At 45.6% G+C, this 71,076-nt stretch overlaps 2 protein-coding genes and 1 long non-coding RNA gene across 6 annotated transcripts; 1 reads left to right on the forward strand and 2 right to left on the reverse strand.

Moving 5' to 3' along the window:
* Positions 1-11,683: 11,683 nt before the first annotated feature.
* On the reverse strand, positions 11,684-15,971 carry RTP2 (receptor transporter protein 2). Its single transcript, XM_021669048.2, has 3 exons — positions 15,917-15,971; positions 15,433-15,600; positions 11,684-12,200 (listed from the first exon to the last, which is right to left on the reverse strand). The coding sequence occupies exons 2-3, from the start codon at positions 15,594-15,596 to the stop codon at positions 11,684-11,686; spliced, it is 681 nt and encodes a 226-aa protein (XP_021524723.2). The 5' UTR covers positions 15,597-15,600; positions 15,917-15,971.
* Positions 15,836-45,163, forward strand: LOC110567910 (uncharacterized). Its single transcript, XR_002478253.2, has 3 exons — positions 15,836-16,010; positions 27,563-27,681; positions 45,119-45,163. It is a non-coding gene; the product is annotated as an uncharacterized LOC110567910 (long non-coding RNA).
* On the reverse strand, positions 34,101-57,924 carry BCL6 (BCL6 transcription repressor). Of its 4 annotated transcripts, XM_064366914.1 has the most exons (11): positions 48,847-49,979; positions 48,526-48,660; positions 47,297-47,335; positions 46,276-46,446; positions 44,448-44,669; positions 41,659-42,630; positions 40,947-41,131; positions 39,372-39,539; positions 38,158-38,288; positions 37,908-38,045; positions 35,041-35,326 (listed from the first exon to the last, which is right to left on the reverse strand). In XM_064366914.1, exons 4-11 carry the CDS (start codon positions 46,434-46,436, stop codon positions 35,183-35,185), a joined length of 2,121 nt encoding a protein of 706 aa, XP_064222984.1. In that variant the 5' UTR covers positions 46,437-46,446; positions 47,297-47,335; positions 48,526-48,660; positions 48,847-49,979; the 3' UTR covers positions 35,041-35,182. The 4 variants fall into 4 exon arrangements, with proteins under 4 accessions (XP_012326293.1, XP_012326294.1, XP_064222984.1 ...); XM_012470870.3 differs by lacking the exons at positions 48,526-48,660; positions 48,847-49,979 and adding an exon at positions 57,855-57,924 and having other exon boundaries at positions 34,101-35,326; XM_012470871.3 differs by having other exon boundaries at positions 34,101-35,326; positions 48,526-49,979.
* Between the last annotated feature and the right edge of the window lie 13,152 nt (positions 57,925-71,076).

Here is a 71,076-nt window from a genome sequence, read left to right on the forward strand (position 1 = left end):
GTGAGACATACCACGCAATCTCTAAAAGAACTCCCTCAGTTCCATGCCTCCACAAAAATCAGCAGAGAAACTTCATTAAGCATATGAAAAATTGTAGTTCAAATACATAAAAACAATCTAAAGAATCAGAGAAAATGTCTCTTTCCCCTATGGACAAACTTACTGCAAGAAACAATAAAACAAGAAAAAAACCTTAGAAACTCTCCAGCTTATATTCTTTACCAGATATGTGAACCTATTGCATATATTTGTGTGTGTGCGTGTGTGTGTATGTGTGTGTGTATCATTACATCAGGCAATGTGGAAGAAAAGAAAAACATTAGGTTGATACCAGAATCTTACTCTAAATTCCAGAGACATTGAAATAGTGCCTTCTAAGTATTTTTTTTCTTTTCCTTTTGAGAGGAAAAGAAGTTAAAATTGTGATCAAATAATGTAATACTTGGCTGTGCCATTTTTTATGGGTAAGAGCTACAGAAAGCCATTCCTAGAGAAGTATACCATCCGTGTACGCTCCCTGAAAATGTTACTCACCAAAGTACTTCAAGTGAAATAAGACAATAACCAAAATAAAAAACTAAAAAGTAACGTGGACTGGTATAAAAATGATGAGGAGAAAGAAACATGTAAAGTTTAAAAGTTCATAACTAAATTTCTTATCAATATTATGGAGTATAAGGCATTTGTCTAATATAATTTGTGAAAGAGAATGTATGAGCTGTATTCTGTTAATTTAATTATAAAATAGTAGATTATTTTGACAGAATTGGAAATCTAGGTTGACAGGGAAGAAAGTATATTAAATTCCTTCCCACTTACCAGAAGAATTCATAGCTTATGTAAATATTTGAAATAAATATGATAATATAGGTTAAAATATACATTTGTTTTACAACTTTCTATAGGAAAATGATTTTTAAAAGTCTAACAATTCTGTAAAATAAATTTGTAAAAGATTGAGAAGCCTCAAAACCAATTATTTTTATATGGAGGATTTTCCTTCTTCTTAATTTCTAAATCAGTCACAAATATATTTTGTTTCATTTTAATCCAAAATTTAAAACCTGCTTTTTAAATTTCCATATACTCTAATTTCATTTTATTTTAGTTTGGTTGATTTTTTTGCTTTTAATTTCTCTGTTAAGTATATTACAATCAGAATTTTTTTCCACGTGATTTTATTTCATTTAGGTTCACTGAAACATCTGAGTGCCTCGCAGACACTAGAAAAAGAAATATAGCATACCTTTGTCAGTGCCTTAAGCTAAAGACTACCAGGAACATATCCATCACTGAACATAGCTGAGTTTTCTTGACTCTTTGCTACAAGTAAGGGTGCCCACCAGAACCATGAAGCATTCCAGTAAGAGCATCTAAGAATATATTGTGGCATTTGAGCATATGTTAGGTGGTTTGGGGGGAAGGTTCATCTAAGTGAGGCTTTGTTCTGAGCTGGTTGCTGTCAAAAAGTGAGGATCACTCTATGATTGGGTATCTTAATGATTCTTCCCTAGTTGGTAAGAAGAAGAAAATGAGACTAAAGCTGTGACTGGTAAAGAAATAGACACTCGGCCGAGTGCAGTGGCTCACTCCTGTAATCCCAGCACTTTGAGAGGTCGAGGCAGATGGATGACGAGGTCAAGAGATCAAGACTATCCTGGCCAACATGGTGAAACCCCGTCTCTACTAAAAATACAAAAATTAGCTGGGTGTGGTGGCGTGCACCTGTAATCCCAGCTACTCGGGAGGCTGAGGCAGGAGAATCGCTTGAATCTGGGAGGCAGAGGTTGCACTGAGCCAAGATTGTGCCACTGCACTCCAGCCTGGTGATAGAGCAAGACTCCATTGAAAGCAGAAGAAAGAAAGAAAGAGAAAGAAAGAAGAAGAAAGAAAGAAAAAGACAGAAATGAAAGAAAGAAAGAAAAGAGAGAGAGAAAGAGAAAGAAGGAAAGAAGGAGGAAGGAAGGAAGGAAGGAAAGAAAGAAAGAGAAAGAAAGAGTCACTTGTACTAGCCAAGATACAGGGTTGTTTAGTCGTTTTGTAGTTTGGACAATGTTCACGTTTCGATGTGAATTCAGAAGTGACTATAGGGTGGCCTTGGGCTTGCTTTGATCTATCGTCGTCACAGAGTGGCTTTGCATGAGGCTGGTGTTCTGTCGAATTGTTTATGTACAACAGGAGAGAGCTGCAGCCTGACTGTGGGGGCTGGGCCAGCTCCCAGGTGTTGGGCCTGCTATTCTCTGTCCCATCTTCATATACACACTTTGATAGGTGAATATACATACATATACGTATACAGTCAAAGGTTTATATATCTTATTTTCTCTTATTAGGAACATTTAATCTTGCTTAATGAATCTACTCTACATGATGGATATGCATATATGTATATCTCTAAAGAGGTAATTCATTTTTATTGTAGAAACAAACAAAATGAAACAAAAAAGGAAAATCATCTGTACTGTAACTTTTTTCTATTGAATTCAACATGTGTGAACAGCTGGGACCAGAAACAAGTTGTTAGGTTACACTGATTCTTAAATTAGACAGTTGACTTTATTTTCAGCATTAAATAAGCAAAGCTTTATGTTATTTGACTAAAGTTATTACTTTTATGATTTGCAGCCCAGTTTACCACTCCCCACAGAGCACTTAAAGAGATAATTTATTTCTGTACCTAAAGATGAGAACTGAAATGATTCTCAGCTATGTGAGTGAGAAACAAGGACAGATGGAAAAAGATCAGAATAGGAGATACTGTTGATTTCTTCCATTAATACACGCATAGCACCCAGTACAAAATATATGGTCTTTCAAATGTTTGTAGAAGGCACAAGGATAGAGTTGTTCAACACATTTTCTTTTTTGGTCCTTAAAGTTCTAAAACTGATGATGCAATGTCTATCAAAAATTGATGTCCACAGAATAACTTTGCTCCTTTTATGAGCCAAGAGACCTGTATTCACCCAACTCCAGCCTGCCTTGATGTTTTACCCTATTTCTAGTCAATGCTCCCGGACTCACAAGCCCCCACTCCGTGGCTCTCGCCTTCCATCCTCCCATCCTCTTCTGGTGCTCGCTCACTTATTGCTTCCTGGACATAAATAAGCTCTGCTTCTGGTCTTCCTTCTTCTCTTCCTTCTTCTCCACTTGGCCTGGGATGCATTTAGCTCCCTGTCAGACTAGAAATGGCCTCCCAACCTACTTCTACGCCTCCTTCAAACTGTACCCTTTCCTGAGAAACCATTTCTAACACCACATCCCCAAGTTATGATCAAGTTCAGCCCTTTCCTAGCACAGCACTGACTAGCGCACATTGGATCCCACCCCACCCACTGTAATCCCTTCAAGTCAGAGAGTATATCTAATTATCTCTGTGGTCCTGAAACTTAGGACAAGCCAAGAATAAAATAGGCCAGAGTACATATATGTTGAACTATGAACGAAAATTAAAGAAATACAGCTGTGTTCTTTTTTTTTTTAATTAATTAGTTTATTTATTTATTTTTTAGAGATGGAGTCTTGCTTTGTCTCCAGGCTAGAGTGCCGTGGCGCAATCTCGGCTCACTGCAACCTCTGCCTCCTGTGTTCAAGCGATTCTTCCACCTCAGCCTCCCGAGTAGCTGGGACCACAGGCACGTGTCACCACGCCCGGCTAATTTTTTTTTGTATTTTTAGAAGAGACAGGGTTTCACCGTGTTGGCCAGGATGGTCTTGATCTCTTGACCTCGTGATCCGTCAGCCTCAGCCTCCCAAAGTGCTGGGGTTACAGGCGTGAGCCACCAAGCCCGGCCCTAGCTGTGATCTTTAGAACATTCTCCTTGCCTTGTTTTTCCAAGGTTGGTCTCCTTATTCCACTGTATTGTTGTACTGGTTCTCTGATTTGTGCACTGTCAGCACAGCATTCTTTTGCATATGTTACTATCCTCTTCATCAGGTACTCTACAAACAACTGCCAACCAGTAATCAGTGAAAACCATATTTTCTTACTCGACAGTGCAAAATCAGCACAAAGATTGACAAGGGGGTTACTAAGCACTGTCTTCTTGCAATGCCTATTACATGGATATAGTTATAGGATGTAGACAGAAACAAAAATAAGTAAGAAGCCCCTCTCGACAGGTTACATAGGCCTCATAAGAGGTGGGGAACAAATATTTATTCCATCTTAAAGCAGCAAAGGTACATTATCACTGAGCTAATTTCTTTCTTTTTCTTCTTTTTTTGAGACAGAGTCTCACTCTATCACCAAGGCTGGAGTGCTGTGGCACGATCTCAGCTCACTTCAACCTCCGCCTCCAGGGTTCAAGCAATTCTGCCCCAGCCTCCTGAGTATCTGGGACTATAGGAATGTGCCACCATGCCTGGCTAATATACATATATAGAGAGAGAGATGGGGTTTCACCGTGTTAGCTAGGATGGTCTCAATCTCCTGACCTCATGATCCGCCTGCCTCAGCCTCCCAAAGTGTTGGGATTACAGGCATGAGCCACCATGCCCAGCCATCGCTGGGTTAATTTCATGCCAAATATCTACAAGAGTTCTCTTCTAAACTTTTTTTTTTTTGAGACACAGTCTGGCTCTGATACCTAGGCTGGAATATAGTGGTACAATCTCAGTTCACTGCAACCTCTGCCGCTTGGGTTTAACCCATCCTTCCTACCTCAGCCTTTCAAGTAGCTGGGAATACAGACACACACCACCATGCCTGGCTAATTTTTTTATTTGTTTGTAAAGACAGGGTTTCACCATGTTGCCCAGGCTGGTCTCGAACTCCTGTAATCAAGTGATCTGCCCACCTTGGCTTCCCCAAGTGCTGGGATTACAGGCATGAGCCACCATGCATGCCAGACCTCTCCTGGACTTCTTGTCAACTATTACAGCAAACAATTTTTGCACATTTCTCGGAAATTTCTGTATCTAGATTTCTAGAAGTCTAACTTCCTTTTTTTGTCTTCAGATATTGGGCTTAAGTCTGGTTGTCATCCAGATGTTAGTGGGTAACTCTGCCCTCCAGGGAAGATGCCATGGTCCTTGCCAACTATTTGAGCTAAGTCTTCATATGTGTCTATGTTGCTGAAAAAAAGTTTATTTAGGCCAAGGTGCAGTGGTTCACGTCTGTAATCCCAGCACTTTGGGAGGCCGAGGTGGGCAGATTGCTCGAGCTCAGGAGTTCAAGACCAGCCTGAGCAACGTGGTGAAACCTTGTCTCTACTAAAAATACAAAAAAAATAAATAAATAAATCTGAGTGTGGTGGTGGGTGCCTGTAGTCCCAGCTACTTGGGAGGCTGAGGAGGAAGGATCATTCGAGCTCAGGAAGCAGAAGTTGCAGTGAGCCAAGATTGCACCACTGCACTCCAGCCTGGGCGACAGAGTAAGAACCTGTATCAGAAAGAAAGAAAAATAGATTTATTTAATTTTTTATTTCTTAGCATTCTGGGCTCCTGCATCAGGTTTAAACTAATTAGTTCACTAGCCTTACAAAACTGGACATCTCACAAAGCCTCAGTTTCCCCTCTGTAAGTGTGAATAATTATAGTGTCTATGTCATGGGTTTTATTAAAAGGAAATTAAACATTATAGCTGGCACAGAGCCAAACTTTCCTTCCCGTCCACCTTGGGGGTATAAGGTATTGCAGTGTAGGGAATATATACAGCATGGTTCTTAGTGGGAAGAAGGATGTAAAAGGGAACATTGCATCCTACAAGACAAGAATTTGGTCAGTGAACCATGCTGATTAAACAGTTACTCTAGGCCAGATTCTGGAGATGGAAAGATTAAAACAACAACTAACAGTGATGGGCAGATACACCTGCAAACAAGCAGTGACAACACAGTATTCCAAGTGCAGTAGCAGAGGCAGCCTCAGGCGGTGAAATCCTAACACTGCCTGGGGCTGTGAAAGAGGGCTCATGGGGAAGCTAATGTTTAAACCAAGCAAGACTGAAGGAAACATGTTTGAAAACCAGTGGGGTAAGGTGTTTCCAGGGAGAGGGGATAGCAGAGTTTGAAGAGCGCTGGCGTAATTGCAGTAGCAGGATGGCACAGTGGTTGAGAACTCACGTTCTGGGGGCACGGCAACCCTGGATTTCAACGTTAGCACTGAGACTTACTAACTAGGTCACCGAGAGCCAGTTTCTTACCTTCTCTAAGCCTCAGCTGAAAAATAGGGATAAAATAATACCTGCCTCAAAGGGTTGTTTTCAGAATTCAGTGAGTCAATGCACATAAAGTGCTTAGCACAGCACCTCATGCACAGTAAATAATTTTAAAGCCAATGTTTATGGAGCTCCTTCTCAACAAACGTTATTTTTCATAATTACCTGGAAACGAAGTGTGCCTGGCTAATGAGACTAAGTTTGATCCAGTAGCGGCAGGGAGCTCTGCAAGAGTCTAAGCACGGGACTGTGCGGATGATACCTGATAATTAGAAAATCACCCTGGGACGGTGGCAGAGTGGAGAGGGGATTATAAGGGAAGGGGCTACAGGTATAAAGATTATTGAGGAGGCTGCTAAGGCAAGAGACACTCAATGATTGGGTTTGGCAGCAGCAGAGGGAAGGAAAGAAAGAAGACCGACCCCAGAGGTACATAGGAAGAGCAACCAGGATGCGGGACATGGTGACCAATTATCGTGGGGTCGGGTAGCGCCGTGAAGGAGGATCAGGGGACAGTATCCAGGTTTCTGAGAAGTAAGAGAAGTGGGTTTGGGTGGCAAAATGACAAATCTAGCCTTCGTCATGTTTCCTTTGCTGGGAGCGCTCTGTGAACAGGTCGATTGGTCTGTGGGTCTGGAGCTCAGTGGAAATGCTTAGAGAAGCCGTGAAGACCAGGAGTTCCTATAGGGTGAAAATGTTGGAAATTATGAGTGAGTGTGTTACTGAGGGAAATGAACAAAGTGAGATGAGGAGACCAGGATGGGTGAGGGAAAAGCTCCCACAAAGAATACTGCAGTGAAGAGAGAAATGAAACAGCAGATGGAGGAGCAAGTACTGCTCTGGAATCTTCAAGGAGGGAGTATAAGACGCAGCAGACACATTAGGTAAGGTGACCACACACAAGTGGCCAGCGGCGGGGCAATGCGGCGTTTAGTGGCAGTTTCAGAAACATGAAAATGAGATTTCTGTGGATTTGGGAGTAAATAAAGAGGTGGGGATAAATGTGTTCTACTCCTTTGAAAAATGTGAGTTTGAAAAAATTTTCTTTTTAATGAAAGGGCAATAGTCCAAGGGGAATGTGGAGTCATAGAAGTGTCATTCTAGCTAACTATGGAAAAGACACAAGTATATTTATATACTGAGAAAATGAGCTGATAGAGAAGAAGTAGGCTATGTTTCTCTCTCGTCTTCCCAGGCCCCATCTCTTTTCATCTGTTCTAGCCCCCTTGTCCTCACTTCCATTTTCAGTGGCTCGTCATCCCCTAACTCACAGTCCTCACCTCAGATGCCCCAGCCTTGCTACCCTCTGAGGCACGACCTCTCCCTTGACACAATCTTGGCTGTTTATCCCTAGCCCCATAAACCACAGTTTCAGCAAGAGATGCTACTGATGTCACTTCATCCCAATCCCATCCCTTCATGTTCCTTAAGATTCCCAGGGTTGGCCAAGTTCTCTGGAGATCACTTGACTCCTGGCCTCCTTGACATTCATTTTCCCAGAAACCACCATGCATCTGCAGTGGGGCAATGGCCCCGAGGGGCACACACCCTGCACTGGCACCGCTGAGTGTCATCTGGGCTGATGAAAGTGAATCCGGAACCTCACATGCCTGCTAATTCACAACCACTCTGGCCTGATGCTCTTCTTGTACTCTTGCTGCACCCAACCAAATAAAGGCAGAGGTTCTTCCAGATTGCCTCATTCTTTGCTCTTACAGGTCCACAGAGAAATCTCATGAGCCATCGGGATTCCTTTGCCAGCACTGGAGAAGAGTAAGCCAGCCTGAGGAGGCAGATGGTAGGTGGGGCACAGCACTCAAAGCAGCCCCTCTCCGAGAACACATCCCACCAAACACTCCATCCCTGAACCACACCTTCAGCTCTCAGGTCCCACTTGGGGCAGAGGCTCTGGAGGTGGGCTAAGAAAGACGAATGTCAGGGGACAATTAAGGGTGTGAATAGGAGAGTTTCTGTTTCTAATCAGACAATGATCAACACAGAGGCTTCTGACGCCAGGTCATGAGTCAAACTGTCTGCCTCACAGCTACATCTGAGGGAATGGGCCCAGTAAATGCATTTGCGCTGATGGGGTGGTCTCATGGACTGACCAAAGGGGAAGGTGCTGGGGGACATGAGCTGTCTGCCTCCACTTGCTCACACTTCCCCTTGGGCATGGCCTCTCCTGCATGGAGACACACAGCCCTGCTCTCACCTGGAAGATCCACATCTGCAGATTTGCCTCATCAGCCCCTTCTCTCACCATCTCCAGGAACTAATATCAAATTTGCCACAATGTGTTTTCCTACAGAATGGCAGAGGAGCATCTCCCTGCATCGTGGGTACCTAGTTCGGCTGTGTCCTACCACATCTCCGCTGAGCACAGGAATGTATAAACACACTTTAAAACATGTGTCTGGGCTGGAGGCGGTGGCTAACGTCTGTAATACCAGCACTTCGGGAGGCCAAGGCGGGAAGATTGCTTGAGGTCAGGAGTTCAAGACCAGCCTGGGCAACATGATGAAACCCTGTTTCTACTAAAAATACAAAAAATCAGCCCACTGTGGTGGCACACGCCTATAGTTCCAGCTACTCAGTACTCAGGAGACTAAGGTAGGAGAATTGCTTGAACCCGGGAGGCTGAGGTTGCAGTGAGCTGAGATCATGCCACTGCACTACAGTGGGGGCAACAGAGTAAGAACCCATCTCAAAAAAAAAAATGTGTATGACCCCCCCTATGATCTGCTTCCTATCCCAGACCCAGTTACCCAGATGCACTTTCCATCTCCTCTGCAAACACCCGCCAAACCAAGACAAACATACTGAGCCATCATCTTGCAATGAATTTTAACAGGTCCCTCAGCTGCCTTTTGGGGCACTGCTGCTTTCAATGAAAAATAAAAAAGCCAGAAGTTGTACCTCTGTTGAGATTCTTGCAGCCTCCTTGCAGCTAAGTTTTGCCTGACTGGAACTCATCTCTGATGTCAGGGCATCATGCAGCCAAGCCTGCCATGGCATGCACTTATATGTTCAGGTAGGGATGGTGGATGGCTAATACAGGGCCTTCTAGAAGTATCCTGCCGGCCTTAGTACACTTCACAGACTTGATCACATTCTACAGGATACCAAGGAAGTTTATGAGGAAGTGCTAGCAACATCACAAGTCTAGGACTGACTCCCTATGAGAGCACTACCAAGAAAAGCAGTCGGGGAATACCACCTGAGGAGCATCCTAAATTAAAACATCCTATGACCTTGCCCAGCTCAAGAAATGCAGGCCCAGCCTAATACTCCATAAGGAAGGTGACCTTGCTGAAGACGTAGTGCTTATGCACTCTGTACTCCTGATCCTGTTTTCACTTTTCTTGGTTCTCCGACTCCTACTTAGCAATCCACCTTGCTTTCCAATGCTTGTCTCAACCTTCCATTTCCTTGACAACCTATTTTTAAACAAAATTTTCTGTCTCAAACTTGTACTTCCTTCAGGACACAGTGATGGGCCAGAGTGGTGACTCATGCCCATAGTCCCAGCACTTTGGGAGGCCAAGGAGGACAGACGCTTAAGCCCAGGAGCTCAATACCAACCTGGACAATGTGGAGAAACCCCAACTCTACAAAAATTATGGTAATTCCAGGCACGTCGTGGTGCCCCTGTGGTCCCAGCTACTTGTGAGTCTGAGGTGAGGGATGACTTGACCCTGAGCATTCAAAGCTGCGGTGAGCTGTGATGGCGCTACTGCACTTCAGCCTGGGCAACAGAATGAGATCATGTCTTTAAAAAAAAAAAAAAAGACGTAGATGTAGCATTTATGGTACCTGAACCCAAGAAAAGGACTGTAAGCAATTGACAGTTGGCCATTGGCACCCCATTCCTATGGTCTACTTTCCCAGACCCAGTTGACCAGACCCACTTTCTTTTTGTTTTTGTTTCTTTCTTTCTTTCTTTCTTTTCTCTGAGACAGAGTCTTGCCCTGTCACCCAGACTGGAGTGCAGTGGCGCAATCTTGGCTCACTGCAACCTCTGCCTCCCGGGTTCAAGCAATTCTCCAGCCTCCCAAGTAGCTGGGACCACAGGTATGTGCCAACACGCCAAGCTAATTTTTGTATTTTTAGTAGAGACGGGTTTCACCATGTTGGTCAGGCTGGTCTCGAACACCTGACCTCATGATCCTCCTGCCTTAGCCTCCCAAAGTGCTGGGATTACAGGTGTGACCCACTGCACCCAGCTCAGACCCACTTTCCAAATCCTCCCAGGAAATAAGATAAGACAACACTAGGACCTGCAGATTCTACTCTACTGAGAGCCAGGAGCCCAGAGTCATCTGTTTACAGTATTTAACTACCTTTACCACACCACACCCCACTTTTACCTGCCCCTGGAAGGCTTCATGCTGCACCTTTAAACCTGTGCCCACCTCTTTTTTTTGAGACAGAGTTTTGCTCGTTACCCAGGCTGGAGTGCAATGGTGCGATCTCGGCTCACCGCAACCTCCGCGTCCTGGGTTCAGGCAATTCTCCTGCCTCAGCCTCCTGAGTAGCTGGGATTACAGGCACGTGCAACCATGCCCAGCTAATTTTTTGTATTAGTAGAGACGGGGTTTCACCATGTTGACCAGGATGGTCTCAATCTCTTGACCTCGTGATCCACCCGCCTCGGCCTCCCAAAGTGCTGGGATTACAGGCTTGAGCCACCACGCCCGGCCCCCACCTCTTAATAGTATAAGTCCACATACATTTAAGTGGGAATTTCAAGCTCTGGACCAAAGTTCAGCAACAGAAATTTCTGTAATGACGTTCTATATCTGTACATTGCAATATGTTAGCCACTAACCACATATGGGTACTGTGCATTTGATATGTGGCTGGTGCGACTGAGGAACTGAATTTTAACGTTATTTCATTTTAATTAAATTGAAATAGCCATATATGGCTAGTGGTCAACATATCGGACAGTGCAAATCTAGACAATTCCAGTCAAGTAGCCCCTAGCCCCAGAGTAAAAAAGCTGTTTCGGAACGGTGCGAGCAGGCTCTCAGGGAGAAGACCAGGTACCTCGTTCCTAAGTGGTGAATGGGTCCACTGCCCTCTCGAAAAGGAAGCAAGGCAGGATGGGCAGGGGCAGCTGAATGTGAGCTTAAGGATGACGCAGGGTTAAGACAGAATGTAATGGGGTCATAATGGGGGATGATAGATGGAAACGAAGCAAAAAGAGAGGTAGAGTTGGAGGCGGAGGAGGGAAAGGAAGCAGGTCGCTCCCTGTTGGCTTAGTACCAGCACCAATCCTGGCGAGCTCTAAAACCTTTATTACATACACCTTTTTCCCCTTCCCCCAGTATTGTCAAATCCAATGAAAGAATCATTACATATTTTCTAATGCAATCCCCTCATTCCGCAGATGAATAAACTGAGGCCCAGAGAGGTGACCGGCTTGTCCAGTCTTATGTTGAATCTGCAGCAGGATTGAGACCAGCCAGTGTCCTCCCCACTCCCAACCCCATGTGCCCTCTCCCACCCGAACCAGCTCCACTAAAGGAAGGCAGCGCTGCGGAGGGAGAACTGCAGGTAGCCAAGGAGCAGGCAGAGAGAGGCCCCGAAGAGGCACCAGCGAAGAGACAAGAAGTTGTAGCCGGATGCCGCCTGGGCCCTCGGCCTGGAGGCTTCCGAGAAGGTGTCGGTGGTCGCCTCCTCCTCCAGCAGCTTCTCGCTGGGCTTCCAGTGCACGACGCCCTCCTGGCAGGCCTCGCAGAGCTCTGCACGATGCGGCCCGCTGTCCGGGCGACTGGCCACGTGGATGCGGTACTGGCCGCCGTCCTCGCCGTAGCACTGCTCGCGCAGGCTGGTGATGAGGTTGTCCACCAGGCCCTCGATGTTCTCCTCCAGCATGCTGGACTCGTCCAGCCGCGCCGTGCCGCACGCATAGCACAGCTGCTTGAAGACGCGCATGCGCACCGAGCCCATCCGCCGGGCATGGTCCAGATGCATATGGAAGAGGATGACCACGTGGGCAGACTGCCAGGTGTGCCAGCACCAGGAGCAGTGGAACCTGCCGGGAGGAGGGGTGCAGAAGGTGGGTATCCCAGCCACAGCCTGCCCTGAGGAGCTCTGGGGGCGGGGCGGGGAAGGCCTGTGTGCCCTTGCTTAGAGATGGAGGCAGAGTGTTGACTGCCCTGTGGATTCATTAGCACTCCAAGGTCAGCCTGCTATCGCCTCCTCCTGGTGCTCACCCCTGGGACCTGAGTAGCATCCTCAGGAGCCAGTGCCGGAGCCATCTGGCATCCAGCAGTGCCCTAGAGAGTGCATCCTGCAGTCTTAGCTACCCCCAAGCCCAATGTACTCAGGGTTGGCACCTGGGCACTGTGTAGGGTCATTCTCCTGTCTCGGCTTCATTTCTCATCTGTGAAATGCAGTGTGTTGGTGTCCAATAAGAGTCCTTCCTCTGCCGGGCACGGTGGCTCACGCCCATAATCCCAGCACTCTGGGAGGCCAAGGTGGGTGGATCACGAGGTCAGGAGTTTGAGACCAGCCTGGCCAACATAGTGAAACCCAAAATTACAAAAATTAGCCAGATGTGGTGGCACATGCCTGTGCTCCAAGCTACTCAGGATGCTGAGGCAGGAGAATCACTTGAACCTGGGAGATGGAGGTTGTGGTGAGCCAAGATTGCACCACTGCACTCCAGCTTGGGCAACAGAGTGAGACTCCACCTAAAATAATAATAAAAAAAAACAGTCCTTTCTCTGTGACCTCCTGTGATTCCGATAAGAAGGATGACCTGCACCATCTAACTTGTGCATCTTGCTTACTCTGGGGAGAAGAGATGCCTCTAGAAGTGCCAAGCACAGACTCTGGCACACTGTACATCCTCAGTAAACCACTGAGAATGGTGGGATGGACAGACCGGTAGACTGGAAGGATGAACTGGCTTTGGGAGGAACCACCGTTTAGTTACTACATCTTCACAAAGAACACTCCCCAGGCTCTTGACAAGTCATCTCTAGATTTCAATCTAGCCGTGCAGTGGGGACTGGAAAAGCGGGTACTCATCCCCATTGCCACTCCACACACACACACACACACACACACACACACACACACTTTCTCTCGCTTACACAGGCCACTTGGCCTAACCTGGGCTTTCTAGAGTCCCAGCCTCAGGAAGTGTGGAGGATGGTAGCCTGGGGCTCATCTAGGCAAGCCCCACTCACTCCACCCCCAGCACTGCTTACACACCTTCAGTGACACAGCACTCCTTACCTCCAGGGCAGTTCTTTCCATCCCTGAGATGAGCCTCTTCCAGGCCTCTGTTATAGAGGCTTCAGAGGCAGTCAGGTGTCCACTGGGCTGACCCTGCCCTCATCCCTGGCCCTGTCTGGATCCATTGTTTGATGGCCTTGAAGGACTTCCGATGAGAAACCCAAGCAATCCGACAGACACCACTCAACACCTACCATATGCTAAGCACCACTCAACCCAGGATGTGGGATAGAGATGAGGCCAAGACAGTCCCTGACCCCTGAGAGTCTGATCACATGAGAACAGAACAGTACCCAGAATGGCCCGAGGTGGTAACGTCGGCAGGCCAGAGGAACCTAATTGGTACTGAGCCAGGAGAGGCTCCCCTGCCCCCAGTGCTGGGCGAGAACTGCAGGGTATCTGCTGGTTTAGAGACAGAGTGAGCCTGTGCACAGATAAGCTCATGGGCAGCAGTTCTTCAGCCCTTCGTGAGGCCAGCTGGAAGCCACAAGTCACCAGCCAGAAATAAGAGGAGCTGACCCCGAGGCAAGAGGAGACATGAGCTTGTTGAGCTCAGCCCCTAAACGCCAGATCCTGGGCACTCAAGTTTCCAGGCCTCTGCACCCCTCCTGCCAGGCAGTTCAAATGCTTTGTTTTCAGTCTCCTTCTACACCTCTTTACATCAAGTCAACCCAGAGTTGCTTCCCCTCCATGAAGCCAGGCCTCATATCTTAAATTCTAAAAATATCAAATGTGGGAGCAGGAGAGCTTAAGAAGCATCTAGTCAGCCCTTTATTTCACTGAGAAGAGACTGAGGCACAGACAGTAAGAGAGGCATCCACGCACACACAGCTAGTCAGAGGCAGAGCCAGCGCCCAGCACAAAACAATTACCCAAGAGATGCTTCTTGAGTTGACGGAATTGACCTGAATCAGCCAACCTCTGCCTTTCTGTCTTTTGTGCACAATACAGGTTTACCCCAAGAATTGCAGGTCTTGGGGCAAGAGTACAAATGTAAGCTCCCTGCCCACATCTTGCCTCCTCTGTTCCCACCTTCAGCATCATTTTGCACCATGAGAAGCTTCACACACATACACGTGTGGGCAACCCAGCCTTTGTGTCCATGTTCTGGCTCTATCTCCAGAGCACAGCCAACTTCTGGTCTCTCTTGAATCCAAAGACAAAGGGAAAAGGCCTGCACAGACCCTGCAGATGGACTTGAGGTAGTCTGGCCAGGGATTTCTGTAGTCCCATTCCCAAATCATGATCTAAAAGGAGGAAAGGCATGTGGACTTTAGGTGGCCTTTTCCCCTTGGCCTCAAGGACTCTTCGCACTGTGGTAGATGTGCAACTCTTAACAAAGAGCGGGACCTTGGGTTCTAAGTCCCTAAACGAAGTTTTTCTCAAAGTTAAATCTTTTTATCACAGGTACATAGATAATAGAGCTAGAATGGATTTGATCGATTATCTAAGACCAACCCCCACATTTTGTAAATATAGAAACTGAGAACCAGAAAGGGAAAGGGACTGGCCAAGTTTACAGGGCTAGTTAGCTACGTAAAGCCAGTTTGTAGCAAATAGCAGATGGTCAATAAATGTTTCTGTATTCAGATCAAATTGGATTAATTCACTAAACAGATCTAGGACCAGAGCATAGCTGTACCCCCCCACGCCCCCCAACTCCTAGAATAAGGCTTTCTCCAATGGACCTCATAGCCTCCTTCCTTCAGTTCCAACTCATTCTTTAAATGTCAGAGATTGCAGGGACATAGGAGATACTACAGTTCTTCATTTAATGTGGACAACTAAGACCCAAAGATGGAACATAACTTGCCCAGGGTCACCCAGGGAGTTAGTGGTATGGCTAGGATTAAAAGCAAGATCTCTGTGACCCAGCCGGCTGTTTTTCTGTCTGTTTCCTTATCTGAGCTGACACCAGAATGAGCCTGCCCCCAGGACTGGGCTCTGTCTCTCCTTGGAAAGTACCCCACAGCTGTGACCCAGGCGCTGCCTGCAAGGCCTCTCCCCACTGGGCGTCTCACCTGCCTGAGGCATGCTGCTCCAGGTACTGCTTCCAGCCAGGGGCCAGCTCATTGGGCTTGAGGTTGGGGTCTATGATGAGCTCCCAGCTGTCTGCTGGCTTTGCCACCTCCATCTTCTCATAGAAGACTTTCTTCCACTCACAAGTGGTCAGACTGGTACACATGGTCCTGCTGGTAGAGGTAGCAGTTAGAGCTCAGCCTCAGTGAAAACACAGAAAGAGCACAGGCAGGTGCAGCACAATTCAGTCTCTATAGTCTGAGAATCCTCATCGGCAGGACTGGGAGGAAACAGGACCCAGCCCCCTCCTTTGTTACCCTGGACCCTGTTTCCATGGTAGCCAGACAAGGTGCCAAGAGCAAGGGCTGGGGAGAAGGGAAGCCCCAAGGCGGAGTTTCAGGGCCCTGAGCGAGGCCTCAGAGGCAGTGCTGGGTAGGACTGAGTGGAGCAAGCAGGGTGGGAGACCCAGCCCCAGACCACACTCACCTGGGTTTCCAGAGGTCTCCGGGAGGCGAGGACTTATTTGGTGGCCCTGCTTCACCCATCTGCTCTTCTAGCATTTTCCACATCATGTGCTATGGTAACTACGACACCCTAGGAAGTCAAGGAGAAACGAGGGACAGGGAAAGGCAGAGCCTGCTGCTTCCACACCCCCTGATGCGCTGTGACCATCACTTTCCACATGCCTAGGACAAACTGCTGGCCTGTGTGCTGGCCAAGGCAGATGAGATCAGGAAGCCAAAGTTTATGCAATGCCTAAGTGGCTCATCCAAGGTTCAGATCTAGACCTTCTGAAACCAAGCTCATTTGTTCATTTTATTATAGTACTATTGTGCATCTAACAGGGGATTGAGTGAGAAGTAACCTCCCTTCGCCCAGGGAAATCTCAGACCAGTTGGTGAGCTGGTGAGCTAGAATGTAATTTCATATGCCATGGAAAACACAGTCATAACATTTCAGATCCATAGTGTCATAGAACTGTTAGCGCTCACATTCAGTTCCTGGTCCCAAGCCAGGCTGTGGCAGCTGCTGGAAGAATGAGCTTGTTCTGTGCCGCAGGCTCCTGCTGCCTCCGCTGCTGCTGAGCTGGAGCAAGAGAGCATCCACAGCTCTGTGACGCCCAGCTTAGATTCTTTAGAGACTAGAGGGGAACTTGACTTCAAATTTGGTAATCCAGGTGAAGATACAGTCAACTAAAGGGAGGCAGCCTTGAGCATAGAAAAGACCGAGCATGTGGCTGCTTACCTGCACTTCGGCCCAACTTCCAGCTGCAATCATCTTATGATTCTTTAACCTGGAAATCTGGATCCCTAGAAACACGGAAGTCCAACAGTGAAGAACATCAAGAATTGAAACAGGTTGCTAAGAACCAGAAGCTCTTGGTGTTGAGTTGCCAAGTGGTTTTCAGGAAGGGTGAGGTCAGGGACAATGTCACTGAATCCTCTCTTGAAATGCAAGAGTAACTCTAGTGGCTTTGTGCTAAAGACCTCAGAAAGGATGCAATTGCCTTAAAACGATTGACCGATAACTCTAAAAGAGCTCCTTTATTTTTTAAAAAAAAATCTGATTTATTTCTTGAGCTCTTCATTTCTTAACCAAAAAATTTCTTGACATTGAATTAAGACAACTGAGGCCTAGAAACGGAAAATTACTTGCCCAAGCTCTCAGGACTGGGTAGCTCAAACCTCCCTCAGAAGCTAGTTACAGGACCAGGTAAGACAGACGGACCCATGAATTCCCAGGAATTGAATGAAACTGACATGAGCTTATGGCCTGGCTTAGACCCTCATGCCAGGAATGAACCTCTGAGAAATATTATATATACCCTTGTTCCCGGAAGAGATGGCAATAAAGGAAAAAAAGAGGATAAGAATCGTCAGAGTTTACCTGTTTTTTTTTCTCAAATGATGCAATCCCCTTAGGCCTAGTATCAGGTTTAATTTAGCATAGGAGCTCTCCAAGCAGAGACTAATATAATTCGTCTTTCTGTATAACAGCCCTGTTCTTACTTTTCACACAATTAGTGAGGACAATTCCTACTTCAGTTTTCCGTAAACGGAACTATCTTGTTCCAGAACCCACGATTTAAGAGCTCACCAATGTATAAATGTGTACAGCTGTGGCCCCACCACACTCTGGCAGCTTCATTAGACATATTTTATCTAAGTAGTATTTTTTCAGATAAAGAAATTGTTATTTATTTATAAAATAAAATGCTGTGCACCTGCATTCTGCAAACAAATCAGCAAAAGGGAGGGGATGGATAAAAGAATCACTTCTCCCCTTCAATTTGGAATCCAGATTAATGAATAGTTTTGTGAAAAGTTTATTATTGAAATTTTACTTATTAATGTAAGAAGTGCCAGTGTGGAGCTTAAAATGACGAAAGTAATGAAGAGTTGAAAAGGTGCGTACATCCAAATCAGGCTGAGGGCCTTCATCAAAGTTCCTTAGCTATACCCAGAGAACCTGCTTGTTTCTGTTGAGCTGAGGCTCAACACACAAAAAAGTAGCCGTGACTCCTCTATGGGACACACTCAGCCATCAAGGCAAGGTGAAAAGGGAACATTGAATAGATTATGCCAGCCTTTAAAGCATCTATTCTAAAATGGAAAATGGCAATGCTGGGGTCAATATCCTGGGCAGACTTTTTTAAAAAATATATATATATATATATCTTTCCTTTAAAACCTACATTTACCCAGTAGAACGTTTCTAGTTTCAAGGCTTTCCAGGAGACAACAATTCATTCAAGCTGAGTCCCTTCCTGAGGCAAGTCTTTCACTATAAACAGAACAAATTTTACCTTGAGTATCTATCTTCAGGAACCAGGTCACCTTCCAAAGACTGATGGGGATCCCTTGATGAGCAGTCAGAAAGGTTGTTTGTCCCCAACCCTTAGCTCAGTTAATTTCCTTGGAGACTTCACATACCCAGAATTATGTACTGCAATTGATATGGGAGTGAGGGGGGAAAGGACTAATACACTCGTTAATATTGCATTTACCCTTAAGGCTGGATACTGTATTTACTTTTTTCTTATCCTAAATTTAAGATAAAAGTGTTCAGGTGCATAAAATTGGACAAACATTACATAGATATTACATAAATAGGCAGTTAAAAGTCCCCAGTAAAGATTTAAACAGACCACTTACCTCTAACATTGGAACCAAAGATACAGTCAACAGGAGTCACAGGCTCAAAATGATCAGGCTTTGTTTAGAGTTAAGTTAAATATGCTAGAAACACTTCAGTTTCTTTCCCCAGTTATCAAACAGTTAGAGAGAGCAGATCTACTTAATATAAAAATGTTTTCTCACCCCTAAGAATAAGGCAGGCAGGTTTTTATATTAAAACAAAGCAAATGACATACAGATCTTAGAACTTTTCTCTTTATATATCTGAGTAAATTTGAGCTTTCTTGATATATGCTTATATACACTATAGTTAAAAACATACATTCCTTGCAAAGTCCCAAGGTGAATGTAAGTAAAGCTTGGGAAGAGAGAATTCTACAGGAAAACCCACTGACAAGAATAAAAAGAATTTTAAAAGAGAAACATCCATTGTTAGTGAAACAAGAAAATGGCCACAACTTCAAGCCAAAACATCTAACAATTACACTTAAATTTGGATATATAGTGGGAGCACATGAAGAGGCAATGCATGCCTCACTTCATCCAGACAGAGTGAATATTTCTTTTCTTTTTTTTTCCCTTGGGATAGAGTCTCACTATGTCACCCAGGCTGGAGTGCAATGGTCGATCTCAGCTCACTGTGATCTCCGCCTCCAGAGTTCAAGCGATTCTCCTGCCTCAGGCTCCTGAGTAGCTGGGATCACAGCCATGCACCACCACACATAGATAATTTTGGTATTTTTAGTAAAGACAGGATTTCACCACGTTGGCCAGACTGGTCTTGAATTCCTGACCCTGTGACCCACCCAACTCAGCCTCCCCAAGTGCTGGGATGGTAGGAGTGAGCCACTGCTCCTGGCCAGAGTGAATATTTCTTTAAACATGATCCAGCCCAGTAACAATGAGCACATCTACCATACACGTCTGGGTTTCTAATATCATTCTCCAATTAAAACAACAACAACAAAAAACTAGGTCTGCTTGGAAAAATTATATGAAGGCTCATTCAGTCTCTTTCTCTCTCAATCTCTCTTTCTCTTTTTTTTTTTAGACAGAGTTTCACTTTTGTTGCCCAGACTGGAGTGCAATGGTGCGATCGCGGCTCACTGCAACCTCCGCCTCCCAAGTTCAAGAGATTCTCCTGCCTCAGCCTCCTGAGTAGCTGGGATTATAGGCATGGGCCACCACACCCAGCTAATTTTGTACTTTTTGTAGAGACGGGGTTTTTCCATGTTGGTCAGGCTGGTCCCGAACTCCCAACCTCAGGTAATCCGCCTGCCTCAGCTTCCCAAAGTGCTGGGATTACAGGCATGAGTCACCACTCCCGGCCCAGGCTCATTTATTTTTATGTCTGGAGGTTGATGTTATCTGGGAGCTGGGACCACAGCTAGGGCTATGGGCCAAAACATCTACACATGGGCTTTCTGTGGAGCCTGGGCTTCCTTACAGGGTGCTGGCTGAGTTCCAAAGGCTGGTGTCCCAAGAGAATCAAGCAGAAGCTGTGCCTCCTTTTATGGGCTACCTTTGAAAGTCACAAAGCAACACTTTCACCATTGCCCAGATTCAAGATAACGGAACATAGACCCCATAGAAGAAAGGTCAAAGCTATGTTGTGAGAAGAAGACGCAAGTTGGGAGATACTGTTGTGATCGTCTTTGGAAAACATGCATTCTCACAGAAGGTAGGGAAATCAATAAGGCTTCCAGAAGGAGTGGTATGTAAATAAACCCTTACAGGATGAGCAATTGACAGCTAAATAGAAAAAAATAAAAAAAGGAGATAAATTATTTCCCCTAAACAGGGGAAAGCACAGGCAAAGATTTAGAAAATGAAATGATGTAGAATCATGGTTGAAACTTATATCATTTTAGGCATCGGGATCACACGGAAAGTGATGAAGCTGAGGCCAGAGAGATATGTGGGACCTGGGTTATGCAGGAGTTTTTAATATCCTCGAAAAGTTAAGATCTTGCTTTAGGGGAGACGTGAAATTACTAAGTCATTTTAGGCCTGAACAACATGATCCTATTTGCATATCAGCAATGGGCTATTTAGGTGTATTGCTCTCTCTCCCTTTCCCCATTAATTGGCTGGTGTCTAAAAATGCTGTTTCCATGACACACTTGCCCTGGATTCTAATCCGCTTAGCTCCTTCCAAATCTAGATCCCTCCACAGGAGGCGTGGAAAGGACCTCTACCCCGTTACCTAAAAGTGTTCTCTAGGGAGAACACTCCATTGAGTATTCTTCTGTACACTTTCAATTGAAACCTACTGGATTAAGCAACATGAGAAGATGGAGAAAGAATTTACAATGTTTCATGTTGAAAAGTAATGAATAGAGTTGAGATATTAAATTTTTAATGAGTTTATATTGTCAATAAAGCGTCTATGCACTATTTTCCCCAATGAAGGTACATGTGAACGAGAAACGGATACACTGATGCTTGTAAGTCTGCAGTAGTACATCAGCATGTGACAAATGAACACAGATACCCACGGGCTATAGCCACCAAAATGCCTTAAATCTCCTACCTAGTTTATTTAATGATACAGGAAGACAGAAAAAAACTTAATGTAGATTTATGCTGGTGGACAGGGGAAAAGAAGGAGTTTGAAAATAATTTACAGTGAAGAGTAAATTCTGTGATGATAAAGTAGAAACTGCTGGTGCCGTAACAGTTATTTAATCTGTGTCATGCCCTGAAAGCCAATCAGGTGAAGTCTGAGTAGGTGAAGAGACTCTTGAGATTCAGTCCAGAATGGTTTCAGTGTCCAAGAGGAACCATTGATGGAAGCTGGTCCACAGCAAACTCATTCTATCCAGAGAATTTGTATGATGCAAGAAAAAGCAAAGCTTCAAGCTGATTCTTGAGGCACCAGGAGCTGGGCAAAGAAAGAGAGACTACTCCCTCACCTTACATACTAGTTGCAGGAGTGGACCTTAATTTAATGTATCTAATTATAATGAAAGTTAATAGTGATAAGGTCCTTACTATGCACTGAGTTTTTCTAAGTACTTTACATATATTAATTCATTTAAGCACACACAAGAACCCTATGAGGTAGACACTAAAATTATTTCCCCCATTGTATATAAGAGGAAACTGAGACTCAGATTGAGTGATTTACATGTGACCATATGTTTAATAAGTGACAGTTCCAGGATTTGGACTCATACAATCTGGCTTCCTGACTATGGATATTTATCCACTAAGCTATTCCCTAGGCCCAGTTGTTTTTTTTTTTTCCTGTCTTCCCAGGGGTAGAACCTAGGCACTGTTTTTAAAGTAAGGAACTCATTATAAAACTTCAAATGGTACAAACATATATTAAATACGAAATGAAAGTTCCACATTCTCCTAATCCCACCTCTCCCTGCCCTTTGTTTTTTTCAAGTTACTATTGTTAAACATCTAGAATTTATTTGATTAAAGACTGTATTTGATTTTTAAAAGCATCACCGTGTTTTATAGTGTCTCTGATGTTTAAAAAGTTATATGGTATTGGTATCTTTCCAGTTTGGTGCACAGTGGCTTGTGAGACACAGATTCAAAGCTTGTCTGTGAGCCTCTGTTAGCTCATGAGTGGCCCTATCTGAAACTGGCATCAGCACCTCAACTTCAGCATCTCATTGTAGCTTGCATGCTCCACTGCACAGGCAGTACCTTGGGAATTTATTAAAATACTGTCTCTGTGTGAAAATGTGTATCTAAAGAGGGGAGAAACATCATTAAAAGTTGTAACACATGTTAACATGATGTGAGGACATGCCTTGGAAACCCATGTATCATGAGTGATTTTATATGTCAACTTCACTTGGCCAAGGGGTGTTCAAATATCTCTTGAACATGATTTTTGGATGTGTCTGTGAAGGTGTTTTTGGAAGAGATCATTTGAATTGGTGAATTGAGGAAAATAGATGGCCCTCCCCACGTGGATGGGCATCAGCCAACCCATTAAGGGCCTGAATAGAACAAAAAGCCAACGCTGGAAGGTTGAATTAACTCTCTGCCTGAATTTTGAGCCAAGACATTGATCTCCTCCTGCCCGCAACTCCTGGTTCTCAGGCCTTGAGACTCAGGCCAGGATCTTCAAGAGCAGCTCTCTGGCTCTCAGGCCTTCAAACTATACCACTGGCTTTCCCGGGTCTTCAGCCTGCAGATGGCAAGACTGTGGGACTTCTCAGCCTCCGTAATCACATGAGCCAATTCCTCATAATAAATGTCTTCCTAAATATCCATATATACATATGCAATATATATTATTATGTGTGTATGTATATATCCTACATAAGCACACACACATAAATACCTATCCTATTAGTTCTGTTTCTCTGAAGAACCTGGGAACCATATGATAGGTATAGTTCTCCATATATTTAGGTTTATATATACATATATGTGTGTGTATGTATACAGTATACATATACATATGTGCATATATGTGTATATATTACCTAAATCTACAGAGAACCATACAAATACACATACATACACACTCCACACATAGATCCTATTGATTCTATTTGTCTGATAACCCTAATATACTATGACTCTCTCTAAATGTGATTTCAGTAAAAGCCTGAAAACCTTTGCAAACATTTCTGGGTTTTCAACTGGAGGATTCCTGAAAGCATAGGCAAAAATTATCTGGCAATGCCGAGGGTCTACTCTGCAGGCACAAAGCTCTCTATGGGGAGTCAGGAGACCTAGGTTCTTATCTCAAACTTGTAATAACCCTAGATAAATCACTTTAGTTCCCAGAGCATCAATTTTCTAGGTGCTAAATAAGAAATTTCAAAGATGCTGACCTCTAAAGCCCTGTTCTCTGGTGAGATTTTTGGACGTCTAAAGGCACCATGTAAAGCAAAGTGCTCTCACAGCTCCTCATGCACATAGCCACCCCTTTTGCTGTTTCTGTGCATCTCCGTCCTGGTTTCTGTGTGCTTTGGCTTGCAATGGCTCAAAGTCTTCCAGCTTTGTCTGCACTTCAGGATCCAGGGGAATACAGGCAGTGTCCATGGGGGCCTATTTTTAAATGCATTCGGTAAGCATTTATTAACACCTTGTCAGGTGAGGCTCTGAGGCTATTGGCATGACTGAAACATGGTCCCTGCCCTCATGGATTCAGTCTGGGGTAGAGATAGTATTACCTTTATTTGTGTTCAGCTTTGAAGCAATCGACAGCTGCACGGTGCACTATGCCGTTAGGAAACGCACTGCTCTCCTGTCAGAAGTAAACTCTCAGCTTTCCTTGTTTGACCCATGAGTTGTTTGAGGGAATTTTTTTTTTAATGTATAAACGAGTGGAATTTTTCCAGATCCCTTTTTATTGTTGATTTCTAACTTAATTGAAGTGTTCTTAGAAAATGTGGTCTGTAGGACACCAATCCATGGAAATTTTCTAAGGTGACTGCTGATCTCTTTTAATTACGCTTTTCTGTATTTAATTTTTAAACATTTATGCTGAATCAATTTAGAGAGATAATATGATAATTACAACCTCAGAGTCTAGGGCCAGATCTGGATTTTTCTCTCAGCTCTGCCAGTTACTGGCTGCATAAAATTGGTGATGATCTCAGTCTCCACATCTAGAAAGTAAGAATAATAAAAGAGACTATCGCAGTAGGTTCTGGAGACGATCAAAAGAGCTCACACTTGTACAGAACCAAACCCAGTTCTTGCACATAGTAAGTGCTCAATACGTGTTATTTAATATTATTATTCTACTTACATCATACACTCCATTTATAGATAGAACATTCTCAAAAAGGCAAAATTATAGAGGTGGAGAACAGATCAGCGGTTGCCAGAGGTTAGAGAAGGCAGGGAAACGAGATGATGATAAGAAGGTGGCACAAATGGTCTTTGGTGTGACAGAACTGTTGTATATCTTGATTGAGGTGGTGGCCATGTGAATCTACACATGCAATAAAATTGCAGAGAAACACATGCACACATATGCACACACACACACACACACACACACACACACACACACGAGTGCATGTAAACCAAGTTAAACCTGAATAAGATGTGTGGATTCTACCCACTGTGTCAACGTCCTGGTTTTGCTATTGTGCTATCATTAGGCAAGACCTAATGAAGATTATCCCACACAGTCTTTGCATTTGCAGTCGGAAGTTGAGGCCCAGAGACAGTGAGTTTCCTGACCAAGGCCAGTAGCTGGTCAACAGCAGAGCCTGGTCTGGAATCAAGGCGGAAGCTGTTTGTCCTGGCTCTCACTGTGGCAGGTCCCAGGACAGCGAGGTTTTGATGCTGTCTCACTCACAATTGCCCAGAGTCATTGAGTGTAAACATAACAATGTGTAAGGGGCACCTCCACAAGCCCTAGGCACTGAGGGCAAGAGGGAGGCGATTGAGATGCACCCAGCGCTCAGCCTAAGCACCAGCCCTGCGGAGCACAGGCCTACACTGTGGTGCAGGTGATGAGTGCCATGGCATGCCCCAGTGGCTTCCTCCCTGTCTACACCCAGAATTTACAGTTTTGAACCTAAGAGAACACCAATTCTAAAAGCCTAAATTTTCTTACACTGTTGTGAGTTGAAAAAGCTGTGCACAAAGGTACACAAATGCTACCAATGGAGGGTGTCCCGGTTCCTGGCATTTTGAACAGAGAATTGGACGCTCCGGACTTTAAATACCCTCTAGGGGTTTCTAATTGGTTACTTGGTTTACACCCTATGTAAATGAAGCAGTGGCTCGCAACCAAGCTGATTGGCCTTTGCAAATGAAGGCTAGACCTACAACCAGTCTGATTGGTTGCAGGAGGAGACCAGTCAGAGGTACTTTCATTTTTCATCTGCAAGGCAGAAAAGCGGGAGTGCGGGCGAGTCAGTTGCAAAGGGAGTAGCCTCTGATCCTTTTGTTACTTGCATGTGGAGAGGTGGGGTTTTCCTTTTTATTCAGTTCTAGGAAACCAGTGCAAATTGGCCTTAGGTTCTCCTCCTCCAGATACTATTCTCCTGCCTCACAAAGATAGGTGTACCTTTTTGTTAATTCATCCAGACACACAAAGTAACTGCCTGTGCTAGCTGAGTCCCCGACGGCAAGTCAGAAGGCAAATGGTCTGCTCCCGGCCCTGCCACCCACTGGTCAGATTGTTCGTAGGCTCTCCTCTCCGAACCTCAGTTTTGTCACCTGACAAATGGGATGTCTTGCTTCCTTAACTGGCGAGATCGTGATGAGGATTAAGTGATCCCTTGGAGATGAAAGGCGTTTGTGATTCGTGAAGTGTGGTATACTAGACACTAGATGAGTGTCATATCATAAATCCCTGCGTCCCTCCACAGTTCTACTGGGAATTGGCCTCTTTTGCCCAAGCATTGAGATATGACCCCTTACATTTTCAAGAACAACTGGAAATTCCTGATCCTCAAAGGAACGATTCAGAGTGGAACTTTACAGACATTCAAGTAGATCTCCAAAAGAGAGATTTGGGGGCCAGAACTCCTCAGTCAATTCTGTTGGGTGGCTCCGCTGAGACGAAGAAGAGGATTTAGAAAGAGAACAGGTACAAAGGCATAGGAGACCAACTCAAAAAACAGCACTGGCCCCATTTATGCCTTCCTATATCCTTGGAGCCAGAAAAAGTGGCACCTGCAGCCTTCACTTCTCGGTCTACCCTGCCACCTTGTGGCTATTTGCTAGACTGCACCAGTAGAACAGCCTCAGAAACAGGGACCAACAGGACCGTTTAATCATGTACTCACCCTTTTACTCCGTCACTCAACAACGCTGTACAGCTGCTCACAGTTGTTCAGGCTGAAGGAATTCACAGGCCGGAAGAAGAGAGGGACTGAAGGGAGGGTAAATGGAGAAAAGAGACTTGCTAGGCAGGAGTCTTGGTGTTTGCAAAGATACTGAAGCCTCACAGGTTTGGGAAATGGTGAGCTTCTCCATGTGACTGAAGAATAAGGTGCACCAGGTAGAGATGATGGGAGATGAGGTTATAGCCTCACTATCAGAAAATGACATGTATGAAACTGTAAGCCTCTGTACATTAGTAAAAAAAACACAAAAAACAAAGAAAGACACAACTTGGTCCCTGGAGTGCAGGTCAATTCAGGTTACAGGAGCTGCCCGAGCCTACGCAAGTGGCCCCCAGATTTCCATGACCCTTCCTTCCTGAGACTCCTGGGAGCAAACACATCCTCTGAATCCCTCACCATGATCAAAATCAGTTTCTAAATAGGATATGATCTTATACAATCTCAAGTTTGAAAGGGACTGTAGACTAGCATTTTTTTTTTTCTTTTTTGAGATAGAGTCTCACTCTGTTGCCCAGACTGGAGTGCAGTGGCACATCTTGGCTCACCATGACCTCCACCTCCCAGGCCCAAGCAATTCTCCTGCCTAAGCCTCTCCCAAATAGCTGGGACTACAGGCGCCCGCCACCATGCCCGGCTTATTTATGTATTTTTAGTAGAAAAGGGGTTTCACTATATTGGCCAGGCTAGTTTTGAACTCCTGACCTCAAATGATCCACCCGCCTCGGCCTCCCAAAGTGCTGGAATTACAAACGTGAGCCACCGTGTCTGGCCATTAGAGTCATTTAATCCAACCCTCCCCAAAAGTCGGGATTGCTGCCAACTCACCACGCATCTTAGTCTTAAATCATCTTCAGTGGTGAGTCCAGATACTCACCCAAAGCCCATTCCATCTTTAGACAGCAGAAAATCTTTTATTCTGTCAAGCTGAGTTCTGCCTGTTGATAATTCCTGTTCGTTGAAATAAGGTCCACCCCCACACACACACACACAAGGTTGTGCCAAATAAGCCATCAGATATATGAATGTATATGAGGAAGGTAACCATTTAGTGGCAGCACTAAGGTTTCTGGAAATAGGAAATCATGGGAGTATGATTTCAGAGGAACTCATACTGGCACAGGCTTGTGGGGAGGGGGGCTGTGTCCTAGTCCTTATAGAATTTCTTTGCTTAATGTTGCTTGGCTTTCTTTCCTTTATGGTAGAGTTGCATTAGATCAGAATTCTCACCCCTGGCTGTAAGTTAGAATCGCCTGGAGAGCAGGCAGTAATATGTCTGAAAGCCCCCTATGGTACACAACTGCTGGATGAGATCATCAGTGGGGTAAGCTCAAATACTCCATGATGATTCAAGACACCATCAACTACAATAGTCTCCAGTTCTTGTTAAGGGGCTTTTATCAAGCCCATGATGGTCTGGTCTGGTATATAAGTTCTTGGTGATTCCTGTTTCATAAAGATATACCTGGATCTAGAGCTTTCTCCCACCCACATAATCAAAGTGTGTTTGTTCAGAGAGCACAATTATTTTGTTCTCTTGTGTTCTTTCGGACAGAGATCCACCAGCGACATGAAAGACAAAACTAGCTAGAGAAGAAAGAAGAGATGTATTACCTGATCTTAACCAAGAGGCATGGCCTTCTTGTACCCCATTCTTCTCATCTGTAAGAGGTAAAACAAACCCACTCAGTGAGTTGTGAGGGTGAAGGAGACCATGAGTGCAAAGCCTACTGGCAGTGAGAAGGCTCTCCAGATCTTAATTCCCTGAGCCTTTGACAGCTGGAAGAAAGTGCAAACAAGAGGCTAGGGTGGTGCCATTTCTGAGAGCATTTCTCCTCATCTTTCTTCCCATAAACAGCTTCTGCTGAGTTGTATCATGTCCTCCCAAAATTCATATGTTGAAGTCCTACCTTCTAGTACCTTAGAATGGGACCTTATTTGAAAATAGGGTCATTGCAGATATAATTAGTTAAGTTGAGGTCATTAGAGTGGGCTTTAATCTACCACAAGTGATGGCCTCATAAAATAGGAAGCGCTTTGGATACAGAGACACGGTTGCAAAAAGAACACTATGTGAAAATGAAAAGATCAAGGTGCTCCTTCTACCAGCCAAAGAGTGCCAGATTGCCAGGAAATGACCGGAAGCTAGGAGAGAAGCCTGGGACAGATGCTTCCTTACAGCCCTCAAAAGAAGTCAACGGTGCCAACGCCTTGACCTCAGACTTCCAGGCTTCAGAACCATGAGGCAATAACATTCTGTCATTTAAGCCGCTTCAGTATGTGGTACTTTGTTTCAGCAGCCTTGGCAAACTAACACACCTCTAGGGGTGGCTCCTACTGATGACATCAGAGGACAGCTCTGTCCAGATGGAAGGAGGCACTGAAGTTCCACAGAACAAGTGGGAGACACGTGAAAACCCTGAGAGTGCCTGTCCACGGGCCGCCAGCTCAGCAAGGCTGTCCCCCTTGTACTGCCCTGAAAGAACAATTTGCCATTCTGAGCATGCCCCTTCTGAAGATATGCTGAATCAGTAGGAACATCATTTCTTTTTAAATTATACTTTAATTTCTGGGATACATATGCAGAACACGCAGGTTTATTACAAAAATACACATGTGCCATGGTTGTTTCTGCCCCCATCAACCCATCATCTACATGAGGTATTTCTCCTAATGCTATCCCTCCCCAATCCCCCCACCCCCTGCTATCCCTCCCCACCCCCCACAGGCCCCGGTGTGTGATGTTCCCCTCCCTGTGCCCGTACGTTCTCATTGAGGAACATCATTTATTAGCCATAATTTTATATCTTTTGGTGTTTCCTTGTGATTTTCCTTCCATATATGTCCATGTTTTTTCTCGTGATTTTGACTACAAACCCTCTGAGGGCTGGAACTCATTACAAACCTCACTGGGAGTCAGGTGATGTTTGATAAGAATTCTTGGTGTGACCTTAAGCACGTCACCTTTCCTTTCAGGCTTTTTTTTTTTTTTTTTTTTTTTTGCCTATAGAAGAGAATTATCATCACTAAACTCTCTCCAGTTACAATATTATGTGATTCCAACTCCATATGTATTTACATAATCAACTTGACTTCTTGGGGTCCTAAAAGGAAGGAAAGGCCCAGGAAACTCATCTCTTAGATACGTTGAGCAGCTGTCATCTGGGGTTAAATGAGTCAGCCTCATTTAATAAGGGGCTGGGGATTGGGGGGTGGGGTGAGACTAGAAAGTCAGTCGCTTACCTTTGCTAGCTTGGCCAGGACATCCCCTGCCCCCCACCCCTTGCTCACCCTTCAAGATCCCCACCTCCACCGCCTTGGAGGCTGACCTCTTACTTTGCTTTCTGTTTTCTTCCTTTCCTGGGCTTAAGTAGGGAGTGCAGGGGTGAGTATGTGTAGAGGGAGTGGTGCTCCCCAAAGGTTGGGGAGCAATATAGTACTCAGGGGCTGCAAACCCCACTAGGGCTCTTTCCTAGACCCCAAAGTCCTCCTGCCTGGGCATCTGTCTTTCTAGAAGGCCACTTTCTTTTTTTATGCTAATTTTTCTTCTCTTTTTCTCCTATGAGTCATCGGAATGAGAGACGGCCACTTTCTTAGTGACTGCTGAAGCTTGCTCATCTTTGGATGCAGGCCCTGGATGCTATATTACATGTGCTGGGCAGCGTGCCCATGCCAGGGCTGGGCTTCTGTGTGCCGTTTGGAAGCCTCCTATCTCTGCTCTGGGGATGGGGGGAACATTGCATTTCCAAATGAGAATGGTATTTTGGGTGAATGATGTTTTGTTCCTTACCTTAAAGGGATTACAGCATGCCTTGGCCTACACTATTGAGAAGCTTGGGCCTCGTCAAAGAAGTGTAAGGATCCTTCTAATGGCAAAACCCCAGAGGCATGACTATCTGTGTGTAAATTATGCTCTTTTGGTTCCGGAAAATAGACTCATAGAGGCCAGTCCAAGTAATGGCAGTGGTGTAGAAATGCAGGCAGTGATCTCATTATAAAGTGGTTATAAGAAGGATGGATTATCCTAGAAATCTAAGACTAGAAACCCCAACATAATTATAAGCTTCATAGAACTAGATTCTGAAAGGTTATCCTAGTTCTGCAGCCTTCGTTCTGGAGCTCTACCATTAATGTGGCCCAACTACTCTTCAGGGGTCAGCTTCCCTCGGCTTCTCTTTCCCGTTCTAATTATCTTAGTCCTTACCAATGCATGCCTCTGGTAGAACACAAGATAACTTAGTATTAATTTTTTTTTTTTTTTTTTTTTTTTTGAGACAGAGTCTCACTCTGTTGCCCAGGCTGGAGTGCAGTGGCATGATCTTGACTCATTGCAACCTCCATCCCCTGGATTCAAGCAATTCTCCTGGTTCAGCCTCCCTAGTAGCTGGGATTACAGGCATATGCTACCATGCCTAGCTAATTTTTGTATTTTTAGTAGAGATGGGGTTTCTCCTTTTTGGCCAGGCTGGTCTCAAACTCCTGACCTCAAGTGATTCACCTGCCTCAGCCTCCCATAGTGCTTTGATTACAGGCATGAGCCACCACACCCGGCCTTATTATTAATTATTACTGTGAGTGAGACAGAGTGAGAAAATGGAAATCCAGATTCCAAAGGGAACAGCTCATTTCTCCAAGAAGCCTGAGGCCTAACAATTGAATTGAACTGATTAAAGTTCTATCGACAACCATTGTGTGAACTCAGTCTACCTGGACACTTCTTAGCTGCATGACCTTGGACTAGCTCCTGCCTCCATTTCCCCATGTCTAAAATGGAACATTTGTAACCCGGCATGGTGATGTGCCCCTGTAGTCCCAGCTACTCTGGAGGCTGAAACAGGAGTATTGCTTGAGCTCAGGATTTCAAGTGAGTACGATTGTACCATTGCCCCCCAGCCTGAGTGAAAGAGCAAGATTCCATCTCTAAGAAAAATAAAATCATAATAAAAAATACTAAAAATTAAAATGGAACATTTGCCTCTGGTTTTCCTTCCCTCAGGGTTGTAAGAGCAGGGGCCTGTTCTCCACTCTCCACCCTAGGATCTGGCTGGCAGTAGGAAAGTGCCTTTACCCCTCCTGCCTCAATCCTTTCATGAATCAGACGCAAGATTCGAGCTTGGTGATCTTACTTTCCCATACTTTCCAACTCCTAAATAGCTCTACATAATTCTAACCACCCCAGTTCTCTGGGCTTACCCCTTATACAACCTCATCATCCTGGTCTTCAGAAACTCTTCCTCTAAAAATCCCACAATGTAGAGAAGAACATCATGCATATTCCGTGTATTGGTGAAAAGTTGCATTTACATCGTGCTTTTTAGTAAACATTTCATATTCCCTTTGCCCTGACTTATCTCCTTAGAGACGTTTCTTTTTTGTTGTTATTATTGATTGTCAATTGGCTGCAGTTAACACACGCTTTGATCCTCCCTTTTGTTTAAATGGCCACCCACACTATCTGCCCTCGCCCCTCCTTCTCTCTATTAAACAGTAATGAAATGCAAACAAACTTGGAGGTACTCTGGGAGCAGAGGGACCCTGGGGCCAGCTTCCCTTAGGCCTGTGAATTGTCATTCCTGAAGCTGTCTGTTTTGTAAGTTCTTTTGCCAAGTTTCTATGGGAGCAGAGGGATCATTTTCTCCCTTTTCAAAGAGCAGGGTGAGTTGAGGACTTGAGTTGGCAAGTCCTTTAAAGTCATTTTCAAAGGAAACCTGAACTGAAAGGCCATGCAGCTGGCAGAGGGTGCTGTGCCTTTCTGAGGCTCTCTGTGGGGCGCTGGGTGGTCAGCCCCCATAGCTTCCTAGCACGTGCTCGGAGCCTGCTGCAAAGGCACTGCCAAGGGACACAACTGCCCAAAAGTGGGCCCACGGCCCAGGGGACAGGCTCAACTCCACATGCCCTCCCCACTGCCACCCAGGAACAGGAAGGGAGAGTGCAGGCTTCTCCTCTGGGCCGGTGACCAGAACCACACTTGTCCTCAGTGTTCTCAGGTCAAACTTGATCCTTGGGGTTTTTTAAGGTAAAGGAAAACTAGGTGCCAAAGCAAGCAAGGGTGAACTTGCATCTGAATCAGGGAATCATAACTGGTGTGGTTCACTCTCATGGACAGGCTGGAAAGGGGACCCAGAGGGAAAATGGTCTTCCCAAGTCACCCTGGAGGGGGTGGCTGAGTCCCACCACAGGGCTCTTGGTGGTGGAAGCACCTCTGCAGGGATAGAGGTTTGCTTGGGTACTAACCATCCATAAAGCTTCTGAGTCTGCAGATGTCTGGCAATCACCCAGCAGACACCAAAAAACCTCAAACGCACTCGGGCTGAGAAATAGGTCTGGGGCCACATGCCTTCATACTGCACCATGAGCCGAGTGGAGAGAAATTGTTCATGAAGCCAGGGAGCACGACGAGCCTTCTCACTTCAGAGAACGGATAAACTGAGGTCCAGAGGAAGACGAGATGCCCATCTGTGTGTCAGCAGAGCTAAAAGGGAAGTCATTAAAAGCTTAGCCTAGGTGGCACATACCTGTAATCCCAGCACTCTGGGAGGCTGAGGTGGGCAGATCACCTGAGGTCAGGAGTTTGAGACACGCCTGGTCGACATGGTGAAACCGCGTATCTACTAAAAGTTCAGAAAATTAGCTGGGCATGGTGGTGGGTGCCTGTAATCCCTGCTACTCGGGAGGCTGAGGCAGGAGAATTGCTGGAACCCAGGAGGTGGAAGTTGCAGTGAGCCGAGATAGTGCCACTGCACTCCAGCCTGGGAGATAAAGCGAGATTCTGAAAAAGAAAGAAAGAGAGAAGGAGAAAGAAAGAAAAGGGAGAGGCCGGGCACGGTGGCTCAAGCCTGTAATCCCAGCACTTTGGGAGGCCGAGGCGGGTGGATCATGAGGTCAAGAGATCGAGACCATCCTGGTCGACATGGTGAAACCCCGTCTCTACTAATACAAAAAAATTAGCTGGGCACGGTGGCGCGTGCCTGTAATCCCAGCTACTCAGGAGGCTGAGGCAGGAGAATTGCCTGAACCCAGGAGGCGGAGGTTGCGGTGAGCCGAGATCGCGCCATTGCACTCCAGCCTGGGTATCAAGAGCGAAACTCCGTCTCAAAAAAAAAAAAAAAAAAAAAAAAAAAAGAAAAGGGAGAGAGAGAGAAGAGAGAAAAAAAAAGGAAGAAAAAGAAAGAAAGAAACAAGACAGAAAGAGGAAGAAGGGAGGAAGGAAGGAAAGAAAGAAAGAAGGAAGGAAGAGAAAGAATGAAAGAAGAGAGAAAGAGAGAAAGAAAGAAGAAAGAAAGGAAGAAAGAAAGAAAAAGAAAGGAAGGAAGGAAGAGAAAGAAAGGCGGGAAGGAGGGAGGGAAAGAGGGAGGAAGGAAGGAAGGAAGAAAGGAAGGGAAAGAAAGGAGGGAAGGAGGGAAGGAGGGAGGAAGGAAGGAAGGAAAGAAGGAGGGAAGGAAGGAGACAGCAAGCTTAACTTAGAGCTGAGTGGGCAGTCCTTCCAAAATCTCCCACCTGAGCTCTTCAGAAACAGGGCCTGGAGTCCACAGTTCCTCCTGGTGCTGGGATCCAAATGTGCGTCCATGCCAAGGTACCAGGAACAAGTCCTAGCCTCATCTCAAATGACACTCCTTTCTGAGAATGCAGCAGCCAGCAGCCCCTCCCGTCCAAGAGCATTTTCCACTGGGTTAGGAGCTGAGGGAGCCAGACCCAGGCCAGGCCCCATTCCCACACAAGAAACGCCCTCCAGACCAAGCCAGCTTGACTTTTCAACATTTTATTCTTATATTTTTACAGCTATATTTTACAACGCGGTAATGCAGTTTAGACACAGCCAAACCCTGTCTCCGGAGTAGTTAATAACACAAGCATGACGCAGAATGGGATGAGACAAACGTTCCCAAAGAGAGTTTAGTTAGTAACAACTTCAAGTCCCTGTGTCTGCCTACGCTTCGAAAAGGGATGGCGCACGCTCGCCCATCATTGAAAACTTCCGTGAAAAAAGGCACCGTGAGGACACATTGTACAGGTATATACAAACTGAAAACTAGAACAAAATTACACGTTTTTCCTTCTGCGGGTTTTTTTGTTCTTTTTTTTTTTTAATACACACTTTGTAAATTGTAAACCTTCACTTGCAAAAAAATACAAATACACTGAGGCATTTTAGACAAAATATTTTCTTACTTATACAGATGCAATACTTAAAATATTCTCTTAAGTGCTCTTTCTCAATAAAGATTCTCAGATCCGTGTCTGCCTGCAGATACAAAATCGAGCCTTTAACGCAATTTTATATTTTTAATATATCTTTTTTAGGTTTATATATATTTATTTTATATATATATATATATATATTTATATATTTACAACTCTGCCATATATTCCTTCACCTTTGGTTAAAAAAATTAAAGCCCTCTCTTTTATAACATACTGAAGTCTTGTCTTTTAAAAGAATGCACATTTACATACAAAAGAAACATCTGTTCCCACAAAACATATACATTCCTCATTTTGCAGACTAAAGTCAAGTCAGAACTTTTTGCATACTCCCCGCTTTGACATATAAAATGATTTTGCTTTTTGCTGACGTGGTTCACCTTACACATAGGAGAAGAAGCAATATTATTTTCTTAATGTTTTATGGCAGTGGGGGAGGGGGAGCAGCTGTGACTCCCAATCCCCCAGGCCCCGACCCCCACCACCCCCCACCCCCAGCTATGATTTGCACTAGTGGATGAAAGAGGCACTACATCATGGGATGAACATGTAAAGTGTTACAGTATCCTTTGGGTAGATTCTGAGAAGGGGCTGGAGAGGAAAAAGCATCAACACTCCATGCTTCAGCAGGCTTTGGGGAGCTCCGGAGGCAGGTCTGTGGCCGACACGCGGTATTGCACCTTGGTGTTGGTGATGGCGCCATGCTTCTGGCGCAAGTGAAGTCGCAGCTGGCTTTTGTGACGGAAATGCAGGTTACACTTCTCACACTGCAGGGACAGCAGAGTCAAACGTTAGCTGTCATCAACCCAAGAAAGGTGTCATTGCTCAAAGACCCAGAGGAAGATTTTCCCTGTAAGGGACTGGGGCAGCTCTTGACTCTCAAAGACCAGGTTATGAACCCATATGAATCCCGGCTTCTGCCAACAGATAAGCTAGCATCGTGCGAATGTCCATTCCCTGCTTTCCCAAGGGTTGTTTCTGCTTCTCCCTTGCTAGAGACGTCCTCCCCTGCCTTGACTCCACAAGTTCAAGTCTTATCCAAAAACAGTTAGATGCAAACTCCTCTCATCATTAAGGCATTTCTGAATCTCTCAAGGATGAAAATAATCCCTCTTTCCTTCGAACCTCTGTAAGATTTCTAGCTTTGCCACCCAGCCCTCCGTGTGCATGGATCCTTCTTAAGTGGGTAACACTTTGAGGGCAGTGGCTAATTTTCACTAAACTTCATAATCTTCCTTGTGCCTAACAGAATATACCTCTTAGTCAAATTATGCAATTAATCTGAACACATCTGGACAAATGGACTAGGCCAATCTGAATTCATGGAAATTCCGGAGTCTAGAGTAAATATTTTTAAATGCAGTTATATTCTTTCCTAGGGCATATATCTTAGATAAGCTAACTAAACATTAGCAAGTGGAGCTATTTCTTGATTTAATTCAAGGAAGCATTTTAGTTTAGATAAAAGTTAATTAAATAAAATGAATGACTAAATGTAATGGGGTAATCTAGATGAGATCTTGAATGAGAAAGGACATTCTTAGATAAAAACAAAGAAAATGTAAATAAAGTATGAAATTTAGGTTATAATTACATATCAGTATTGGTTCATTAGTTGTGACAAATGTATTGAACTAATGTAAGGTGTTAACAACAGGGTAAAACAGGTGCATGCAGGAGCCTTTGGGACAATCTTTGCAGCTTTTCTATAAATCTGAAACTATTCTAAAATAAAAAGTGTAATGAAATATGTTCAGGTAGAGTAAATGTTTTAAAGCAAACATGGAAATAGATTAAGAAAAATTAAAAACGAGCAGGGCCCTGTGTAAAATCTCTGGTCTTGGGAGACATAGGGTCCACTGTATCTGTGCCATTCACCACTGTGTGTCCCAGGCATGTCATTTCTCTCTCTGGGCCTTGGCTCTCCCTTCTGAATAGCCTGGGTCAATAACCACTGAAAAGTCATTCTCAACTCTGATATCCCATGCATCTAAAATTCTAGCAAATCATTATTATCACAGATATTTATTGTGCTGTTAGTACGTGCATGCACTATCCTCAACACTTCAATAATTAGTTGATACTACAACTCCATGATGCAGATACCATTATCAAACTCATTTTACAGGTTAGGAAGTTAAGCTACTAAGAGGATAATGAATCTGCCCAAGAACAAACAGCAAGTAAGAAGGTATTCACTCACTGCTAGATAGACAAATGAACACAAATAACCATGTCTTGCAGGTTAACCTCTGGCAGGTAGGTTAACCATTCATTGATTCATCCTTGTTCCCATCACCACCTAGAAGGACGTCATCAACTCCCCAAAGCAACCATAGGCAAGATGTACACAAATGAGCAGGCCTGTGTTTCAATAACCTTTTACTTAGAGACACTGAAATTTAAATTTCATATAATTTGCATATGGCACCAAATATTATTTTACTTTTGCGAAAAAACATTCCTAGTTCATGGAATGTTCAAACATTGGCACACGGGCTGTAGCTGCCGAGACCCCACCCTAGAACACTACAATCCCAGTGGCCTGTCCACACTGTCGTGCTGCACGCTGGCCACCTCCTCTTTCTTAACATGACCTTTTCTATGTTTTTTTGTTTTTTGTTTTCTGAGACAGAGTTTCGCTCTCATTGCCCAGGCCTGAGTGCAATGGCGTGATCTCGGCTCACTGCAACCTCTGCCTCCCAGGTTCCAGTGATTCTTCTCCCTCAGCCTCCTGAGTAGCTGGAACTACAGGCATCCGCCACCATGCCCAGCTAATTTTTGTATTTTTAGTAGAGACGGCGTTTCACCATGTTGGTCAGGCTGGTCTCGAACTCCTGACCTCGTGATCCACCTGCCTCGGCCTCCCAAAGTACTGGGATTACAGGCGTGAGCCACCGCACCCACCCCATTAATTAATATAACATTCTTCTTGTTCTCCTCCTCCTCCTAAGACTGTTCCTTCTCAAACACCTTAGCTCCTCTTAAATGTGCATCTAACCCAGTATGGAGTGTCCAGCAGGCACTCAGTAAGTATTTCTGAAATGAATGAATCTATGTGGAATAAATCAAATCTATGTGTCCATAGTCTAGACTCCTCCCCTCAGGCCCAGATCACCTATTCCAATACCCCCCATTTTAAAGATGAGTCCCCTAAGGCTTGGGCCAAGGTCGAGCAGGGTGTCTGACCATCAGGCTCAGATGTAGGTCTTCCAACCATGAGCACAGTGGTTGGCCCACTGTGTGCTTGAGACTGGAGCAAACAGTTCCATTGCCTCCCTGCTCCATCTCCTTCCCCGCCCTCCCCATCCCTGTAGGCCAGAGAGTGGCCGCAAGAGGCTTACATACATGGTAAGGTTTCTCTCCCGTGTGGATTCGCAGGTGGCTCTTCAGAGTCTGAAGGTGCCGGAAACGGGTGCCACAGATTTCACAGGGATAGGGCTTCTCACCAGTGTGGATGAGCACGTGGGCACGGAGGTGGGCCACCTGAACAAAGAAGAAAGCATGAGAGGTCTTCTGGGGCGGAGTGCAAGCCTCTGGGCACCCGCTCATCAGCACACACGGACTGAGCGGGCCTTTCCCAGGCCGCTCTGCTCACCTGTACAAATCTGGCTCCACAGGTTTCGCATTTGTAGGGCTTCTCTCCAGAGTGAATTCGAGTGTGGGTTTTCAGGTTGGCTGGCCGGTTGAACTGGGCCCCACAGATGTTGCAACGATAGGGTTTCTCACCTATTACCAAGAAGAAGGGAAAAAGGAAAGCCATATTCAATAAGGAACGTCTCCGCAGTCCCTGGCTCCTGGATTTCTAAGCAGACTGCTCCTCCCTGAGGTCACTCATGTTTTCCTTTCCCTTAGGGAATGTTAGAAAGAGAATCCAGGGGCCTGCCCCCACGCCTGCCAGCCCTGTTTCACACACACACCTGCATACCTTGCAGGGGACCAGGGCCAAGAAACAAGTGGTGGCATGGAGTAGCAACAATGCCAGGTGCAGGACAGGGGAGGGGGAGGTTCCAGGAAGCCTGGGCTTTAGGACCAGCTTTGTCATTAGGATTACCTGCCTGTGGGACCTGGACAAGTCACTCTCCTTCTCTGGGCCTCAGTTTCCCTCTCTGGAACCTGAGGGGCTACTTTAGATTACCTGGGAAGGCTCTTCTAGCTCTTCACTTGGATAAGACAGATTCGCTGATCAACTCATTCACTAGGGAGACACAATCAGGCTGCTCTACTTTCTTTTAGAACAAACGTATTTTTCTACTTGTGGCAACTACAGCTGGATTCCATTTGCAAGAGGGGTGGGGCTTGGTTCTGAGTAGATGCTCAGGCAGAGGAAACCAACAGAATGGCTGGACCTTCCTTCATGGAAAGTTTCTGGATAATGGGGCCATATACAGTACTAAGAGAGCAGATTTTAAACAACAATCAGGCCAGGAGAAGCTATCTGGTAATGGAAGGTGAGCTAATAAGGAACAAGTCATTTGAAAAAATCAAGAGGCCTTCAGTTTTTTTCTGGCTTTACAAAAATCGAGTCCGTTTGCCTCTCCCAGACTTAGTCTCCTCACCTGTGCAGTGAGATTAACACTTCTGACCTCAGCAAAGGCAGGAAAGCAGAACAGAGATCTCAGAGGAAAGACAGAGGGTACAGGGAATGAATGAGTCAAGTCACTAAGCAAAAACAAGACAGAGTTGGGCCCCTCGTTCAGGCCAGGATGGGGCCTGCTCCCTGCCTTGCCCCACTCGGCTTTCTCTGGGATCCTCTCCCTGTCCTGCCCCAATAACTGTGGAGAGGTCGGCTCGTGTTGGGCAGGGCCATACCGGTATGGACGGTCTTGTGGCTGGCGAGGTTGCCCTTGTAGCGGAAGGAGGCCTGGCAGCGGTCACACTTGTAGGGTTTGTCACTGTGGGTCTGCAGCGTGTGCCTCTTGAGTGAGGCCTCCTCAGAGAAGCGGCAGTCACACTCATTGCAGAAGAAGGCCCCGTTCTCTGTTGGAGGGTGGGAGGCGGACACCAAAGTCAGCACGAGGAAGGGAGGTAGGGCTCTCAGGCCTCCGTCCTCTGTAGCTATCCCCTGCGCCAAACTGAACCCCCAGCCCCTCACTCACCCACCCGACATTCATGGGAGCTTGGAGCAAAGGATCTGTGGGGACTTTATTGTTCTTAGCATTTAGTCTTAGCCAGAGGAGGGAGAAAGGAGATGGACTGAATTAAGGGACAGAAGGGAAGCTCAAACACATAGGTACTTAGAGAGCCTGCACCAGTTTGAGGAAAGCACAACAGAGATATTCTTTCCCCAAGAGCTCTGAGAATTGACTATTAAAAATAAGTTTTCAGTTTTATTTACACTTATACACAGAAGCCCTCAGGCAAGACTCTGCCTCTGAGCCTCTCTCTGTCCTGCCTGCCTGACAGGAGGATATTATGTTACACAAAATAAAACACAGAGCACTCTAGGAATGTAAGATATAGGTCAAATTCAATTCCACTGAAGGAGGAAATAATGATGAACACTCCGTGGTCACCCTTGCACCTGTCTGGATCTCACGTCTCCCAAATCCTCCTGCGAGACTGGGAGACCAAAGCTGATGGTGGACGTGGAAACAGAGGCCCAGAGAAAAGGAACTGGAGTGCAGAGCAAAGGCAAAATAGCCACGGGGCAGGAGGGGACAGTCCTCACTCTCCCACCTAGGGGTCCATGACCCGGTGCCAAATCTCTTGGTATAAGCAGCTAATTATTTTTTTCATTTGTTGTAATGATTTGAAAATGACAAGTCATGGTGATTTAACTCTGATTAGGTACTACTGGGCTCTATTCCTGTAGCCAGAGCTGGGTGAGTAACTAGAATTTTTTGTCTAGTGAAAACTGGGGATGCCAATCACCGACTATCCAGAAATGCCAATTTAGTAATTCGCTTCAACTCTTTTAACTCGGCTAACATTACTGAGTTCCTACTCCATGCTAGGGACTTACTACTACCTATGGGGGATACAAGAATGGGTCAGATGCTTCTCCTTATAGAATACACAGCCTGGCGGGGAAAATAACATGAACACAGGTCAGTCCCAGTAGTTTTGGTATTGAGGAATGGAGAAAGCTCTGGGCGTTACAGCCAGCCCCACAAACTACTTTTGCTGGAATAAAGCTGAAAAGACTGTGTGGTAAGTCTTGATGACGCCAGGCCAACTCTAATACCCCATTCCTTGTTCTGGTTAGCCGAGTTCCCTAAGAGGCAAAGCGTGGGATGAATGGCTGGTGACTTTGAGTGCCAATGGACTTCCAGTTGGGGACTGCTCCAATCAGAGATAACGGCGTAAGTAAAGCAGAGGACAGCACCCACGGAGCAGAGGGGTCTTCCTTCTCCCTGACAAGGGGCGGAAGGGAAAGGGACGCACCACAGCTGGAATCCGAGTACTCAGACTGGGTCTCTCCCATCTCCTCGGGGAACGTGGGTCCGGCGGCGTGCAGGCACATCTCCGCATGCTGTGGGGACTGAGAGCCACAGGACGTGCACTTTGGCGGATGCATGTAGAGCGGTGAGTGGCTCTCACTGCTGCTGCGGGGAGAGCCCGTCAGGGACCTGTGGGGCAGGAGTAAAGACAGCCTCAGCACCCGGGGCAGGTCCCCAAGACCACTCTCTCCTCCCTGTGTTTAGGCAAGCCCAGAGGCAGCAGCTGGGCTGACCACTCCGGCTCCGAGACCCCAGAGTTGTCCTCGAGTTTATCTGCAAACAGCCTCTGCAGAAAGGGTCAAACTGGCCAGGGTCAAACTGAGCCAGAGCTTCCCCGCAGCCCACAACCTCTCTCAGTCAAGGGTAGCAGGATGGTCCCCGCCACATCAAGACCACAGGAAGTGCCGGTGGCATTTACAGAATGCTATTCTGCCCCAGAAGGGAGTTATCTCTCTTGCTATGAAAAAATATACACTACTTAAGTGTCATTTACTTCCTTACTTAAACTAATTCAGTCAATAGGCACTGATTCCACACCTCTAATAGGCTCAGCAATTCAGGCAAGAAAAGAACAAATCCCTGCATCCATCAGAAGAAATGATGGGGAACCCTGCCCAGGTAACCCCTGACCTCACACCGACTGTCTCTGAAATCACCTGTTAACAATGTTATTGAGCCGGCTGGCTTGTGGGATGGTGGAGTCCTCCCCGCTGGCACTGAGCTTGGTTGGAGACTGGAGGTCAAGGTTCTCAGGCTCCATGGGTGGCTGGCAGGCAGGCGGGGCGGTGTAGGCTCGTGGGGAAAGGCGGCCCAGCTCAGCCTGCTCTGGCCCTTCTGGTTTGGCATTCTGGTTGAGGCTGTTGAGCACGATGAACTTATATTTCTTCCAGTTGCAGGCTTTGGGGTCAGTGGGGCTCTTGGCTGGAGGGGAGCCAGAGGCCTGGAGGATGCAGGCATTCTTACTGCTGCAGGACTCTGTAGGTGAGTTGGGCTGGCAGTCAGATTTCTGGGGGCTCTGGGGACTCACCAGACCCTTCCGGTTCAGGGGCGCATTGGGGGGCTCGAAATGCAGGGCAATCTCATCTTCTGAGGAGGGTCTCTCCTCTTCTTTGCTGACCTTGTCACAGGGGAAGTAGGGGGCGTTTCGGGCTGAGGGGGCAGCAGGCTTGGGTCCCTCGGCCACACCATAGTGCATATCACTTCGTGCCTCTTCTAGGACTGTTTCCTTGGGTGAATAGATATTGCCATGGCACACGCCAGGGGACACCTCCAAGGCCGGCCGGCTGTACTCACCAGGGACTGGCCTGGCACTGTCGCACGGGAGGGCCCGCTCCTTGGGGAAGGGGTTGGCCACAGGCATGCGGACATCTCGAAGCTCCTCATCAGAGAAAAGGAAGCTGCTGACAGGGAGGTGGCTGTACATGGGGTAAGAGGCTGGCGGTGTGGACAGGCCACTGTACAGGCTGGGGGCAAAGGCTCTGCTCTCACACCCAGGGGCACTCCTCAGCGGCAGGCTGTTCTCCACCACCTCCCGGCCCCGATAGGCCATAATGTCTTGGGGCATCAGCATCCGGCTGTTGAGGAACTCTTCACGGGGAGGCTTGATGGCAGGAACCATCTCTGCTTCACTGTGGGAGGAAAAAGGAGGAAAGACACCAGTCCCAAATCAGAACTGTTAAATAGATGACCTTCCAGGGACACTTATATAACCACATCTGTGCTTGAATTAGCTAGACATAGGTGACGTAGTTCTGGAGCAGGGCAACAGAATTACAAGGCGTTTATGCTAGAAGCCTGAAAATCCAGCCTACAATTGGGAAAACTGAGGCCCAGAGAAGGGCAGTGAGTTCCCGGCATGATCTGTGCCTGATTAGACATGATCTTCTATGTTTAAAGCACATATCTATGCATGTGTGTGAATCTATAGCTCTTCCGACGTTATAAAATTTTATAGCTCACATAAAACTTCCAAAGCCCTTGTCTCATTTCGCCTTTGCAAAATCCTGAACGGATGGAAAGGCAGTGATTATTGGCTCCATTTTACATACAGGGAAACAGGAAAAGAAGAATTTATACCATGTTGGTATGGCCCTTTTGGAGGCTCCTACACAAACGAGTACCTCCCGAAGAAAGAACTTGCCCCACATGCTGATGAAAGTTTACGACAGAGAACGGGCAGCAAATGCCAATGCAAGAACAGCCAGACCTGGTTTGCAAACCCAGCTGTGCCACTTAGCAGCTAGGTGACCTGGAGCAAGTTACTTAGCCATTCTAAGCCCAAGGCCTGACCCACTGAAAGTACTTATAAATGACAGCAATGATGACCTTGCCACCATTATCACCCACAGGAGACAAAGAACTCTAGCTGTATATACCTGAAGGGACATTATTGGGCAAAATAAACAGGCCAGCTCACCACGATCACAGTTAATGGAGCTAGAACCAATCAGAAGGTTAAAGAGAAGCAAAAAAGAGAAGCTTTCTAACTGTCCAAGGTATACTGTGTGGTTCTGGGAACACTGAGTTCCTGGCTCCTGGAGGTTTTCAAACACAGCCTGGAAAGCCCTTCTGTTTGAGCGAGGATGCAATCACCCTAGCATGGCTAGATCAAATGGCCCTAAAGAAGTTAAGCTCTGAGTCTCTGTTCCACTTAGTGAAGCTCTTCACTTCTTTGGATCTCAAGTTCCTCACCTTTAAATGAAGGTCATGTCTTACCAACCCTTGGGTAAGAGGTTAAACTCAGGGAACTCCATTCAATTCAATAATGTCCTGCCTTGTAGGAGCAGTGTGACATAAAAGATATGTAAGAGGCCAGGCGTGGTGGCTCACACCTGTAATCCACTTTGGATGCCAAGGCGGGTGGATCATCTGAGGTCGGGAGTTCAAGACCAGCCTGACCAACATGGTGAAACCCCGTATTTATTTAAAAAAAAAAAAAAAAAAAAAAGATAAGTAAGATAGCCCCATAACCTTGAGCAGCCCACAGTCTAGTAGGGAACTAAGGCACATATGTAAATAGTTATAACAGAAGAAGGAAAACTAAAATACATATGCAAATATTAACATAGAAGGAAAGTTTAAAGCACAGGCCAAATGTTTCGCAACACAGAGGAAGAGCTGAGGGAGGAAAAGTGGTAATCAGAAAAACTTCCATGGAAGGGCTGAAATCCAAGATTGGCCCTGAAAGATGGGTAGGAAGAGAGGGTATATTAAGTGAATGGAAGAAAGCAAGATGTGGTAAAGCACAGGACATCTCTGTATAGCCACAGGAGCTAAGTCTGCCTGGGACACAAGAGTTAAGAAGAGCAGAAGTCTGCAACGAGTGGAAATGGGGGTTGCAGCACATCATAGAAGACTATTTTTTCTGTGTGCATGAATTATCAAAGGTTTCTGATCAAGGACTGTCTCTGCCATCTCCGAGGCTTCTACCCAGGTACCAACTCACCTGGCCTTGATGAACTTCCGGCAAGTATCCACGACATGCTCCATCTGCAGGTACATAGCTGTGGCCATCACGGCCATGATGTTGCCCTCCCGCAAATTAAGTCGAGACGTGTACATAAAGTCCAGGAGGATGCAGAACCCCTCAGGGTTGATCTCAGGATCTAAATTGATCACACTAAGGTTGCATTTCAACTGGTCTGTGAAGATGCTGTAGAACAGGCCACTGTAAAACAAACAAATGTCCCACTACAGTAGACATATGGAATCTGTGATCCATTACAGTCAGCACTGACACTCAGCCCCTCTGCCCTTGGCCTACCTCCAGAACTTCCATGGTAATCAATACTAGCTGCTGTTTATGGAGAACTCACCAAATCAGAGAGTCATTAAGCACCTTATGCACATTATCCTTTGCTCCTTACAACCCTGCAAGATAGGTACTATCATTCTCTGCCTTTACAACTGGAGGAACTAGGATCAGAGGGGTAAGTGAATATTCTTAAAGTCACAGGGCCTGTTTTCCTTTTAGTCTTAACTATACGGATTACCAGAGTTAAATTTAGCAGTCATTTGCAGTAACTATTCTTAGTCTATCCTTGGCATAAGCATTCCCTCTTGTTCTATTGCACTTACACTTATTTTTTTTTAATTCTATTTCTTTTTTTTTTTTAGAATTTAGGTATGAATGACAAAGAAATAAAAATATGCCTTCATCTATGCTCTACTGCTTTTGTCAAAGTCCACAGATTAACAGAGGGTCAGTTATTCCTAGAAGACCCAAGTCAAACCCCAAGCAATGCCTCCAGGTGCCACGCTGTCTGGTGGTGGAAAGAGTACTCAGTTGTAAACAAGAATTCTGGGCTACCATCTTGAGTCTCAATTCTACTCTTTCTGAGTGGTTTGCCAGAAGTGAGCCAGACTTCCACCAAGTACCTATGCAACTTTGGGTAAGACACTTAGCTTCTCTCTATCTTGCTTTACTCTTCTTCAAAGTAGGAGGAACAATCGTGTCTACCTTATAGTGTTGTGCAAGAATGAAAATAGAAAGGATATAGAATGATGTCTGTCAAATACTAAGCATTTTCACTAAACATTGTCTATTACTTTTATATCTCTATAAACCTCTGTTATTTCCACTATTAAAAAACAGGTGCTTACAGTAAATGTTGGACACGTTATCAAACAGCAACAGAGATCCCTGATTCTACGTCATTTCCCCTCCCTGTGCTCTCTTTTCACCATCTATAAAATGAAGGCAATATTGCAGTGCATGACACTGAAGGCTATTAGGAAGATCCAGGGAGATGACATCATGTAATATAAAATTGCTTTGAAAACTCAAAATACTTGATAAACATGAAGAATCAGCTAGTTCACTCTTATTAACTCTTACATATACTCTGAACACTCATGGAAATTCAGTTGTGGCATAAAATAAATATATTTATAGCATAAAAGAGCAAAATATTTCAAATTAACTTGCTTAAGCTACTTAGAGACAAAAGTTCATTTGAAATCCTTTGTCATTTTTTCACTTGGTTAACTGAAGTTACTCTTCATGTCTGCCTCAAACACACCCTTTCTTGGGGCAGTATACAATTTTCCTCCCACTATTCCTACAGAATATGACTCTTCCTTTTCTAAAAGTGCATTCATTCATTCACTCCTTGGGAGCCTACCCTGCCAGGCCACGGTGCTGAGATCTAGAGACAAAGCGAGACATCGTCCCAGATGCAGTAAAAGGCCTACGTGTTTCACGTTGCTTGGCTGCCGGCACCATCACCTCACCCTACTTTAACTCACCCACCCTTTCCTTCCAGACCCCTCACCTGCAGGCCATGAGGACTGTTTTATGGGCTCTAAACTGCTCACGGCTCACAACAATGACAACATCAGTCAAGATGTCTCGACTCCGGAGACGATTAAGGTTGAGAAGAACGTCACTGGCATGGCGGGTGAACTGGATACAGCTGTCAGCCGGCGAGGCCATTTTGTCTTCACTTGAAAAAAAGATGCCAAAATCCTGTTAGTCCTCCAGAACCTGCTTCCTGCTTGCCACGGGTATCGGAGTAGGGGGCTCAGCCTGCTAAGGTACCGAGCGCAACTCAGGTCCCTTGTGTTTGATCTTTGAACAGTCCATACCCCAAGGGTGGCCATTATTCTTCACAGTTGTAAAATGGGGAGAAGAACTTTTATCCAACAAGTTGGGATAGAAAGCTCTTTAGGGGAAAAGCAAAGGGAATGAATATTTGCTGAGTGTTTTTCCCACATACCAAAGATTCTGGCAAGCACTGAGAGGCAGTGAGTATGCTGAAACGGAGAGATGGAGAGACATGTTGTTTTAAGATTATCAGGCTACGCTTGTCTTCTGCTAGCTGTGGGACTTTAAGCAGGTTGTTCACTCATTTTTGGCTTTGGTTTCCCCAAATGGAAGTAGTAATACCTACGTGCCTATAAAAATTAGAAATACATTCCTCGTTCATAGTAGGTTCTCAAAACTCATAGCTATTCTTGTATGTATCTCATTTCATTATCTCAGTCACCATTGGTCTATCCACCATTAGGCTTTAGAGTTGTCTAACTTTTGCACCTCGAGGAGCTAGCATATCGTTGGTGAATAGTAGCTGACTTAATTAGTTTGTACAAAGAAATAGTAAGAGAATGATTGACCATACGAATGTTAAGACAGTCTAATATAGAGGTGAAGGGGTGAGGACTAGGAGTGACGCAGAGGGAGCTGGTCGTCCTTGTCTCATATAATGAACGGTGGCAAAGTTCACAGAACACATGCATTGGCAAAAAGAAACAGTTCGTCCTAACATTTTAAAGCATATAATTTGATTTACTTACCCAATGCCTTGCTTCACAGTCCAAAATTTTGCTTAAAACCTGCAGAGAAGAAAGCAAACAGGAATTGATTTAACGAATGTAAGATTGTCCACTATAGTCTTATTTTAGGACATACACATTTAGTTTTGCTTTGATAGTTGCAGCTTGCCAGCTGGTGCGGTTTTACCACAAGCTAACAAACGTTTTCCAGCTCTGCTCTTACGGAAGCAACAGGCACCCGAAGCTATGAGATAATAATGTTTTTATCCTGAGTACTAGGGGTACAATTGCATACATTAATTACTTATACATCCATCCATCCATACATGTATTTCCTGCTTCAAAGGAAAAAAATTTATGCCATCCAAAGGCCACTTGAGTTTAAGGGAAAGAAAAATAAGAAAAGTAGTTCTGTCAACATTAATGATAATGATCCATCCGTGGCCTGAATATACTGGACGCCACTCAAAACCTGCTAAAATATTATCTTTCAAGTCTTAGGATGATTGCACAAGGACGATAGGGCCAATATCTTTATCCTTATTTCACTGGCGATGAAACTGAGACTTAGGGGTTCACGTGGCTTGCTCAAGACAAACAGCTAGGCAGTATTTCCTGCCTCTCTGAAACATTAAGAGTGGATATAGGCTCTGCAGAATACAACCTGAGATGTCACGTCTACGTATTCCTTGAAAACCTTTGTCTTCTTTTTCAAAGTTTTCTCTCCCTGCCCTATGGGTCTAAGACCAGACAGAGTGGTATTGCTTCCAAGTCTGTGCTTCTCCCTGCTGGTAAAAGACTTAACTATGTGATTTAGCTGAGAACTGGCCAGGGAGCACTAAACCTTAAAGAGATTTAATGAAATGTGTACCTCTTTCAGACTGGCTTCTCTAAAACAAAATCATTAAAAGCACAGGTGTAAGACTCTCATTTACGATCAAATGTGTGCTGAAAAACAAAACAATATTTGAACTGTCTTTCCCCCTTAAAAAAAAAAAAAAAAAAAAAAAGTAGAACCTTTTAGAGCTATTTTCCGGGTAAAGGGGCCCAAGGCCAGCAAGGTCATGTTGGGCCATGTAGATGGTTAGTGGCCTGGCCCTAGGTCTTCTGGCTCAAATTCCTGTCCCCTTTCCAAATCGGCCTACGTGCTGTAGAACATGCAAGACAGCACCCTGATGTGGGTGAATCTCATTTTTAAGTTCCTTCCCCCACACAAACACTTTGCCCCATTCCAGGCTGCTGAGTCTTACCAAATGAGCACTCTACAATGAGAGGTTTCCTTGAGTCTGTAACCAAACACTCTGACATTTCTCTGTGGTCCCAAGTGCCAGTCACTCAATCCCATCGGCTCCAAAGTTAGTGTGTGCATGTGAGCAAGTGGGGGACTGGAGGGAAGGAAGTGGGGAAGGGAGAGGACAGAAAAAGACGAAAGAACCTATCTCCTCCTCTCCCCGTCCCAACTCAAGATAGGCAAAGAGAGATATACTAACTCGGTCTTAACCAAACGTCAAGGATTTTCTCCTTTGCAAAAGAAAGCTGAAGACACATGGGAGGTTTACTTATAAACTTGCCTCTCTTCCCTCATGGAAGGGATCCTCAAACACTTCTGGAATACCTAGGCTGTTCTTTAATCAGCTTCAACCACCAGCTCGCTTGTGGATTTCCAGGCGCAGGCTTCTGGAACCACAGGAAGCCCAGATTTGCCATTTCACCATGACAAGTGGCAATGACTCACTCCAGATGCAGAATGAAACAAACAAACAAGTTCCCCTGTGTCTGCTGTCAGCTGGGACTTGGGCTTTTCACCTTAAACCTCTGCCTGACCAAAAGCAAATATACACACACAAGGCGCAGGTCCTTATCAAGCTCGCTCCTTTGTAAGCCAGCTCTTCTTAAGAGGTCCTCCCCCCAACTCCTGAGCCTGTGGGTTGAGTGTGGGCAACGCTGTCACCGCCCCCACCCTAGACGCCGCAGGTGTGAACGCACCACCAGCATTTAGTTTGCTTTTGTACACAGCTCTTAGTCCTTTCCCACCCCTCACGATTGCATCTTATCCTTCTAACAGCCCTGATTTATCAGGGAGGGAACTGAAGCTCCAGGTGAGAAGCCTTGCCCAAGATCTCAAAGCCAATTTCCAGCAAGTCCTGGACAGGTCGCATCTCCTAGATTCAGCCATGCCACCAATGCCACACACAAGACTACCCGCAAAAACAATCTCTGAGGAAAAGCAGGGCTGTCAATGAGAAACTGACAACCGCTGCCCCCAGACCCGGACTTCCCATCCCAATGTCCCCGCACCCCCGCGGGCTCAGGAACCACCATGGGAGAGCTCGATATTTTCTCCTCCCTTCTTCCCTTTAGCTCCTTTGGAGCTTTCCTTGTGCATATCCTTTAGGCTCCTTGAGAAGGCAGATCCTTTAAAAGAGCTTTCCACTGAAGAAGAAAACAGGAACCGAAAATAAAAAAGCAGAGAGAAGACAGCAGCAGAAGCCAGAGAGAGAGAGAGAGAGAGAGAAAGAGAGGAAATGAGAGGAGCCAGAGGCGAGGTTAAGAGGCAGAGAGCTAGCCAATACAAAAGACCCCATCCTTTTCCTCCCTCCTCCCCTGGGCTGGCACCAGGCAGCCCCATTTTCTCCTTCACGCACAAGAGCACAAACAGGAGCCCTGCAGGCCGGGGCAAGCCTGGGCAGACCTCGCTACCCCACCCCGACGACACCGTACCTGTCTTCCAGGGACTGCCCGCCCCTGGGCGATCCACCTCCAAGCCCCCCGCAAGGCGAGACGGAGGCTTTGTGGGATGACTGTGGCGGCCCTTAATTTAGTTACATTCAAATAAAACTTTTCGTGCACCTCGGTAGCTAACATTGTGTGTATGCCTTTTTTTTTTTTTTTTTTTTTTTCCTGTTACGCCGTCAAGGCATCAGGCAATGAGGGGAATGGCACAGCCCTCTCATTCCCGGAACGTAGTCAATCTCGGCTCTGCGGATTTCACAGAACATGCTCTGCCTATCGTCGGCTCCAACGAGAAGTAACTTTCCAGGAAGCTGCCGGGCTCGGCAGCCGCCAGGATCGCTGCCTGCGCTGCGCCGGCCGCCGGGGATTCACCCGGGGAGGCGGGGCCGCCGGGGAAGGCTCGAGGGGAATACAGCACACTTTCCCCTAAATCCCTCGTCTGCGCCGAGTCCAGGGCTCTCAGAGTTCACCTAGTCCAACCTCTCACCCACAACAATTTATCAACGGGGAAGGTCAGTCAGTAGCAGAGCTGGGACTAGAACCCAGGAGTTGGAATCCAATCCGAGGCTCATATCGTGACTTGAAGTTGCCCGATTCCGAAATTTATTTGCTTTTTTTTCCTCTTTTTGACTTCCATTCTCCCTCGCCCCACTTCTTTTAGGCGGATGTTTGGGCGAGACTTCAAGGTCAAAAAGATGGAGTCCCTAGGGCTGAGGGTCTCCATCAAAGGCGCCCCAGCCAAGGCTGGAGAAAAACAACCGAAAGCCCCTTCTGCCTACGTTGGCAAGAACGGGAACCCAGCTCCACTTGGTTTCCGCCCAGAGTCTTTAGAATGGGAGCTGCCAGGCCGTAAGGATTTCCGAATCCGATTTTCCCGAAGCCGTAGAGACCCGGCTTGGACTGGGCAGAGACCCGGCCCCGACCCCTGCGCGCGCGCACTGGCGCTCTCCACACTTGCCTCATCTTCCTGCGGCCCTCCCGGGAATTATAACCCCGGGGTGCCCTGTCCTAATTGCTCTCGGTAGCAGGCTCCGGGGTGCGCTTTTGGGGGTCGGGGACAGCGAAAGACTCAGCAACCAAGGCCGCAGTCAGGTCCTAAAACCAGCCAGTGGCGCCACACTGTGCCGCCCGGCCCTCGTACGGCAGCGGAAAGGTCAGAGTCGGTCCGCAAAGGCTGAGCCTCTTTGGCCTCAAAATTCTACATTGAGGCCTTCTCACCCCTTCGCCCGGGGGGATAAAGGTGAAAGAGAAGGTTGGGTTTTAATATGGGGTAGGGATGAGAATCTGGGAAGTTAAACTTAAGTAAGTGCATTTATTGGCAATTAGGAGTCCCGTGGTTCCGGGAGCTCAAACCTAAGGGTGTTTTTACCGCTGCCTAACACTAGAGAGAGCCCTCCATCAAGGTTTGAAACCGTCCAACCCTTTCGCGCCCCTCCCCTCCTTCCCATTGACCTAGTTTGGCCAGAGCCTCCTGATTTGGAGAATGCCTTCCGCCCTTCCCCCCGCCTCTCCAGCCAGGCCGGCTGTTGGATTATTGGTAATCTAATAACTCCAATAACTCGCTGAAAAATCCAAAGGGGAATTTGAAAGTGTAAAACACTGTTTAGGAACAAGGACAAGGAATTTTAATAAGGCTGGAGCTGCCGGAGTGAACCCCGCATCAGGGGCCCTGCCGTGGGGCTCCGGGGCTCCGCAGAGTCTCTGCACGGCCGTAGACACCACCGTGGTCCGGCGGCAGGGGGTGAGGTCAGACCGCTGAGTTGTTTTTATTCTTAGGGAAAAACACTCTTCGCCCTCTTGTCTAGGGGACGGGAGGGTGCGGGAGGCGACAGTGGATAAAAGCAAATTTGATAACACGATGGCCTCGGCAGCCGCTTTAGGTAACCGAGGTGTCCGGGGACATGATGTCCTGACTTTCATTTCTATCACGTTTCCTGCCAACAGCGCTCTTACAAGCCTGCAAGCTTCTAGGAAATGCAATAAAACAGAAGGATGTGTTTTATCATCAAGATCTGAAGAGGAGTTGCAGAAGGGACGCTCCCCATACGCTCAGCTCAAGACAGCCTTCCAGAAGGGCTCGAAGACAATGCCAGCAAATCACGTCCCGGGGCAGAGATCCCTCAGCCATCCTGGCTGGATTGGGCTCAGCCTTTGGAAAAAAAAAAAAAAAAAAAAAGGCTGGCGGGGGAGGGGAGAGGCATGATCTCCTCAAGCAAACGATGCCTTTAAAAATCCGATCTGGAAAGAAGTCAGCCAAGGTCCTTATTCACGTTAATGAAGATGGAAGGCACTAACTGTCCTTGGAAAGCGATGAGTCAAACTTGACCGCGCTTCAAACACGTTCCCAGATTCGTTTCCAGCCCGAACAGAGGCGCGTTTCTCCGACGCGGCCTCTGACGGCTCCCGCAGTGAGAGAGGCTGAACTCGATCCCCGCGGACCGGGGCGGGGGAGACGGCGCCGTCTCCCGCTGCAGAGCGCGCCGGCCGCCGCTAGGGGCCGCCAGCCTGCGGACGCGCGTTTGCCATCTTAAGTCACGAGCTCGGAAAAAGAAAACTTTACGGAGGAGCTATTGTGGCACAGATTCTGGCCAGTCCACATGACCCCCGCCCCCTCATACACACATACCCGGTTTCTCGCCGGGCTACCATGCAAGGGATGGAAGGAAGGGGTAGAGAGCGGTTTCAGGATCGAGGCTCGCCCCTGCAAGTCTTTGGCCCAGGCCTTCACCCCCCATGTCTAACACGCGAAACCCCGAGCTCTAAGACCCCCATCCCTCAGCACCATCTGGGCTTTTCCTGTCTATTACCGAAAATCTTAAGCCATATTTTCTTTAAAAAAAAAAAAAAAAAAAAAAAATCCTCCAAGACTGCTGGGGAACGGTTTCCAATGAGCGCTGGCAAATAAGGTGTCCTAAGAGGTTAAACTCCTGGCTCTGTCTGCCGCTCCTTTCTCATAGATACTTCAAAGAAGCTGAGATAAAACCGCCTTTGACTTTCAGACACTGGCATGAAATTCAGAAGCTTAAAATCTGGTCCTGGTTAAGTCACTAACTCACCACTAACAAGCCTCCTCGTCGGGCCTGTTTCCTCAACTGTTTAAAAAAAAAAAAAAAAAAAGAGTTGTACGTCCCAAAGCCCCTGAGCTCCTAGAGGGCATCCTCCCACTACCGACTCCTCCTGAGAAGGGCCACGGGGACAGGAAGATGGTGGGTTCGAAGCGGGTTATTTGTGGTTTCTCTTAGTGGAAATAGATGCTCATCGCTGAGTGACGGTGGACTGGGCGAGGAGCGAGGCCTTTCTGATTTTCATCCCTCTTGTCAAACAAAACTTTGGAGGTCGTAGGCCTGGAGGGTGCCCTCCTAGCATCTGGTCAGGGTACGGCCGGCCGCCCGCCCGGGAGGTGGCACCGCGAGCCCGCCGCCCCTGGCCGCGAACTCGATCTCAGCCCACCGCTAGGTGGCAGGCCAGCCCGTCCGAGAATCGCCGCGCGGCCGCAGCTTCCACTCCGATCCCTACCCGCCCCGCTTTATTTTCTGTCTAGTGGCGGTGAGGGTGGGGGTGGGATTGCCTCTAAAAGCAAAGCTGGAAAACATTTAATTTAGTGGATGTCACTCCGTTCTTCCCGACGCTCCCGCCTGTAGCAACCACAACGCGGGTATCCGGAGCCGGTTTCATGTACTATAAGTTGATTTTTTTTCCCCCGGAAAAGCTTTATGTACTGGAAAGGGAAAGTAGGTGCACTTGTCTTCAAAAGGCAGAATGGCACTCGACGGTATTGGCAGAGATTCTTGCCAAACACTGGTCGTCCAGCAAAGAAAGTCGGGAATAAACTCCTGATCGTCTCGGAGGAAAGGGGCGCTGGGGGCCGAGGGCTGGGTCCCCACTCAGGCTCACGGCGCCGGGCAAAGCGGGGGAGTTCTGGGGAGTCGGGTGTGGGCTTTTGGTGAAGCTGAGGGTCTCGGAGTGGACATCGGGAGGGTTGGGAGGGGCCGTTCCTGGCCTCCACACCGGCCTGGTCTGCCACTGCGCTGCACCCTCGCTGTGCTGGCGGCGGCGGTCCCACTTGTTGCGCAGTGCTGGAAAGCGGCACGCGCCATTCCATGTTGACTCACAGAGGGCTGCAGACCAGCCTACCACTGCTCCACGCCATCCACAAACCTCCTCAACACACCCCCTACACACACGCCCTACCACCGCCGGCAAAACTACAGCACTTCCAGCCACTCTGATGTTTTACACCAAAACATCCCTCACGATCTCGGCATCAGACAGGCAGCAGAATTCAGATGCCCCGATAAGTCATTCCGAGGAGAAGGGCGGGCTACCTCCGCCTGGAGAACTCTTCTACTTAAAGTCAACCAGGCACCCTCCCCACCCACAAAATATATATACGTATATTAGAACCACGTTGCCTATTATAACACCATCCTAGTTGGAAAGCAACATTTTTCTTCCGTACTTGATAAACTGCAAAGTCCTTTTTTTTTTCAATTAGTATTATCTCTCTTATTTTTTATTTTTTAAATCTCTGGGGGGAAAATAATGCTTCATCAGGTCACTTCCTAGTATTTCCCAAAAATTGACTTTTGCCAATAGTTTCACCGACCGAGGGGTGGCGCTGCTGCACCGCCTCCTCTCAATCTCTAAGTTTTTCACAACAAAGTGGGTTGTGAGTGTGACTGCCCTGCGGGGGATAGAGGGAAGGAAGGGTTTTGACATCTATCCATGGCTACCATTTACTCAACCAATAACTGGAACTCTTCAAGGGCTCAGCAAACGACAACTTAAGAATCTAGAGTCCCATCCCTGTCCACCAAACCCAGAATAAATTAGTCTTTTCAAGAAAGCATTGGGATAAAACCCTTCAAAACTGAAAAGAAGAGGAAAGGGATAATTGGAGAATTCCCACTTTTCCTGACTTTCTCCCTCAAGTCGCCTAGTTTTGATGAACAGCATCTAGGCTTCTTGTCACTATCAATAGACCCTTAAAACTAGCCAATGCTTCAGATTCTAGTATTGGAAAGTCTTCCAAATAGGATACTGGAAACTTCTATTTATAAACTTGGGGTGGGGAGGGGGGATATTTCCCATCTACAGGTTTCTATTTTGGCCCGAAGACTCAAATGCAGTCATTAGAGTAAAGGAATGCCCATCTCCACATTATTCGCCATTTCCTCCTTCCCCAGAGACAAATATCTTTTCTTCTCGTTTAAAAAAAGTATATATTTTAAAGCAATAATATGATTTCATCTCTCTCCTTTGAGCTCGTGTTTGCTACCTCCAGGAATAGCGTGTGGACTAGGGCCAGATGAACTTCAACTTGGGCTGCAGATTTACGAGGTTCTGTTCCAGTGCCAAAGGCTCTTGGTAGTAAATAGTGAGCAAAATAGATACCTGTCTCCTGATGGATCCTGCCGCCCCCTCTTTTTTTTTTTTAAGTTATTAAAACCACACACACCTTGCAAAGAAAAAGGGAAACTGGCAGTCTGTGTAGAGGAAGCCGGTGGCATTGCTCAGAGCCACAAACTGTATTTCTAAACAGCCCTTTCCCTGGTTCCCTCTCTCCTGCCCCACTTTTTTTTTTAATCCAGACTGTAAAAAACACAGCTACTGACACTCACTTTACTTTAAAAAAAAAAAAAAAGAAGAAGAAGAGAAAAAGTAAAGCATTACAAGACTTTCCTCCTGAAAACTATAAACTGATTGAAAAAATCCATAAAAGATTAAATCCTGGCAGGTTGTGGGGTGGCGGGTGGTGGGGTGGCGGGTGGTGGGGAGGTGGGAGGGGAGTGGAGATTGGCTCGCTGAGGTGGTCAGGGGCCCTGTAACAGCTTGGGACTTTCAGCACCTGGTTTGGGGTCATTTATCTGCTCGACTGTCAAGAACCCCCACCCCCAAACCCCAGCCACCAACTCAACCATCCCGGGAGGGAACACAACACAGAGGGTCTTTTTTCATTTTTTTAAAAAAATCGGTTTGGTTGTGTTTTTGTTTTCCATGGGGGAGCTTTAAAACTCATTATTGCAACACTAGTTCCATTTTTCGCCAGGGTTCCAATAACACGGCATCATAAAGGCAACGCAACCCACAGTTCTCAAGACATTTACCACGGTCACTACATCCGGCAGTGGGGTGGCCCCTAGCTCCTGCTGCCCCCCCCCCGCCCCTTCTCCTCGCCCGCCCCCGCAGCTCAGCCGATTTCTGAGGCTCCAACTCTGCCCACTCCCTCCCCGGGCCGCCGCCGCCGCCGCCTTCCCCCATTCTTACTCCCTCGAGGAGAGCCACAGGTTGCAAATCCAACCAACCTCGCAATCTATTTTTTGCAAAATCACTCACAAAGATCTTCCTTTCGCGCCCGCGCCCGCGCCCGCTCCTCCCGCGCCGGGTCCCCCCCAGCCAGAGCCACAAAGTGCCCTTCTCTCCTCCCGAGTCTTGCACAGAAGGAACGCGGGCTGGGGCTCGGTTCGTCTTTCTCCTCGCCCAGGGTAGGGACCTCGGGAATCTGACGCCCGGAGTCCACTACGCTGAGGCCCGCAGTTCCTTTTTTACAAAGCTTGCACCACGGAAAAATAAAATAAAATTTAGGAAAGGGAGGGAACAGCCATTGGGAGCCAACACAGAGTCACGCAGAGCCCAAAATACAAACACCGCGGCGGCCAGAAATCCCGCCACCTTTCTCGTTCTCCCGGGCCGTCCTGTCGGGGTGCCCTGAGTCCCCCCGCACGCCGAAAGTCACCGCAGGTGCAATGCGCACCCCTTTCCCACCCACCCCAAGAAGCCCTGTCCCGCCATCAGCCTCTCTCTCCTCAGGATGAGCAGGGAGAGCGCGCGGAGGTTCCCGACCCTCTCGACTACAACCAAGAAAGAATAATTTTCAAAGTGTTCAACACCCCCGCCCCAAAGCTCCCCAAAACACAGGGGCAGGGGACACCAAAACACTCGTCTCTCGTTAGGAAGATCAAGGCTCTGAAAGGAAATAGTAGACACGATACTTCATCTCATCTGGATTTATGACCAAAAACAAAAACCCGAGGAGTTCGCTTGCATTTTTTCCTTCCAAATCTCGGTTCGGCTCGAAGGCAGGGAATCTAAAGGACCGAGGCCGGTGGAAGAGAGCCAGCGGGGCGAGCGAGCGGGCAGCCTCCCTTTTCGCCTCCCGGAGTTACCCAGAAGGACAGGGGAAGGGAAGGAAGAAGCGGCGAGGAAAAAGAGGAGGGAGGGAAGGCGAGGCCAGGAGCGAGGGAGCAAGGAAAGCAGTTTGCAAGCGAGAAAAGAGGGAAAAAACACAGCCGCACGAATCCAGAGAGAGCACAAGCCGTACGCAAGCAGCAGCAGAAAGAGCGAGAGCGCGAGCGCGCGTCCTCTCCGCGGCCCGGGGCCAGACAGCCCCCAGACCTGCCCGAATCGCCCCCCAAGCACTGTCTCGTCCTCTCTGCTCCGGCCGCCCCCTAATTCCCCTCCTTCCTCTCCTCCACCTCCTTTCCAAAAACCAAAACAGCACAAGGGAGGGTGGCAAAAGCCTCCCCAAACCGGCCGATTCACTCAAAGACAACAATAATAATAATAAATACATTTTTAAAAATCTATATCCTAGAGTGGGAGAGACGTGGGACTAATCTTCGGCATTTATTTTAACACCTGACAGCTAGAATAAATAAATATATACATTTATATCAATAGATACACATAGAAAACTTGGAGCCAAAGCATTTGGCAAGAGCGGAAAAAAAAAGAATTAAAAGGTAAAATAATGATCATGAGCAGCGGCGGCGGCAGCGGCACCAGCGGCAACAGCGGCGGCGGCGGCAGCAGCAGCAGCAGCGGCGGCAGCAACAGCAATAATCACCTGGTGTCCGGCCTTTCCTAGAAACTTCTTGCATCACCACTTCTAAGAACCCCAGTTCTAAGAATCAACAGAGCTCAATTCTCGGAATTTGAGCTTCGGACTTTACCACTGCTACGTGGCAGGGGAGGACTTGGTGTCAGCTAGCCGAGATTTTTGCCTCCCTCGGCCGATAAAAAGCCCTCAAAGCCACAAGATTTTTTCACCGGCCGGCATATTTCGAGGTCCTCATCAGCAGAGCGTCTCGGATTTGGAGGTTCGGGTTCGAGGCTGGAGGGGCCTGAATGTGGCTCTCCCTCCCCGGGCCCGTGACGATGGTCTGGCCTGCTCCGCCACCGTCACGTGGGCTCCTCCTCTGTGACGTCGGCGCCTTCGCTGTAGCAAAGCTCGGCCTCTGGAATTCTGAGAACTAATTTGCTATTCGGTGACATAAGAGGGGGAGTGCGCTTTGCTTTCCCGGGGTCTGGGGCTAATTCCTCCTCTCTTGCCCATAAACTCAGCTCCTCGAGCTAAATGCACAAAAGGGAGCGAGAGGTTTGAACCACTGGAAAAAGTATGTTATATATAGTAGGGTTAGAGAGGCGAGTAAGAGGAAAAAAAAAAAAAAACAATAAACACCACAGCTCTTTCCAGCTAGAATATTAAGCACCACGAGAAAAATATTTGCCAAGCAGTTTTCGATGGGTTCATTTGCTTTATTTTTATTTAGAACAGGGGTTTTTGCTGTTGTTCTGGGGTTTTTTTCTTTCTGGTGTGGTGGCTTGGGATTTTTGGTTGCTGTATTTTGATGGTTTATGGATTTTTGCTTCTGATTTTTTGCCTTTTGCAAGTTTGTGGTGTTACGTAAATCATAGGATCGGCATCGGTTGGATTTTTTTGTGCGTGCCTTTTCTTTCCCTGTCTAATCTCTCAAGCGTTTTAAAGAAGATGTATTATTTCAGTACTAATACTATTGAAAGAAGCTTAAATTTTTGGCCATATGTAACAATCCCAGCCCCCACTTTTATTTTTTCCCCCCACTTTGGTGCAATTTTTTTTCCCCTTGGACTTTTGCTGAAGTATGTCTCTCCTGTACTTGAGAGAAATGTTCAAAGGATTTGTTTTGCTTTGGTTTGTTTCTTTCAAGGACTGCAAGTGGTGGGTTTAATCTTTCTGTTATTGTTGACTCTTGGGAAATTTCTTGTTGCAAGAAACGTGTGTGTGTGTGTGTGTGGGTATGTTTGTGTGTGTGTGTGTTTTCTACAAAATTCTGTGAGCCAAATACCTGTTTGTGTTTTGTTTTCTCTTAAGGTCTTGCTTTCTTTTCGGAGCTCGTTTCAAGGTCGTTGTAAAAAATCTCTTCAGTCTGCGTTGAAGAGATCAGCCGGAGGGAATTCTTAAGGCCTGCCGTGCCAGAATCACAGATACTGCCTGTATTTAGAACAGACTGCTAGAACTACAACGCACTACACGCAGCACGGTGATCTTAGCTTTGAAGCTGAGTTGGGGGGGATGAGCAGAAGGGGAAAATGTTTCCTTCTCTTTTTCTCTATTACTTTCTTTTTAAAGGCAATTTCAGTGCAGAATCATTTCATTGTGGGTCCTAGTTTGTTTGTTCAGAGCTGCTAGTTTCCTTATTTAAATGTTGGTTGGGGTTTTTTCCCCTCCTACTCATCCCTGAATAAGGGAGACTCTTGTTTCTTTTATGTCTGTCTCTTAAAAGAAGGGTGTGAGGGGAAAATAATATTTCAGATTCCTCAAGAATTAACCCAAAATGTTTGGACCAGAAGCAGCTTTCAAAGGTCAGGCTGTTCTGAGCCTTGGCTATGAGAGTCCTTCAAGCGACTTTTTAAATTACGGATGAATTCTTAAAGGTTCCACAAAATATCGTCACATGTTAACTTCTAATAAAGATATGTCCTAAAATAATCTATCTATCTCAACCCCAAATTTGGGTTTATAATGGAGGAGTGATCAGAACCGTGAAAGATTGCTGTTTGCTGGGATATTTGGGATCTCTTTCAGTGACAGTCCCGTAAGAAGTTTCATCTGTCACTGAAAATGCTGTTGGTGATGTACCCCCACCTCCCCCAACATACATACGTTTTTTAAAGGCTGTGTTGTAGGTTTTAGAACCCAGGAAGGTGCAAAGAGGTTGATTATTTTCCACAAGGGCTAGAGCTTAGGAAATATGCGTTAAGTGTCTGTCTCTGTGAAATGTGAATATTTTAATACTTATTGACAGATGGATTACTGCAGCCTCTGCAGAAAAGCCTGTCTTGTGAGGAGTTTTTGAAAAATATATATAGGCCTAATCCTGTCACTGTTGTTGAAATGTACGCTTTACCCCCAAAGACACATGATATTGTCAAGTTCAGATTTATTCTGCCAGAAGGCAGACTATCTGCTTTTTCATTTGAGTCCCCTTTCTCCTCATTTGCAAAGAGTTTAAAATGAATCCCACTGGATGCAAAATGACACCCCGATTTTGCAGAAGGGATTTTCTTTGTGTGTTTATATGTGTGATAATTTCTTCTTTTATGAGCAATTAGCACTTTAGGATTTCTCAGATGTATCTCTGTGGTTCGGAATGTGAATTGTACGGCTCTGCCCTATTATTGGTCCTTCAAAAGATTACTTTTATGATTTTTGGTCACTTTTTTTGGTCAAAACTGCCATTCAGCCTCATCCACTGTCCCCCACAACCTGAGACACACACAGCTTGTCACTCCTGTGCTTCCCTTGCCACTCCACTCTTAGCCCCATGGGGGCGCTGCAGAGCAAAGGGAAGTCTGCTCCCTAAGGCAGTAGAACCAGCCAGAGTGGGGGCTGGGAAGGAATTCACCCTTCTCATACCTCAGCCCTCTCTAATTCTCTGCACCCGAGCTCCTAGAGGGAGAACCCACCAGGCCTGGTTTATAGATAATTAACCTCATCACCAGGGACCTCAAATCTTCCCAGCACATTATTTCTGGGACCAAGTGCCAGAGTGCCACCTTTTTCTACTGCCTTTTGCCAAATCAATGTGTTTACACTGAAAGAAATTGACCAGAACTGAAGACCAGTTAGAAAGAGAAAGAAAATGATTATTGAAAATTTTCTAAAGATACACACTTATTTTTCGGTGAGTCTCTTTTACTTTCAACTGAATGAACAGTGAAGAAAATTGTTTACCCACCTCTCAATCTTTTTTCAATTTGTAGGAAAGTAACTTTGTCAAATATTATACCAGTTGCATTTCTTCCAGAATGTCATTTCTTCTTCCATTCTTGACCTCTCCTCAGCATCCAGTTGGCATCACTACGTGGGCCTCCCTCACTCCTGCAGTGCTATGTTACAGGATTAAAGAAAGGGCTGACTTGAATGTATTCTGATTCTTTTAAATCATCCTTAAGAAGCTCTAAAGAGTGATTCCATGTCTGGGGTCTTACGAATAATTCCTGCAGACTTGGGGCACTACATATCAACTAGTCCCATGATTTAATGGTTACTGGCTGTTAATACTCAGAATAGAGGATCAGGTCAACCTCTTTGTCTCGTGGACTGGGCATAGGTCCCTGATCATTGCTGCTGGGTAAATATAAGCTTTATTACAAAATAAAATAGCCTGGTCCTTTCCATCTATTTAAGGAAAAGAACAGATTTCACATTCAATTCCCCCTTGCAAAACCTTCCCTGCAATTCAGTCATAGCTGAAAAAGAACCTATCCTTAGAAGAAACACTGTTCTATCCTCTTTCTGAGGGGGCTCACAAGAGGAAGTTGGTTTCACCTGTAAGGAACCTCTGGCACCTTGGTAGGTCTTTAAGATATCACAGCACAGGACTACAGATTTTAAAACTGGAAAGCATTTTTCAAATCAGTCACCTTCTCTAGGCTTTCTTCTTTCAGGATTACAGGCTGGGCCTTCGATAGGAGCCTGTGTGACCCCAAGAACACAACTGAAAATGGGTCTGCATGATTTGCTGGCCCTCTGTCATTTTAGAGGATCAGGGTAACCTGACAGCTTGAGTCTGCAGGTGGGTATCTTGTTTCCTTGCAGAACTGAGGAAAGCAAAGCTGCTATGGTCTCTTTGCAAACTGTACAACTCTGAGCCAACTCCAAGTCATGATGAGTTTTGATGGTCATTTGGGTTTATTTATGCCTGCCAGCTACATTGCAGTACTTGGCACTACTTTTGATAGACTTGGGAGATATTATCTATCTCCCTTGTTAAATTCTACCTTTGCATTTTATTTCAAATCCTTCATTTAGAACTGTCGTAAACAAGCTCCTTATAGTATCCTTAGAGGAAAGAAAGGCATTTTTAACATGGCAAGATGAGCAGAAAGTTTTGAGACATTAAAATAATGTATAATTTCCAGCCACCACTTTCTGAAAAGGAAATATCAATATTTAATTTTCATCCATACGCTGCCTGCTTTTAGCCTTTGTTATTCTGAGATTTTTTCCCCCCCACTTTAGAAACCTTTTCAGCCTGGCTCAGACTTTACCCCAGACACTAATTTTCCACACTTTTCTCACTCATTTAAAATGGAAATAAATATTAGGAGCTTAAAATAGAGAAGTGATGGGGGTTAGGGGGTGTGTAATGATTTGTTTATTGCATTCAATCGCTGGTTTGAATAGCAGGGTTTTCACTTCCTATGAAACCTTAGCATGAAGGAAAGCAGCAGCTGGACTCTGAGAGGGATGAGGGAAGGAAAGCATTTGAGTGTTTGTAAACTCAGGACGGCTGGTCCACCCGCTGCCGCCGCTGCCGGGCTGCTGACGGCTGTACTTAGCTGTCTCTACTACCTAAGACTAGAAGTGGAAAAACTTGATTTGCGTGTTGTGCCTGCATTTTTTTTTTTCCTTTCTTCTCCACACCGCCCTCTTGTACACCTGACCATGCAGAAGCCTATCTGAAGCCAGCTGCATGGCAGGGAGAGCTGGAGAGCGGAAGAATGTACGGACGGAGGGAGGGCTCGGTACTTTTCCATTCACATCTCCACAGTGGCTTTTCTTGTTTATTTCACCCTCCACCCGCAGGAACCTTTCAGCTGCCTGAAATTCGAGTCATTATACTGTTACCTGAGGTCAGACGACAGACACTTTGGTGCACGCTTCCTACATGTCAGTGTCTGTGTAACTTATGTACATAAAGAGACACACACACAAATGTAACTCCACGGGGGCACGGTGTAGGGAGAAGGGGAAAATGCAAAATACTGTATTTGTTGCAAAAAAGAAAAAACAGAAAGAAAACCCTTGGTTTCTAATTAAAGCTCTGCCTGAAACTCTTTATGGGACATTGAGCAAAGCCACTTGTGAGGACTCCGTTTCCTCAGCTGTGTGAAGGAATAACCACTATGATTTGCAGGATGCCTGTCTGTGCTAAATGCTATACCTTTATATTTCAATACGCATTTACAGAACTGTGCAAGAGGAGTGGAAAGAAGCTGAGTGCATATGTGCACCTGGGGCTAGGGAAGGAGTTAACATATAAACTTCTAAGGAAAGAAGGCAGTCCCAGAATCCTCATCTCTATCAATTTTTAACCAGTTGTGGACCAAAGTCTGGGATTATGCTGAGTGGGTTCAAAAGCCAACTGAAGGTTTTAAACGTTAAGAAGTGGAGGAGGCAGGTTCTAAGACCTTGCACCTTTGATCTCCAGCATTCAAAATCAAATGTGACCGTTCCCAAGTGTCTCTTCTGCCCTGTATTTCTTTTCTTCTTCTTCTGTGTGTTTTTGGAAACTGTCCCTGTCGATGATGGGAAGGAGATGACATTTGTACATTGGGTACTATGCGGATGTAAAAAGCACATCATAATGTTCAAGGGAAGGAAGGGAGGGAGGGAGGAGAGAAGGAAGGAAGAGGAAAAAAAAAACCTAGAGAGAGATTCCTAGTAAGAGATGTAGAGGTGGCTCAGCCATCACTGTATTAAAGGTAATTATTTGAAGTCAGAGGAAATAACAAATGAGGAGCTTTCCCTTACTAAAGGAAAAAAAAAGAAAAGAAAAGAGAAAGAAGTCTTGATCTAACAGAACTTGAAAGCAATGAAAGAGATACTTTCCATCAATATTTCTTGTACTTTTTTGATCTTCATTCTTTAAAAAGAAAGGTCTAAAGTTTCTCAGACCTGATTGTCTAGACAATCTAAGGCCTTTAACAGGCCTTGGCATCCTCAGAAAATAATAAAATGACTCCCCACCACCCATTTCTCCTCTGGTTTAGATTTTCTGGAATATTGGGTCTTATACAAAGACTAGTGGAACCAATTGCATTCCCCCAGTGTTAGGAGAAAGTTACAGTGCACTAGAACCGGGAGACCCTTAGCCATTATCCAATCCAATGCTCCTGATTTTATATCATTGGAAATTGAGGTCCAGACAGAATCCACTTGCTATATATGCTATGACATTAACACAACTGGATTCAGAACTTTCATGCCCTAGCTCTAAATCCATCATGCTTTTCTTATGGCTTATTATGGAAAGAGGTTATGGGGTGGCCAGCCTTGCAAAAGAGCCATTTGCTATGGCCACACATTCAAAGAAGGCCTCAAATTGGGACTTTCGGGCCAGATGCAATGACTCACAACTGTAATCCTAGCACTTTGTGAGGATGAGGTGGGAGAATCACTTGAGACCAGGGACTCAAGACCAGCTTGGGCAACATATGAGACCCTTTCTCAAAAAAAAAAAAAAAATGGAAAATAAAATTAGCCAGACATGATGGCACACACTTGTAGTGCTAGCCACTTGGGAGGCTGAGGCAGGAGGATTACTTGAACCCAGCAGTTCAAGGCTGCAGTGAGTTATGATGACACCTGCCTGGGCCACAGAATGAGACCCTGTGTCAAAATAAATACATAAATAAGTATAATTAGACTTTTGCTATTGTCTCCACTGAAGCTAAACATCTGTCTTGTAACTCTAGCAGGACTGAAAGAAGATGACTGTCATATGCAAGTTTCGTGTGTGAATCCCAGTGTAGGACCACAGGCTCCTATGATACCACAATTGAATGTTGTTAATAAATTTATAATTGTTTTATGAATAGTGCAATTGTATTGTAGTTGTGTGTGTGCTTGTGTTAAAAATGTAAGATTTAAAATATATTTGTCCTAGAAGCAATAACAAGCAACAAGCATGCCTGGGGCTCAGATCTGAGTTTTGTTTTGTTTGTGTTCGTGTTTTTGAGACAGAGTCTCGCTCTGTCACCCAGGCTGGAGTGCAGTGGCATGATCTCGATCCACTGTAACCTCCGCCTTCTGGGTTCAAGTGATTCTCCTGCCTCAGCCTCCTGGGATTATAGGTGTGCACTACCACGCCCGGCTAATTTTTGTACTTTTATTAGAGATGGGGTTTAGCCATGTTGGTCAGGATGGTCTCAGTTTTAATGCCATTTCCCAGCAGCTGGAACCAAGACTCCTCAGAGTCTAAAACTGAGTCAGGAAATACACAAATGAGAATGGAAAAGCTTGTAGCATCTTAAAGTAAGGAATTATTCAAAAACAAAACTACATTGATGAGGGACATTTCAAAAAGACACAGGAGCCACTTGAAGATCTCCCAGTGGCCAAAGCTGAAATAATTTGAGCAACAAAATAGAAGAGTATTTTGCATTGTAACCCAAAGTATAAAATAAATATTAATGAGTCCAGGGCTGGGCATGGTAGCTCACACCTGTAATCCCAGCACTTTGGGAAGCTGAGGTTGGCAGATCACTTGAGATCAGGAGTTCGAGACCAGCCTGGCCAACATGATAAAACCCATCTCTACTAAAAGTACAAAAAATAAATAAATAAATAAATAGCCAAGTGTGGTGGCATGCACCTGTAGTCCTAGCTACTTGGGAGGCCAAGGTGGAAGAATCGCTTGAGCCCAGGAAGCGGAGGTTGCAGTGAGCCAAAACCGTGCCATTGCACTCCAGCCTGGGCGACAGAGCGAGACTCTATCTCAAAATAATAATAATAATAATAATAATAATAATAATAAAGTCTGTTACTTGGAGGATATATTCAACACCAGAAACCTCCAGAAAGTGACCCAGACCTCTCCTGAAATCTGGGAGATGCTGCTTCTCACTCATTTTCCTAGAATAGAGTCAGAGAAATGGGGCACCTCATTGATTCTTTTAGTTTACCGATTTACTCAATTTCTATACGCCACCATCTGGATGACCATCAGAAGAACGCTAGGGAAGCACCGAAGGCCAAATGCTGTTGTTGGGGTAGATGGCTGTAACCACTTCATGGATCCCCATATTCAAAATTTCTCTGTGGATATCCTCTAAGGAAACAATGCTCTCAAAGATCTTGCCATCAGTTTATATGGGACATGTAGAACTTAGCGATTCATTCATTAAGTTGAGGGGGTGCCCAAGAGATTCCAAGAGTGTCTGCTATTTCATTGCCTAATTCCAATAGATCTCATCAGAGTTGTGAGTCTGGGTGTCTATGAGGAGAAGCATCTACCAGACCCCTTACCCTATGAGTTTGTCTGCATTATCTGGGTATGACCCAATACCTTAAATTCTGAAAGTGTCTGTCTTCATCTTTCAGCTTACCAGTTCTACAGTTGAGAAGGGTCCAGAGAGGAAAACAATTTACAAAGACCACTTAGCATATTAGTGGTAGAGTGGATTTCCATCACCAGTTCACCCCAAATCATTTATTTTGTTGCAGTATCCACTTTGGTAAACTGAGGCCTGCTATTGTATTAATGTACATTATGACTTCAAAAATGCTTTTTAAATTTCTAACCAATTGTCAGTTATCAATGGCTTTACTTCTAATGCTGACCTTGAGTTCTAAGTGTCTCTTCCCTTCTTCCCTTCATGTTTTCCAATATTTATCAGCCTCTCTGCCAAGCAGTTATAAGATCTTTGAACTAACACTTACTTTCACTATGAAAGCCAACGTTTAAGTAACTCTTGGTGAAATGCAGTGAGATTAGGTCCTGCTGTGTTTATTAGTATGACTTTTTTTGAGATATCTTGGTCACATATACCAAGAATCATAAATGTGGTCATACCCTTTGACCCACTTCTAGGAATCTATCTTTAATGCATAATTCAACATATAAGAAAATGAGTATATGCATCCTAGCACTGTATTTAACAACAAAATATTTGAACAACCTACATGTCCCGTCATGACTAGGCTGGAAGAAAGAGTGTTGGGTGAATAATAATTAAGTAAATTACAATACAATTAATTTTTTAAAAATAGAATTGAAAAATATGGTAATATGTAAAGTGAAAAAAGTGGAATATGTGTATAGATATATATGCACAGTATATGTCTATATAATATTTGTATACAGTCTATTCATAACTATTTAAAAATATTCTTTGTAGAAAAGAGACTGGATGTAAATAATATTACACAAGTGACAAAAATATTTGTAGTAGCTGTCTTAGAGTAGTATGATTATGAATGCTTTTCACTACTTTATTCTTTTCTTTATCTTCTAAAATGCTTAATATCTATCTATCTATCTCACAAACACCACTCAAGAAATAAACAGCCCTAAGTGAAGTCTTTTAAATGCAAACAATTAATCCCCTTATTCACGGTGTGAATATCTGACTTAAAGTTGAAGCCACCTACATCTTTAGGGACTACAGCAAAAGTGAAAAGTATCCACATACTCTTGGAGAAGACCTTTCACTCTAGCAGACATCTGTCTCCATGCCAACGAAATGTCACCCTTTCTGAACACATTGACCATAATGAGACACAGCAGTCTCTGTAGGTCTCACACCCTTGATCATACTGTGATTATCTTGTTTGTTGGTGTTTCATGGCATTTACAAATGTCAGAGTTTTTCCTGGTTATTAAGTGAGGCCAATGAGCTCTCCTTGTAGATAGAACTTTTGGAGGGGCTATAGGTAATTTTTAAAAATTTTTATAATGTTTGGTCAGTGAGTGCTGAGGAAAAAAATTTCAAGTGAACTATCTCGATGTTTTTTTCATCAGAGAATCACAGAGGTATTAAGAAGACCCATTCATTGGGTCTCTGGTCTTAAAGAAGGGCATGGGTGTAGGCATCAGAATCAAAGTCTATGGTAAAAGAAAAGCCTGAGCAGAGAAAGTAAAAAGAAAGAGAAAAAGGAAAAGAAAAAGAGAGAAAAGAAGAAAAGAAAAGAAAAAAGAATCTAAGGGCGAGGGTAAGAAGCATGGGCCTGATAAGGCCCTCCTCTCTTCAACTGCCAATGGATTCCTTATGCTCAGCTCATTCTCTTCACTCTCACATTCACTCTTTCAAACAACATGCATTTCATTGACTGTTTCCTGTGAGGTAGACACTGTGCTAGATGCTAGTGAAACAAATATGAATAAAACATGGGACCCTGACTCCACAGGACACACAGTCTACTGAGGAGACAACGGCCTGGAAAGGTTCTGCAACTTGCTTTAGGTTATGCAAAAGATAGTCCTTGAGCCAGGATTGGCATCCAAATGTCCTGATTCTGCTCCCAGTAAAACTCTATGACCTCTTCTCAGAGGCTGTTCCCTGACCCCACTTCCCGATCATGGTGAGGCATTAAGTCCTTCCCTGTGCAATTTTAGCCACTTTGAGCAGTTCATCTAGTATGTATTGGAATGGAGGATAACCCAGCCACCTCAACATACCATTCAATGGCAACCAGTACCTAAAGCAGGAAGATCTGCAAAAGCCTGGGACACAACAGAACCTCAGCTTTCTCACCATCATCACCATGTTGTCTCAGCCTGCAGGCCAGAGCCTTACTGCAAGAATTCTCATTCCTCCCAGTGAGAATTCTCATTCCTCCCAGTGAGACTAGAGCCCCGTATTGAACTGCAGGCCTCTACTCCTGCTTAACTTTGGTCAGCTCTCTCATTGGAGAGCCACGACCCTGATTTTGATAGCTTCTTGTGTTTGGTACCCATCAGGTTCTACCATGAACAGACAGATCGGCCAACATTATGCTGCTCCAAAGCACACAACCTCAATTAATGTCCACAGTCTGGACTCCAGAACCAAGCACCACCCCCAGTAGGGACTTGACACATAGGAGATACTGATGCCTACTCAACCAAGTTCACCTCAGCCCACTGGGCATTCCAGACCTTTGGGTGATAGACTGACAGCAGGTGATATCTCCAGGTGCCAGCTCCGCACCCAGACCAATTTCCACAGCATCCTAGTTTCCACGGCCAAGCCTGCCTCAGGGTTGGGTCTATCTGCCAGAAGTTGTAACCACTTATTTTCTGTGGCCAGGCAAGGGCAAGGTGACATAATGGCACATTCGTAATGCCACCAGACAAGATCTTAGCAATGTTACAATAAGTTGAAGTCCAGCAGCTTTCAATGTCTAAACATCAACTTGTTCAAACCAATTTTGCCCTTTGGAGGCACTGGCACTAGAATGCCAGCAAACTGCTCAATAGAAAATGGGACAGAACGCCGGGTGTGGTGGCTCATGCCTGTAATCCCAGCACTTTGGGAGGCCAAGGCAGGCAGATCATGAGGTCAAGAGATCGAGAACATCCTGGCCAACTTGGTAAAACCCTGTCTCTACTAAAAATACAAAAATTGGCTGGGTATGGTGGTGCACACCTGTAATCCCAGCTACACAGGAGACTCAGGCAGGAGAATCTCTTCAACCTGGGAGGTGGAGTTTGCAGTGAGCTGAGACTGCACCACTGCACTCCAGCCTGGTGACAGGGTGAGACTCCGTCTAAAAAAAAAAGACAATGGGACTGAAAAAAATATGAGTAATGATGCTAATGAAGACCTCAATTTGGGAAGGCATGTGAAGAAGACTTGATGATTTGATGATGAATCAATCAATCAGACACTTCAGGTCCTCTCACTTGTTTCCAGTCTCATCTCCTACCACAATTTTCTACACCAGACTCCTCAGCATTTTCCAAGGATCCATGCACCTTTCTCCTCTCCACACCCAAGCCTTGCTCTCTGTTTTTCTTTGCTAAGCTATAAGCTCCTCAAGGACAGAGGTACTTCATTTTTATTTTCTTAGAATTGTGTTCAATACGTGGTGCTCACATAGAAAGTATTGATTCAATTAAAGGTGGTAAAACTGAAAGAGAATTCAATGTGGGATCTGAGAATTTGGGTTTCAGTTAAATCTCCACAACTGACTAACTCCTGTGGGTCTCAGTTTCTTGTTCTCTAAAATGGTAATTTCTGTAAAGGGAGTAAATTGTAGGATTTTCATGGGAATCAAGCACAATGGAGGAAAAAATCCTTTGAAAATCATAATGCACAGTTCTAAATGACTGGTGAATGAATGAATGGACTAATAAGTGAACTATTGCAGTTAACTAAAGCCATCAGGTTATTAAGTAACAGATTCTGAGACTTGGATTATTATCTGGAGAACAATGTATTCAAAGTGTCCTGCTTGACTTTGTAACCACCCTCAAATACAATGATTTCACTTCCCACAATCTTTTTTTTTCTTTCTTTCTTTTGAGACAGAGTCTCTCTCTGTCACTAGACTGGAGTGCAGTGGTGCAATCTTGGCTCACTGCAACCTCTGCCTCCTGGGTTCAAGTGATTCTCCTTCCTCAGCCTCTGGAGTAGCTGGGACTACAGGTGCACGCCACCACGGCCAGCTCATTTTTGTATTTTTAGTAGAGATAAGGTTTCACCATGTTGGCCAGCATAGTCTCGATCTCTTGATCTCGTGAGCCACCCACTTCGGTTTCCCAATGTGCTGGAGTTACAGGCCTGAGCCACTGCGTCCAGCCTCAAAATCTTTTAACCCTTTAAGTATAGGAAGACATAAATTGCTATTAAGGATTCATACCAACCCAAAGAGAATTTTAAAAGCCACCAGAAAGTCTTCTTGTTCTTGAAATGGAAATGCAGAATTGGAAATGAACCATTTCCCAGTAGCGGGAACTGAAATCCAGTATTAGATCCTCCTTTTTGGTACCTTCTTCCTCTTTCTTCCCCCTCTTTCTACCTTAGCTCTACCCCACCCCTCTCCTGTACCCAAATGGAGAAAAATTTTTTGAGCTAACTTCAGTCTGAGAAAAAGGTATAAGCAAAATCCAAATTTATTAGGGCTGTTTTCTAGGATCAATAAGGTGGTTATTTATAAATTGTTTAAGCAGTTGAGTTGATGAGTGAGTTATCGAAACAAAGAGTTAGGTAATTTCTTATCAAAGACCTAAATGACAGGAAAAGCCGCGTCCTGCTAAGAGAATTCCTAAATCTCTCCTTCCAACCTCTGCAACACATGCAGAGTGCATCCTGTG

This window comes from Aotus nancymaae, unplaced genomic scaffold (genome assembly GCF_030222135.1).
Source record: "Aotus nancymaae isolate 86718 unplaced genomic scaffold, 86718_ANA_hifiasm-v0.15.2.pri h1tg000067l, whole genome shotgun sequence".
Classification (NCBI taxonomy): domain Eukaryota; kingdom Metazoa; phylum Chordata; class Mammalia; order Primates; family Aotidae; genus Aotus; species Aotus nancymaae.

Coding starts and splice junctions, on each gene's coding strand:
- RTP2 (XM_021669048.2), bottom strand. CDS start 15,596: ATGTGTACCAGTCTGACCACTTGTGAGTGGAAGAAAGTCTTCTATGAG. Junction 12,201..15,432: donor GAGCAGCATGCCTCAGGCAG/GTGAGACGCCCA, acceptor TCCTCCCGGCAG/GTTCCACTGCTCCTGGTGCT.
- BCL6 (XM_012470870.3), bottom strand. CDS start 46,436: ATGGCCTCGCCGGCTGACAGCTGTATCCAGTTCACCCGCCATGCCAGT. Junction 42,631..44,447: donor CGGAAGTTCATCAAGGCCAG/GTGAGTTGGTAC, acceptor TTCCTCCCACAG/TGAAGCAGAGATGGTTCCTG. Junction 38,046..38,157: donor GTGGAGCCAGATTTGTACAG/GTGAGCAGAGCG, acceptor TTCTTTGTTCAG/GTGGCCCACCTCCGTGCCCA.